The following is a 72,089-nucleotide window of genomic DNA, read 5'->3' as shown; positions in this document are numbered from 1 at the left end:
GTAGTTTGAGAAAAAATTTCTTCACATTATTTTACCTTGAACTGCTCCCAGGTTAAGATAGTCATCAACTCTTCTCCTAAGGTACTACTGATCATTTCCCACCAAAAAAGGGTTGCGTAAATCAGCAAGTTAGTGGCATAATCCACTTTATCTTTCTCTGTGCATTTACTAGTATGGAACTTTTTGTCGGTGTGGAGTCAACCACGTCATAACAACTATTGGGTCATCCCTTCCTAAAAACTCCATGGGTTTAAAATCCATGAATGCTTTAGTTAAGCATATCAATAATCACAAAATCAGTATTTGAGGAAATCGTAGTTTACTCACCTTGTCATGTTTCTTCACTCAATAAATACTCATATATTCAAAAACTTAATTCATTAAGTCATATTCCTTCACTTATGAACCCTAATCCCAATGAATCAAATTTAACATACAAGGTTCAATAACATGATATTAAACTGGAATTAAGGCATAATATATCATATAACGTCCTAATTTTATCAATTGAACCCAAACACTTCATCTAGGGTTTCAACTTAAGCGTAACATAGATTATGTCTAAAATTTTGTGCACTAAAACTCATTTTTAAGAAATTAAATGTAACATATCTCTACTTAAGCATAACGTATATTATGTCAAAATGCATAAAAATAGGTATTACAAGTTATCCCTTCCTTCAAAAAAATTTGTCCCTGAAATCTATTATCAGTCAATTAAAAAGATATGGGTATTTTTCTATAAACTCAGCCTCGGGTTCCCAAGTTACATCGGAACCTCTATGGTGACGCCATTGTACTTTCACCAATACAATTTCCTTGTTTCTTAATTTCTTTATTTTATTATCTAGAATCTTCTCGAGTTGCTCGGGATATCTCAATTTTTCATCCACTTCAATCTCCATCATTTGTACCTTATTAAACAAGGTTTTTCTCAAATTAAAGATATAAAAAACAATATGGATATGTTGTAACTCTTGGAGTAAATCTAATTGATATGGAACTTTTTCGACTCCTTGTATTATCTGGAGAGGGCCAATATATCGAGGACTCAACTTTCCTTGTTTATTAAAACGAATCATACCTATCCATGGTGAAACTTTCAACATCACCATGTCATTAACTTTAAATTCCAACAATGTTCATCTCTTGTACGCATATTGTTGACGAAGCTGAGCAAACCTTGTGTGTTCCCTAATCTCTTTGATCTTAGTTTCAGTTTCCTCCATAATCTCTAGTTTTGCTAGTGGTCTTTCTTTAGCCTCTGTCCAACATGTGGGAGTCCTACATGGTCTTCCATATAGTGATTCAAATGGTTCCATTTGAATACTAGAATGATAAATATTATTGTACGTGAATTCTACCAACGGTAAGTGCTTAGCCTAGTTACCACCAAAATCAAGTATGCAAGATCACAACATATCTTCAAGTGTCTGAATCATTCTCTTGCTTTGCCCATCAATTTAAGGGTGACATGACATGCTCATCAATATCTTAGAACCCATCTGTTTTTGGAAACTCTACCAAAACTGAGATGTAAATAGACTATCTCAATCTGAAACGATCGAAATCGGTATACCATGAAATTTGACAACTTCTTTGATGTATATATCAACTAATTAATAAACCGAGAAGTTTTCCTTTATGGGTATAAATCGAGCAGACTTAGTTAAACCATCGACCACAACCCCAATGGAGTCATTTCCTCTTGAGGTTCGTGGTAAATTTTTAATAAAATCCATAGTGATCTCATCCCACTTTCTCGTAGGAAATAGCTAACGATTGGACTTCTCCTCCTAGTTTTTGGTGATTTATTTTCACTTGTAAACAAGTTAGACAATTTTCGACATATCTTCCAACATCTCCTTTCATTTCGGGCCACCAATACATCTTCTTCAAATTTTGGTACATTTTTATACAACCGGGATGTACTATATAACGCGTAGAATGAGCATCATCAAGTATCAACTTTCGTGTCCTGCCATATTTGGAACCCATATACGCTTCATAAATGTCTTTATGCCTTGTGTGTTCTTAGTTAATTGGTTAATATAATTAAATTTATATTCTTGTTTCTAATTCTCTGATCTTGCAGCTACTTTTTGATCCTTGTAATCAAATCTGGCAGTTGACTAACAATTCCCATTCATGCTGAGGTGATTTGGATCGGTTTTTCTTCTTGACTTAATGCATCGACCACTAAAATAGCTTTTCTAGGATGATAGTGAATGTCACAATCATAATCTTTAAGTAACTACATCCATCTTCTATGTCGCATATTCATCTCCTTTTGATCGAATAAATATTTCAAACTCTTATGATTGGTAAAAATATGAAACTTCACTCTGTAAAAGTAGTGTTGCCAAATCTTCAAAAAAAATTACCGCGTCAAGTTCTAGATCGAGAACAGAGTACAATTGTTCTACTGGTTTTAATTGCCTCGAAGCATAGGAAATTACTCGACCTCTCTGCAATAAGACACATATACGGCCGATTGTAAAAGCATCAGTGTAAACAACAAAATCTTCTTCACCTCGTGGTAAGGCTAATATCGACGCTTAACAAAATATTTCCTTTAATTGCCGAAATGTTTGTTGTTGGACATTTGTCCAATTAAAATTCTCATATTTTCTCCTTAACTTTGTCAATGGAGCTGCAATTGAAGAGAAATTATCTACAAATCATCCATAATAACATGCTAGTCTGAGGAAGCTACGAAATTATGATGGAGTCTTTGGAGGATCCCACTTCATTACTGCTTCGATCTTTGTAGAATCCACTTGTACGACATATTCACTAATAACGTGACTTAGAAATTGGACTTCTCGAAACCAAAACTCACATTTAGAAAATTTAGCATATAACTTCTCTTTATGTAACGTCTCTAAAATATGTTGTAAATAGTCCCGATGCTCGTCTTGACTTCTCGAATAAATCAAAATATCATCTATAAACACGATTACGAATTTATCTAAAAATGGACCACAAATTCTATCATGAAGGCCATAAACATTTCCGGTGCATGCGTTAACTTGAACGACATTACCAAAAATTCATAGTGACCATCCTAAATTTGAAATGCGGTTTACGAGATGTCTGACTCTTTCACTTTCAGCTGGTGGTACCCCGATCTCAAATCTATTTTCGAAAAGAATGAAGCACCTTGTAGTTGATCGAATAAGTCATCAATATGCGGTAATGGATACCAATTCTTTATTGTGATCTTATTTAACTCGCGATAATCGATACACATATGCATAGTACCATCCTTCTTCGTAAGAAATAAAATAGGTGCACCCCAAGCCAATAAACTAGCATGTATAAAACCTCGATCTATTTAACTCAATCTATTAACTCTTGTAACTTTTTACGAAGCTCTTGCATCTTTGAAGGTGCTAGTCGACAAGGAACGTGCACTACAGGGTAGGCTTCAGGTATTATATAAATATCAAACTCTATTTGTCAATCGCGAGGTAATCCTAGTAGTTCATCTGGAAACACATCAGGGTAATCCTTTACAGTCTCGATATTATCTATTTTTCAACATTGCTTATGATAAATAGACAACATATGCTATCCCTCATTTCTTAAGATCATTTCTTACTCTTGCCATTGAAATTATCATAACCTTCCAAATCGTCTCTTTCCTCATATGATTATCTTAGGCTCACCGGGAGGCTCAATAATAAGTAATTTCTCATCAAAAATAATATGAGCCTTATTTTTTGATAACCAATCCATCCCCACAACCATCTCAAATTCCATGGTAGTTATAGGCTTCAAATTTATAGGGTTGGCATTCCCGTCAATTTCAAACCGACAATCTAAATACTCATGTGTAACAATAATTTCATTCCCGTCAATCATTTCTACTATTATTTCATCTTCTAACAGGACTAATAGTATTTTAATTTTCTCATCAAATCAACTTGATACAAACAAAAAGGTTCCACCCGAATCAAATACAACACATACAAGAAGCGAGTTTAAAGTAAAAGTACCTACAACAACATTAGGTTTGTATGTAGCTTCTTCAATAGTCATTTGAAAATCCCGTGCTCTCGTAACCATGCATAATTCTTTATTTTTCTTCACATCCTTCGGTCCTCCTCTATCGTTCCGCCCAACATTTCTCTGCACCTCAGTTTTCGTTTTTGTACAATTTTCATAAAAGTGACCACTCTCTCCGCCGTCAAAACAGAACGGTTTAGTTGCCGAACATTTTCTTACAAATTGCTCTATCTTTCCGCAGTGGAAGCATTTAATGGACCGAACTATTGGCGCAATTTCCCACATGCTTTTTGTGACACCTCTCACACCATTTTCCCTCATCTCTTATCGACTCAGTAGGATACGATTTTCTTGACATTTTTCCTCTTTTTTAGGATTCTTCACTTCTACTTTCCCAGTGGTGCTTTTCTCCTTTTACTTCTCTATCTCCATCCATTTCCCTTGCTTGATCTTCACGTCTCATTTCTATTTCATGATCTCTTGCAACATCTACTACTTGACGAAAAGTAGTATAGTTGGAATCCCATATGAATTCACGTATCTGAGTCCTTAATCCCCATCATTATTCGCCAATCTTTCTCTCTTCAGTATCAACCAAATGTCTTGCAAATCGAGCTTTATCGTTAAACTCAACTGTGTATTTTTGAGCTGATTTTGTTCCTTGCACAATCTGGGAAAATTCTTGTTCCAATTGTCGCACTATAGTTTGAGAACAATATTCTTCTCAGATTTTTACCTTCAAATTCTCCTAGGTTAACATAGCCGCCAACTCTTCCCCCGAAGGTACTATTGATCATTTCCCACCAAAAATGGGCCGCTTCAATCAACAAGTTAGTGGCATAATCCACTTTATCTTTCTCTGCACATTTTCAAGTACACAATTTTTTCTCATTGTGGGTCAACTACATCATAGTAGCTATTGGGTTTACAATCCATTAATGCTTTAAAAGTGCATCCTATCTTATCTTTCTCTGCACATTCTCAAGTACACAATTTTTTCTCATTGTGGGTCAACTACATCATAGTAGCTATTGGGTTTACAATCCATTAATGCTTTAAAAGTGCATCCTATCTTATTCGAATTTTCCTTTTTTTGGCCTCCACAATCTGTTTCACCTTGTTTCTCTTTATTAACATATTCAAAGATCTTATCTTTCTTTTGTTTCTGATATGATTCTTCCCTAGAATTAAGAAGAGTAGGCAACACATGTCAGATAACTTTTGTTACTTCTTCAACGATTGTTGCTCTAAGTTCTAGGGCTTGTTAGAGTGATCTATCATGTCCTCCTTCGCGTACCGAGCCTTGTGATCTTTCTTTCCCACAATGAGAATCGCCCCATCCATATAACCGACCTATGTTATGAGTATCTACTATCTTGTACAAAAAAACTTTAATAATTTAGCTAAACATTTCTATATATGTATACATGTATCTCATTATCATATATTATCAATATCATATTCTCTAAATATAACTCATTACAAGAACACAAATAATATGAAGTAGCCATCTTTAATTCATTCATGTTGGTTTCAGTTTTAGGTCTAAACTCATTTAAAAACCCAAATTTCACTTAAACCTCGGCTTTGGTACCAACTTGTAACACTCGACTACAATAAAGTACACTATATTTTTTTAAATATGTACTTCATACAAGCCAACAAACAAGTCGTTATCATTTACATCAAAAGATAATTATACATGATTGCGTTCGAACAGGGTTTTCAATTTTACAAAACATTCCAAAGTTTAATTATCAAAAGAAACACACTATGGCTACTCCATTAAGCTCTTTCCCTTATCCATGATGCCTGTACCTTCAAACATTAAGAAATTTATAAAAGTAAGCTCAAGGATAAATGAATAATTTTTTCCTATATTTTTAAGATATTATAAACACAAGGTCACTTTTATATCAAAAAAACTCATATACACCTCACGGGTATGATACATATTTCTCATGTATTCTTAATCAACTCCGTTTTTCAATACTGTCTCATATCAAAATCTAATTATTTCGTTCGATCTCTTCTTGTATATAATCAAGATTTCATCAAATCATCTCAATGAAATTCTCATACATGGCACCACCCAATCACCAATCATGGGTTTACTAGTATCAAATCCCATCCTTTATTAATCACTCTCTTTCAAAATCACATATATTTTTACCATGACAATACAACTATAAATTCTTGGAATTTAGTTAAGCATACAATTAATCACAAAGTCAATATATGAGGAAATCAAAGTTTACTCGGTCCTTCCTCTCGATTTCCCAATCACAATTATCTCACATGTATCATTAACAATATCAATTATACATTTCAACTCTTAAATATAAATCCTCATTTAAGAAACCATATCATTTATTCATTATGAATAGAATCTATAAGTATATGAATCAATAAATACTCATATCAGGTTTAATTTGCATGTTATATTATTACATACATCAAAATCCAAGATTCAAAGACTTAATTCATTAACTCATATTTCTTCACTCATGAACCCTAATCCCCATGAATCAAATTTAACATACAAGGTTCAATAACACGGTACTAAACTAGAATTAAGTCCTAATATATCATATGATGACTTATTTTTATCAATTGAACTCAAACCCTTCGTCTAGGATTTCAACCAAAACCTTCTAACTTTGCCCTAATTTCACAATAAATGTGTTATTGATTATTATCCTTACCTTGATTCAACAACTTGGAGTCTATTCCTTCAATCTCTTCAAACTCGGACTTGGGAGGGTTAGCTAGGTGTAGATCGCACCTTTGTATGTGTTTCTAGAGAGCTGAAATCAAATTAATTTGTTTAAGGATGTAACTCCAATTAATGCCTGATGCGTCGTCACGTCATGATGCTTTATCGCTCACGTCGTGAGCATCGTTTATGACATTTCTTTTATACAACAAAACTAAATTCATCGCTGATGATATAAGGTAACATACTTTCATATGTCGTGACTAATCTCCTCTCACGCCGCGACACAACCGAAGTAGAATGCCCTCACTGTTTATTTACGTAACTTGTTTTACCATTCTCTCTCGCGTTGTGACATCTTTTTCCATGCCTTGAGGATCGTTGATCATGTTTTTATCATTTAGATGCATTATAAAACATTCATACTAAGTATAATGCTATAATGTCTAAATTTTCATGCATTGATACTTAATTTTAAGCAATTAAACATAACATACATCTACTTAAGCATAACATAGAATGGTATGTAACGGTCCCTTATGACAAAGATGGGTAGGTATGGAAGGTAGTATGGGCCTATTCTACTGGACGCACAGGACGTGTATGCGTATCAAGGAAGTCAAGAAGCCCGAGAGTTGAACAGTTCCGAGTTAATACTGTAGAGTTGATTATGAATCTGTTTATGATGTTTTTCCAGTTTATTTTTAGTATGCCGATAACTAGAGGTTCGGGATCAGGAGTTGGCGACCCGACGAGGCGGGTATTGACGGATGATGAGATCCATGAGATGATCATGTGAGGGAGGCGATCCTTTCCATTATTGGATATATTAAGACCATGATGATTGAGGTTTTTGATGAGGGATATGTCGATGTGAGGGAGGCTGTTCCTGCTGCGGGACTTTAGGGGAGAGGGTCATTTTACTATCGGGACTTCAGACACATGAAGCCATCGAAGTTCGATAGATTCAAAGACCCGATTGCATCTATAAGATGGATATCTGATATGGAGGCATGTTTCTTCACATGTTCGTGCCTAGATGAACAGAAGGTGAAGTTTGTCTTGAACCTACTTCGTTTGATGGCGAAGAACTGATGGAAGCTAGTGACAGGTACTTATTCTCCTATAGAGAAGGTCATAGTGACTTGGGAGAAATTTTCAAAGATATTTCGTACTGAGTAAGTGCCATTGGTGGAGAGGGAGAGGTTAGCCTTAGGGTATTTGTCGTTGAAGAAGATGAGATAGTCGGTGATGGAGATCACCAAGATGTTTAATGAGAGAGATATTTTCTGCTCCGAGTATGCTGCTTCAGATCAGGTTCAGATGGCTTGTTACTTGAGCATGCTCAAGATAGAGATCCATGATTTTGTTTCGAACCAACGGTATAGTTCTCTTTCCGAGATGCAGTCTCTTGCTTGGAAGAGAGAGATTAAGATTTAGAACCGGGTGAGAGAGAAGAGTCATAGCCAACAGCGAATCAGTTCAAGACCCCTGATTCATGACATGGAGGATATAGGGGTTGTACTTGTGTCAAGTGATGAAAGATACATGATGGAGCTTGCTGGTCAGGTTCTAGGTGCCACAAATGTGGCAAGGAGGGCCATTCTGCGAGAGTGTTGTCAGCAATAGTAGGCTCCATCTCAGGGGGTTCGTATTTGTGACCATTGTGATCAGGAACCGACCCCATCGATCCTTTGGATCATAGACAGATGTCAGGGGAGAGCTGAGGCCTCGAAGGCCGGTGGTCTTGGTTTTCAGCTCATAGCAGAGGAGGCCAAGGCGGTGCCAGAAATCATTGTTGGTATGTTCTCATTTATTATTCTTTCAAGTAATTTTCTTGTATGCTTATGATTGTATTTCTTCTAGGTACCTTCTTAGTGAATTCCTTGCATGCTCTTGTGCTTTTCGACTCTGGTACGAGCTAGCCCTTTGTGACTCGGTCTTTCAGTAGGAGTTTCAATATGACTCATGGGAGTTGGAGAGTCCGTTGATCATTTTTCGGGATTGGACCTTGGAGATATTTGGTGTGTCATATCCGATTGATCTGATCGCCAGCCCTATGGGGGATGCGTGCTTGATTGTAGGGATCAACCAGTTGAACATATTTGGAGCCATGATCGACTGTGAGAGATATAGGGTGGTAGTTCGAACCCCAAGTGGGGGAGAACTGATTATTTATGGCATCAGTACCAGGCTTGGTTTGGACTTTTGTTCAACTGCCAGGGCTTGGCAATATGTTTAGAATGGATGCTTGGGTTATCTCGCTTATGTAGCTAACACTTGGTTAAAGGGGATAGTTTTGATTTCATATGTGCAAGTTGTCACAGAGTTTACATATGTATTTCTGGAGGATTTACCCAATGTGCCTCCCATAAGGCAGGTGTAGTTCATGATCGATATGATCCACAGTGCATTCCCAATTACTAAGGCCTTCTATCACCTCGCACCATCAGAGATTCATTTCGGATTTCTTCAAGATTGTTGTTCCTCTGACTCACCTGATGAAGAAGAGTATAGACTTTTGTTGGGGGCCTGAGCAGTTGGTCGTGTTTGAGAATATGAGGAGCAAGTTATGTGAGGCCCCAATATTGACCCTCCCAGATGGTGTTGAGGATTTTATGGTATTTTTGTGATTCGTAGATCACAGGTTTAGGGGTGTTCCTAATGCAACATGGTAGATTCATAGCTTATGCATCCAGACAGTTGAAGCCTCATGAGACTAGGTATCCAACGCATGAATTAGAGCTGGGGGCAGTGGTATTTTTCCACAATAATTGGTGGCATTATCTCTATAGGGTCTGATGTATCGTCTACATGGAGCACAAGAGTTTGATATATCTTATGGATCAGTCGAGTCTGAACATGAGACAACGTAGATGGTTTGAGGTGGTCAAGAATTATGATTGTGAGATCCTCTATCATCCGGAGAAGGCCAATGTGGCCACCGACATGTTGAGCCGTAAGGTGTAACATCCCAAAAATACTAAGTAAAAATTTCATTTTTAAATAATTCAAAACAATTTGTTCAATATCCCAAAGGACGATTAGAGTAAAGGTATTCTCAAAACATCAGAGTAAAATCATGAACAATCAATGTTGAATAAGTCTTCAGCGGATGTAATACGATCAAGTAAGACTCTTCCTTTTGAATCTGGAAGTACCTGAGAATGTTTAAACCATAAAATTGTAAGCACAAAGCTTAGTCAGTTCCCCAAAATACCACATACAATACATATGTTTCCATGGGCTACCCCCATGGTCTTTTCCCTAGAATGCCATGGCCTACCTCCAGGGTTTTACAACTAATTGCCATGGGCTACCCCAATGGTCTTTCCTTTAAATGCGATGGGCTGCCCCATGGTATAACATCCAAGTGCCATGGGCTACACCCATGGTCTTTCATACAAATGCAACGTCTTACCCCTAGGGTCTTCCATGAAAGTATCATAAAGACAACTAGCATTCTATATACCACAATCTAGAGGGCTGATATTGGTGTCTTCGACCCATGAGTACAATGATAAGACTCACATTAACTACCCAACAGTAGCCCAACAGCTACCTCAACATCAGAACAACTAACCCAAGGTTCTTAAAACCAAACCGAGACCATCGCTTAGTCAAAAACTACTAAGTTCAAAATTGCCAACAACAGGCCTCAATGTCGTGGATACAAAATACCAATACAGTCGATGATTCGCTAGGCGCCACACCGTGGCAACTTGAGGTAACACCATGGGGACTGGTCTAAACAGATGAAACGAGCTTAAGCCATAAAGACCAAAACTCATAACCTCATATTTGGTTCCTAATAGCTTTATAATGGATAAACTTTCCAACTTTATCCATCTTGATGGTCCAAACAAACAAGATCTAGTCTTTAAATCTCAAAGGGACCAAAAATGCATCTTTCTTAACTTAATCCATTAAGTCTAAGTCTTCAACGTTTAGATCTGGATTGATATACACAATTTATGCATCTTTTAGGGTAGTTTTTATTAGCATTTAGCATCATATTTTATACATTTGCATGTCATTAGTTTAAACAATCTTTGGGTTTAGAATCACATTTTACGCATTTGCATGTCATTAGTTTAAATAATGTTAAAATTATGTCATTCCTTAGAATTGTAACGTCCCGAGATTTTGCAAGTATTTCTAAACCCTATTCTATCATTACTTTGTCAATTATAGTCCTTGGGGTTTGAGAATGAAGAGCCAAGAAAAGTTAAAGGGCAAAACTTGCAAATTTGGGCCAAAAGAGAGTATGTCACGTGTACTAAAGGGTACGCTAAGCGTATTAGGTCCGCCTTAGTACGCTGGGCGTACACTTGAGTACGTTGGGCGTACTAATGTCTGGATGAAACCCTAATATTTAGGGTTGGGGCCTATATAAGCAACATATTGAGCACCCACACCTCTTTTACCTCGGCCTCCACAGATCAAACTCGTCTCTCTCAAACCCTAGCCTCCGCTTTTGTGTGATAAGCTCACTTGGTGTGTTCTTGAGTGCTTAAAGAGGAAAACCATTGCATCAAGAGTTGGAGGAAGAGATCAAGCTTGTAGATCTAAAATTAGCTTGTGTTCAAGAAGCTCGAGAAGGTACGAAGTTCCAAACTTTATGCATACATGCTTAGATCTCATCATTTCACTTTATTAGAAGCATTCCTTGTCCCAAATGCCATAAACGGTGCATGTTGTGTTTTGGTCGAAAGAGTTGTCCTTCCAGGCTCTAGAAGGGACATTGAATGATAAAAATAAGGTCCCATTTGTTATATGCATCCCATACAAGAGAAATAAGGTCTTAATGGATTAAGACCAAGAAATAAGAACTTTATGGACGTCCAAAGTGATAAAGTTCATGACTTTATGGATCCTAGGCATGTTAGGTCTCTGGATCTGAGGGTTGGGATTAAGTGCTTAAGCCATTAAGCACATAATATGGTTTTGTCAAGATATGGAGTACGCCCAGCATAAATCCAGTACGCCCAGCATACTGGGTCAACCACCTTGATGGTGGTCAACATCTGGTCGCGTACACCCCGCGTACCAGAGGAGTACGCCCCCGCGTAGGTCCTCTGTTTGGCCATTGACATTTGGGCTTCAGGTATTGGGATGTTTATGGACTAAAGGGATTTGGGCCTTTACTGTACTTAGTAAATAAGATGCTATGGGCTAATTAGTGGTAGTGGATCATGGTTTTAAGCCCAATAAGGAGATTGGGCCCAATTTAGTAAATTGGGCCAATAGTGGACTTTTGTATATGGTCCTTCAAGATAAGGACTTGGTGTGGGAATTTGGCCCAATAAAAGGAATGGGTTTAGCGTGTTCTAAAGACACTTGGTCAAGGGGGTAATGCTGGGTATTAACCTAGTCTTTGATTTTATGTGACAGTTCGGGATTTCTGGTGAGATCGTATTCAGAGACTTGCAGTATTTCAACACTAATTGCAAGGTGAGTTATCCTCACTATACTAACAAACCCGAGAGCATTCCAGATACGGGCTGAGGGAGACTCATACTGTGGGCTCGATGGCAAGCCAAATGTGAGCAGTGGGCCCGTAAGGCAATCCAGACTCACACTGTGGGCCCAGAGGGTAATCCAATCTGTAAACTTGTAGGCCCAGTACATGTTGTTATTGTTATTTGTTTTATGCACAGTGTATTGGTATTTTGGGGGAAACTCACTAAGCTTTCGGGCTTACAGTTTCAGTTTATTTTGTTTAGGTACATTAGGGGATCACGGCAAGGCGAAGGCATGATCGTACAACTCCTCATGTTTTGTTTATGTTTCTGGAAAAAACTCTGATGTTTTACATTTTGAAAATGAAGTTGTAATGATTTAAATGGTTTGAAATGTTTTTAAAAGTTCAAATTTGGCTTGAATTTTAATTGGGTGTTACAAGTTGGTATCAGAGCCTTAGTTTGAGTGAATTGGAGAACACTCGTATGACTCCATGTTGAAGATATTAGTGTTGTGTTATTGGGCCTATGTTATTTAGTTCATTATGGACTCTCGGTTTGGGACTGTCCAACCGTGTTTGTCTTTCTAGGGTTTAGTATATAAGGTGCATGCATGCATCTCTGTCATTAACGCTTTTCATTATTATAATATTGATTGTACTGTAAACCCTAGCACACCTCTATAGTGGAAGTTCTTAATCGAGCTCTTCTGAGGTGTGACTATATTTTTAATCATTCGACATACGAATTGATTTATTGAGTGTCCTATTATTTGTTATTCTTTTTGATTTACCTGTTAAAGATCTAATCGATCTAAAGAGTTTTCAACTCTTCAATTGGTATTAGAGTAGGAGATTGTGTACTCCATACGTATCTCTTCTGTTGAAGAAGGTTTTAGGTTTTTCCGCTATTATCGTTTTCTACTAGAACCGTCATTCTTCATTGACGCAGTTCTTAGACTTCGATCATACCCTAACTTTGTTTACGAGTCTGATCTTGAACAGGTTTTAAAACAAACTCATCATGTCTGTTGAATATTCACAAACAAACCCAATCAACATCTCCAACAACATTGGATCAACCACCAGGATTCCTATCCTATATACTCAAGGTTATTAAGTTTGGACGCATCACTTTGAAGACTATGTGATTGGTTCAGAAGATAATGGATACTTAATCAGGGAAGCGATTACTATAGGTACATTTGTTCACTCTGGCACCAACAGAACAATCAAGATGCAAAAGGAGTACAACCAACTCATGGTTGATGTAAATGATGTTCCTCAAGATGAAAAGAAAATGCTTGTAAGCAACATTAAAGCACTAAGAATGATCAGATTCACCCTACAATCTGACACATTCCGGTTGGTCAGTTCATGCACGACGGCAAAAGAGATATGGGATATATTGAAAGAGTTATATTCCACCGTTGAGGATCTTGAGCATTCTATCCAAAATTTACTGCTTTTAGAGTTTGGAGACTTCAAGCAAAAACCAGAAGAGATGATTATTCAAGCCTTTGATTGTTTCAATCATCTTCTTAGCAAAATGATAAAGTATGGCATAGAAAGGAAGGTAATTAAGCAAAAGGTCACTTTCATGAATGACTTATGAACCGAATGGATGGCGGTTGTCTCAAGTGTAAAATCTCATGAACCATTCAAAGCTTACTCCTTGGCGAAGCTAGTGCGGATTCTAAAATCACACGAAAGTGTTGTGACCAAATAGACGAATGTGGTTTCAAGCATGGGATCTTTATCTCTCATATCAAAAGGAAAGAACGTGGCTGAAGAAGAAGAAGATTTAGATCTGTCAGAATTTGATCTAACCAATGAAGAGTATGCTTTGATGGTCTCTAATCCAAAGAAGTTTGTGTGTAGAAATTTTCCTAACTCCAAAAACCGAAATTGGCAAGGAAGCTACAGTTCGGATAAAGCAAAGGAGGAACTAAAGAACTCTCCCTAACATGAAGAACTGAAGAAGGATAGTAAGCTTGTTGGTGACTTTGGATTTGACTGTCACTTCTACAAAGGCAAAAATCACTTTGCCAAAGATTGTGTCTTGAGAAAGATGTCAGATAAGAACGAGAATGAAGATGATGAAGCATACTACCTACAAAAACTAGAAGAAATAAAGAAGAAGAAAGCTATTGCTAACAACACTATGAATGCTTTAATTGTGCAGGAAAATCTCGTGGATGATGAGTTTGGTGGTATGGAAGTCTGGTCTACAGACTCAGAGGATGAAGAAGTATGTAAGCCCATACATGGCATGGCATCCGTGGCGATAGAAGCTGAAACTGAGGGTGCATGGAAGTGCTTGATGGTGACTGCGGATTATCACAGATACGAGGCTACCCAACTGATGGGGTTGTAATGAAGCAAGGGAGCGAGAAGACAGGTGCTTCGCTGAGAAACCAGTTGGCGAGTAGATCAACGAATGCGACAAGTTGATCAAAAGGGTACAATCAATTCTCGAATCATTAAAAATCCCTGTCACAAACTATGAAAAAGAACTGAAAGAATTAAAATCCAAATTTTCTAGTTTAAGTGGTACTTTAACACAAAATCGCCTCACGAACTCTAACCTAACTGATCAAATCAGCATGGTGTCTTCGAAGAGTGAGGAGAGACGGATTTGGATAGAGCAAAAGGATAACGAGTTAGTTAGGATTAAAGATGAGACAATTTATTTGCAGAGGGATAATTTAAAGCTTTTGAAACAGAGAAATGTTTTTTGTTTAATTGCTAAACGTTTATATTCGAATACTACCCAATTGCATCTGAATTGTGATATAGGCAAGAAAATTCATAGTATGATTCTGCCCTTCCTTGAATTTATGGAGAATGAAATTGATGTTGATGTATATAACTATGAAGTCGTTGTATCTTCTGATGAAATTTCTCCAGCATATAGAATTGGTCTTGACAAAATAAAGTCCTTCATCAAGTCTAAAGACCATAAGGACATGCTTAAGAACCTTTTGGACGAAAATGACAAATTAAAAATTAAAACTGAAACCATGCAGAAGTTTGACTCGTTCAATGCCAAGTGAAGTTCGGAAAACAAAATTGATGTTGAAAATACTTCTGAATTTAATGAGGATGATGATATGAGTGAAATATCCGTAGAGGATGAGGTGGAGTGTTCTGAATTTGTCAAAAACGAACTCGAACCTGTCAAAAATCTCATTTCTGAAAATTCCTTTGAGTTCTCCCGTTTGTCCCAAACTATGTCCAAAATTCTGAAAGAAAAGGTTGTGGAATATCAAAAGGTTCAAACCACATCAAATCAGGTTTATGCAGTTACAGAAGTTACACAGCAGCAAACAACTGAGCTGACAACAATAGTTAACGATGACAATGCTGACGGCTGTGAGGAGCATTTCTGCTCAGCTCCAATTGATAATGTTGATGAAACAGTTGGTCTGTCTGAGAAAACATCATGGAGGGTCAAAGGCAGATATGTGGCAGAACCACTCATCAAGCCTATGTATTTTGATGTGCCAAGCATGAGTGGTACCAAAAAGGTTCCAAGAGAACCAGTCAAGGCTACAAGCAAAACCTCCTCTCTAATGAGCGAAACTCGTGATGAAAGACCGAAACCAAAGGCTAATATGCATAAAACTCCAAAGTAGTGGTCAGAACAGAAACATCAACGTAATAGGAGATATAAGAAGAATCTCTCTGAAAGGAAGCAGTTTTGGAAATCCCAAAACCCTAATTATGTTCACTCAGACAAATCTTCACTCTCTGCAGAAGACGCAAAATTAAATCATAACTCTACTCCTTGCACTCAATTCCATTCTTGCAGTCAGGCGAACTGTAAGAGTAGTTTCAGCTCCCAAATGGAAGAAAACGAAACCAAAGGAGTGGATTCATTTCTCCATCTTCAGATGTACAGAACCGAAAGCTAGGTTTCGCTCCTAAAACTCATCCCTCTCACTCAAAGAAAAATTTAAAAGTGGATATAAAGGGAAAAGGAAGCTAGTCTCTATTGATGATGAAAAGAAGACAAAGAAAACGTCTACTAACTCTAGGAAATAGAACCAAAAGGTTGTGAACAATAAGAACACAATTCCAAAGTCTAAAGTTAATGAAACAAAAGCTAACAAAATCAAAGTTTTCACAATCAAAAGAAAAGATGAAACCACCTTAATAAAACGAACTTTTTTGTTGACTCTTCTCTTACTATTCCCTATTCTGTAAATGGCTCACAAGGACCCAAGAAAATTTGGGTTCCTAAATCTGCTTAATTCTTGTAGGTTATTCATGACGAGCAGTTCGATGGTGAATGGTATATTGACAGTGGCTGCTCACGCAACATGACAGGGAGAAGGGAAGAGCTACGGGAGTTTCGTGCTCTGAAGGATGGTGGATGTGTCAAGTATGGAAACAATTCTTTTGGCACAATAAAAGGCTATGGAATGATCACAAATGGAGATTTATCGATCAGAAAGGTGGCATATGTAGAAGGCTTACAACACAATCTCATCACTGTCTCGCAACTAGTGCTGGGAACAGGACTGAAGGTTTCGTTCGATGATGAAGGGTCAGAAATAATAGACAAGAAGACCAAGAATGTTCTGTTGAAATCTCAAAGAAAAGTCTAAATGTATCCATTGAACCTCAATCCAATACGAGGGAAGCCATCTATATGCCAACTAACAAAAGCGCATTCTGACAAAAGTTGGTTGTGGCACCGAAGGCTCTTGCAACTCAAATTCGAAGACATCAACAACCTAGTTCATGGGGATCATGTGCAAAGTACAAAAAGTCATCCAACTATTGTGAACACGAAAGTTATTGAACCGTTGCAACTTCTACACATCGAAGGCTCTTCGCTCCCTATCCAACTATTGGCTGTGGCACCGAAGGCTCTCCGCTCCCTATACTCAACAAAAAACGGGGTCGTTGAGAGGCGAAAGCGTTCATTGTGTGAAGCAGCCTGAACCATGCTCAGCTTTGCTTCGTTGCCCCTGTATTTCTGGGCTAATGCTATTGCCACTACTTGCTACACCAAGAACCGGTCTTTACTCAATAAGAGATTCACAATAACTCCTTATGAAATTCTAAACAACCGCAAGCCTAACATCAAGTTTTTCCATGTGTTCGGTTCAAGATGCTTCATCTTTAATTCTAAAGAGGACCGAAACAAGTTTGATGTGAAGGCAGATGAAGGAATCTTTCATGGGTATTCGCTTACCTCAAAAGCATACAGGGTTCTGAATAAACGCTCCAAGAAAATCGAAGAAACATATTACGTGTCGTTTGATGATAACTACGTGAAGAAACTCACATCAAGCAAAGAACCAATAGATGAAATCTTTCCTCAAACCGGTCAAGTATCGATTCCCATCTCCAACTTTTTTTTGAAGAATATGTGAAGCTCTTTGATGAACCCGAGACTGCTATTCTCTCTGAAGCAAAAGCAGCTGACAACGAAGTAGATAATCTGAAGAAGGTAATTGACGAAGCTGCTAAAGTCACAGAAAGCGAATCTTCAAGTTCAAGTGGATCTCAAGAATCTGCCACATATCAAATGCCAATTGAAACTTCCCATTCTACTATCCAGGGGGAGAATCCATCAACCACCATACCCAATGAACGTCCAGTAGAGGGGGAGAATTCTGAGCCTAAAGTCGAAACTGTTTCAACATTCGAGGGGGAGAATGTCAATACAAATGATGAAGATGATGATACACAGTCAGAATTTCAAGATGAAGTAAATTTTGAACCGGATCCCTCCTATGATCCAAATTACCCTCCCCTCACCAAATGGACAAAAGATCATCCAAAAACCCAAATCATTGGTGAATCATTAGAAAGAGTTCTCACACGTTCTCAACTGAAAGCGAAACAAACTGCATTATTCTCTCAAGTGGAATTTTGAATGTTTAATTCGTTTGTCTCCAAAGTTGAACCAAAGACAGTTAAAAATATGCTCGGTCACTCTGATTGGGTATAAGCAATACAAGATGAACTCAATAAATTTTAGTGAAACAAAGTATGGAGACTGATTCCTACACTAATGGATGGATCTGTGGTTGGATTGAAGTGAGTTTTCAGAAACAAGATGGACAAAGAAGGGAACGTGATCCGAAACAAAGCTAGACTAGTGGTCAAAGGTTATTTCCAGGAAGAAGGGATTGAATACGAAGAGACTTCACACCCGTTGCTAGATTAGAATCCGTTCTCATCTTCCTGGCATATGCAGCACATAAAAACTTTGAAGTTTTTCAAATTGATGTGAAGTGTGCATTCCTAAATGGCGAATTGGAAGAAACAATTTATGTGGAGCAACCACCTGGGTTTATAAATGAAAAATATCCCAATCACTGTTACATTCTTGACAAAGCGGTTTACGGTTTAAAGCAAGCTCCTAGAGCCTGGTATGAAACTCTTACTCGTTTTCTTAAAATGTCCAAATTCAAGCAAGGATCGGTTGACCCAACCTTCCTTCACAAGAAAGAAGGTTACCACTTGATGATTGTACAAATTTATGTTGATGACATCATCTTCGGATCTACTAATCCCAGCCTAATAGCTAGGTTTCGAAAGTTGATGGTAACTAAATTTGAGATGAGCTCAATGGGTACAATTAACATTTTTCTTGGATTAGACATTAGACAGGGACCGGAAGGAATTTTCATTAATTAGGAGGCTTACACGAAAACTTTACTAGCCAAGTTTGGAATGATGGGGGAGTCAAAAGTGAAGGTTCCTATGGCGTTTAGCACGAAGTTAACACCTTCGCTGGAAAAACCGGTTACTTACATGACCCTCTATCGCCAAATGATAGGGTCTTCAATGTATCTAACATCTAGTCGACCAAACATAATGTTTTCTGTCTGTTATTATGCTAGGTTTAAAGTTAATCCACGCGAACCTGACATGATGGCTGTGAAGAATATTTTTCGATATCTGAAGCAAACCTCATCTCTCAGTTTACGGTACACAGCTAAATCAAGATTCTTCGTACAAGCATTTTCATATGCTAATTTAGTGGGTTGCGGTTTAGACAGAAAAAACACAACTAGTGGTTGCCAATTTCTCGATGGAAAGCTGGTGAGTTGGCAATCAAAGAAACAAACATGCATTTCTTTGTCAACAGATGAGGCTGAATACATTGTTGCAGCTTCATGCACATCTCAAGTCATTTGGATTCGAAGCTAACTTCACGACTATGGCTTAAATATGAAAAGAATCCCGCTTTATACTGACTTCGAAAGTGCCATTCACATATGTCACAACCCAGTGCAACACTCAAAAACGAAACACATAGCACTAAGGTATCACTTTATCAAGGATCATGTGGAAGATGGTAACGTTGAGATTCATTTTGTAAGATCTGCGGATCAATTGGCGAACATATTCACCAAGGGCTTAACTGAAGCAACATTTAATAGAATCCTTCAAGGGATGGGAATGATGGAAGCTGATTCTGTACCAAATCCACAATCGCATTCATAAAATCTTCACTGCGAATCGGTACGAATGTTTGCAGGCTTTCGCAGTCCACTATTCATTAACACTCTGCTATATCAATGTGAATCAATGCGAACGTTCGTAGTGGTTTGCAGGGCACTGTTCATTCGTGGTTCGGTATTTGAAATATCCTTTTGTATATTTTGTATAACTTTTCTTATCTCTTTGTTCAATTTCTTTATCTTATCTCTATTTTCAAAATTGTTTAGCACTGCGAATCGGTTTGAACGTTCGCAGCCTTTCGCAGTCAACTGTTCATTACTCGTCTTATCACTGCAAATTGGTGTGAACGTTCGTAGCCTTTCGCAGTCCACTATACATTATCAGTTTGCTTTTTCCTTATTTTCAGAAAAACTCGAAAAACCAAAAATAATTTATTTGCTTTATTTTACTGCTTTTCAAAAACATCAAAATCACAAAAATATTTTTATCTTTTGCTCATTTTCTTTGCACACCAAGATCATAAACGAAGACGTTCGCAATGTCTATCTACTTGTGTGATGGGGCAGGTATGACTCTTTTTACTTATGTATTAGCTAAATGTCCCTAGAAGCATGCAGTTGTATGTTGACCTAAGCCTCAACAACTCAACTGTGAAGCCTTAATGAATTGATTTCACCAATCAATTCTTCCCAATCAGGCTGCAAATTCACATTAGTCATGAGCTACCTTACTCTTCTCGCATTGAGTTAAGAGTCATTTGCATGGTCACATTCGCATTGCAAAGGTACTTTCGCTTTCTTGTAACCATCTTCTATCTTCTCCATCACTTTCGCATTCATCAATATAACCCTTGAGACTCTTAGCAATTACCACTGAGTTTTATGGTTATGCAAACATCTGTGTTAATGTGTAACATCCCAAAATTCAATACTAAAAGTTTTCTTTTAATAAAACATCAATTAAAGCAAAATCATCAATCCAGACATAATCAGAGTATTAATTTCCAAAACACATGTTCGTTATCAGAGTAAAACATTCCCATGCTGTCTAATCTATGCTGTGTGCCATGCGATCACCCCGAGCTCTTCCCTCTGCTACCGGAAGTACCTGAAACCAAAACTGAAAACCGTAAGCACGAAGCTTAGTGAGTTCCCCACCCTGCCACATACCATGCGTAACCACATACTATACATACTGGGCCCCACCACCCGCTATCCTGGGCCTCGCCCGCTACCTCGGGCCACACCCAATACAACGGCATTGCCGCTCCAGGCCCCGCCTGGCGTCGAGCCCCGTTTGTATATAGATCTGTTTCACTTAGGCCTCGCCTGTCACAGGGTCTCGCCCGCCAACAAATAATAACACATAAACATATCACAACACATAAGCTAAACACATACGACTGATCCTGTCCTAAGGCATCGCCTATCCTGGGCCTCGCCCCTGCCCTGCTACTGATGAGTCATGGAACCCCGTCCATGCTCCTACTGATTGTGAGATACGGGCCCAACCCACACTCACTCTTTTCCTAACTCGGGCCTCGCCCCTGATCTGGTGCTAATGAGATGTAGAACACCATCCACACTCTGCTATTGGTGAGTTACGGGACCTCACCCACACTCACCTCCCTTCCAGGCACATACAAGCATCACACAGACAACAAGTATAAACTATCACATAAACCATTCCTTGGGCACCCGCCCGCTACCACTGGACCTTGTCATGAATATCATACTAGCATACTGTGCCTAAGGCTAACCCCCGGGTCTTCTACTTATAACTACATGGGCCGACATTGTGGCCTTAGACCCATTCACACAAAGGGAAACTCACCTGCACTGGCTGAACTTGCTAATGATCCCACTAGCTGCTGCCCGACAACTCTCTGAACTCCTGCTCCACTCGCTCCCCGAGCTACCAATATCAATGCAACACTGAGTCTAACTGACCCCCGAAAGACAACCAAGTCAACTCTGGTCAAAGTCAACCTTCCAGATCAACCCTACTCGCCGAGTCACCCTACTGACTCGCCGAGTTCATATGTTCAGAGTCCTTCCATTTGCGACTCGACTCGCCGATTCAATCCATGACTCGCTGAGTCTACCGATTTCTGAGTCCTGACCTGTCCAACTCACTGAGTCTCCACTCGACTCACTGATTCGAGTCTCAACTCGAAGGGTTTGGGGTTTCGCGACCTGACTCGCCGAGTCCAAGAACATACTCGCCGAGTCCAAGACAACCTTCAATAGACTCGCCAAGTTGTTCTTCCAACTTGTCGAGTCCCTGCCCAACTTCATCTGACTCGACGAGCTATTCATCCCACTCGTCGAGTTCTCCAAATCTTCATTCTACTCACCGAGTCCACTCAAAGGACTCGCCGAGTCCATTCAGATCTCCATACATGCAGAGGATTTTTGAGTCATGCATGGACTCCAAACTGTAGATCTACCCTTCCTAAGCCTATTCCTCACGTAAAGTTGCAAACTTTACGTGTAGAGAAGAAGATCTAGGCAAAATACACCATAAACTAGGGTTTAAGGCAAAGAGGCTCCATAATCAACTCAAGGGCAGATACTTTATGCTTCTTAAGAGCATAATATGCTTAGATCCGAAGTAGCAACTTCAGATCTGGCTTCTAAATCAAATGGATACCATCATGGCTATAAAGCCCCAAATGTTCAGAAATATCTTCCCAATTCCAGGTGCAAAAGAGTCCAAGAACTAGCTTATTACCTCCAAATGTTCAGAAATATCTTCCCAATTCCAGATCTATAGCCCCTTTTTGCACCTCCAAGATCCTTCTTCCTTCTCCAAGCTTTAATGCACTCTTCACGGCAACAATTGGCTCAATCAATGGATATGGCGGCTAGGGTTTGGTGTTCTGGGTTAGAGAGGCAGTAAAGGAACCCTAGGGAAGAGAATGAGCCGCTTAAATAGGCTCCAAGTCCCAAATTTAGGGTTTTCCTCGCAAAGACCAGACTCGCCGAGTCTCCTTGGCCGACTCGCCGAGTCGGTCACTTACTCCTCGACCCGGATCCCACTCGGACTCGCCGAGTTCCTCCTTGGACTCGCCTAGTCGTCCCTTAAAATTAGGGTTTTCTTTCCTTTCTTGGCCTTCCAGACTTTGGGTGTTACATAATGATCTTAGTTTCGTTCTACCACGAACTAAGTGAAACCCAAAATTTAATACCCACAATGAATTGACGGTGAACGATCACATGTTTTAGTTTTCACCCAAGAATTATTGAAACCACTTTCGTGGGAGGTACCACGAAATCTCTTTTTAATTTTTTCGTGATCTTTATGAAATTGTCTATCACCAAGACTTTTCTACCCAAAAGATCCAGTTTATTCTTTTTGAGATTTCTATATTATTCCAAGTCAATGACAATAAATTCCCAACCTACTCGTTCAACCGACTACACTGGTCACACGAGTACCTTTTCCAAGTTTCTCACTTATGTCAAGTTTGTAGTTTGGTTAACGGATAAACCACCTTTTCTAGCCTTACATAAAGGATGCCTTTCAATGTTTCTCATCAAACAACTGATCGTATTCAACAAGAAACCGAACAGACACTTCTTTGTCTCTATTAACTATCAAGAAAGAGATCTTTGCCTGGGATCAACAGTTTTATGTCACACATATGACATCACATCATCCCACAGATAAACTTTGTTTTATTTCTTTTTATTTGACAGCCATGCACGAAGATCCTTGTGATTTTCAAAATTCTAGTTCATGGTTGCATTTAACTTTCAGTTCGCGGTCGTATACATTAAACGTAATTGCCTTACTGCGAAAGAAAACAGGATGACGCCGAAAATTCTAAAAGGATCATAATTCCAACAGGCGTGTGAAAAGTTGAACGAACAACTATTCTTACGCCGTGTGACGTATGCCTCTGACTTGTCATAGCTGTCAAATCGCGCTTTTTCAGGAGACGGTTCAGTTCTCGTAGTTCTCTCTCTAGATTTCTCTCACCAAATCTATTACTCCCGCTACTTCCAGTACGCGTCATTATCGCCAGTATCCACTGGGCATTTCTTTCTACTATAATTTGGTGTCGAGCACCCCACGATCAACTAACTGAATTCCACCATACGCTGCATACTCGTACTGCTACTGACTGGAAATTCTGCTATTCCTCATCTGACTTCCGGATGAACTGAGAAAACCCTGGTCCTTACCAATCTACCAATATCTGGATTACCGGCTCTCACCGGTAACTAGACCCAACACAACTCCTAGTCGCTCCCAGCGACTTTCGAAGAAACTTCAACCACCTATAACTGGTCAATCTATTCTGCCATACAGGCATTAAAATTCCTGGGATCCCCGATCCCCTATCTTGACACTAAGGTCCCTACCAGGTCCCACCTGTGCTGCTAAAACTCACGGGCCTCGCCCACAGGTCTCACCCACCTCTATCCTTCTAGTCCTACTTGTCTAGCCATTCTCGCTCGGGCCTCGCCCACGGGTCTCACCCAACCATACTACTGAGCAACCCTGCTCTCAGGTCTCACCTATATTGTTATTCTCATACAGGCCTCGCCCACGGGTCTCACCCAACTATATCCTGGAGCGGCCTCTCCCAAGGTCTCACCTCTCTAGGGCTATACAGGCAAACTCCCTATCATTCTCATCCACTACTCATTCCTAATCCCTATCTGATCACTAGGAGATAAGGGCCTCACTCCAACTCCGCCAACGAAGCTACTATGGAATGCTACGGCTTGCCCGCAGTCTTACATCACCTTCTATCACCGTCTGCTAGTGAATGCTACGGCTACCCCGTAGTCTGACAACACTTCCCACCACTGACTGCTAGTGAATGCTACGGCCGCCCTGTAGTTTTACAACACTTTCCACTATTGACTGCTAGTGAATGCTACGGCTGCCCCGTAGTCTTATAACACTTTCCACTACTGACTGCTAGTGAATGCTACGGCTGCCCCGTAGTCTTACAACACTTTCCACTTTTGACTACTAGTGCGAATGCACCCCATGCTATCAGTTCTCAAGATCTTCCTTCTGACTCACTCGATCCCTACAGGCGATCCCCCATCCTGAATTCCCAACCACATACTAACCATCACCAGTACATGCACTGGCTGAGGGGGAAGTTTCTCAAGCTCCCAACCCTGAACTTCTCAATCCATCAATGTTGTACCACTTCTTTTTCCTTCTTGGAGGTCGCGCACTCATCCTGGATCTGCGTGCTCTTACCTTTTCCCGCTCGGAGGATTCTCCCCTACTTCGATCATGCTTAACCCTTGCTGCTCAATGCTCGAAAAGAAATCCCAATCCTCGCTACCATTCCAGAATCAACCTACTGAGAAACCCCAAGCTCACCATAGCTAGGGATCTAAACAATCCAATTCTAAAATCATATGGCTCCGAATTAGCGAGACATACCAAGTCCCTCCCAGGCATGCTACAGTCACTACATCCTAAGCAACCTTCCTCAATAGAGCGCATCCCTTAACTACCATTCAAATATCCAAGGTATACAGATGGCGTATGACTCAGTCATAAGCAAGCCGCACAAAAGTAAAATACTCATACCGATAATGATGCAGAACCATAACCATATAATCATGCACGAGTAAAAGAAATGAAAACGGAAATCGCATACCTGCAACGTCCAATGCTGCTCGCGCCTCCAAGGTAGTCATCTGAAAAGCCCTGCCTCCTACCGCAGGCGCCTATGCAAGGCCCTGAAGGCCGTCTATGATCCTCAAAGTTGCAGGGGCAGGTGCCATAACCCGTCCTGCTGAAAACAAACTGGGGCACTGGGTCTTCTTGTGGCCCCGCTGATTGCAGTGAAAACATATCAAGTCTGATCCCTGTGTCGTGGTAGCAGTACAATCCCTGCTAAAATGACCAGTCTTGCCGCACTTGAAGCGGCCAGACTCACCGCCGCTACCACTCCTACACGCGCCCACGTGCGCCCTGCCACACTTCCCGCATCGACTGCAGTCCTGATAATCCCTCGATCTCGAATTCGATCCCTTGGGCCTTTTGCCCGAACTCACGGCTACCTGAACCTCATCCAGCTTCCTCTTTCGGATCTGCTCCAAATCAATTTCTCTCTTCCTGGCCCAAGAAATCATATCTTCCATCGTCTTACAGCCGGACCTGCTCACGAACTCCCTGATGTCAGCCCTCAACATCTCGTGATAACGGGCCTTCTGTATCTCCTCATCCGTGACATACTGCGGTACAAGAAGACCTCTCTCCATGAACTTGGCGGTGATATCTACCACAGTCTCAATGGTCTGCGTCAAATCCTGAAACTCCCGTGCCAACTGCTGCACCTCAATAATTGGCGAAAACTCCACCCTGAACCTGACTGAGAAATCGCTCCAAGTCATCGCGTCCAACGCGACATCATCCCCCAGTGCATGACCAATCTCCTCCCACCAATCCCTCGCTTTGTCCTTCAGAAGACAGGAAGCGAGTCTAACCTTGTTCTCCTCAGGACACCGGCTCGTATGGCACGCGTTGGCAACATCAGCCAACCATCTGCTGCTAACGATGGGGTCCCTAGCCCCATGATAATCTGGTGCCCCGCAAGCCCTGAACTCTCGAAATGTCAAGGTACGCGCTCCCATCAAAGCCATCATCTCGGTACGGAAGGCTCCCAGCCTCTCATCCAAAATCTCCAATATACCCTCCTTGACCGTGCCAAAGATCACAGGAGTCTGATCTAGAATACTGCACGTAACTGATGGGTTTTAGCCATAAGAACCTTCCTATGTGCGCATGCAAAACGCTAATGCAAGACTTCTAACAACTGATAGGTTTTTCTAATTAAACATGCTTTGAATCCAAGACTTCTAACAACTAATTAGGTATAAAACAATACAAAATCAGATCTAGAAGTATACCTTTGAAACTCTTGTTTGATCTTGTTGTCTTGGAGCTCTAGAGTCACAATTGTCACTCCTCTAATGGCTTACAAACACCAATAAGCAAAGAAGATGATTTGAGAGAGAGAGAGAGAGGAGAGGGAAGATTCGGCCAGGGTTTCTTTCTTCTTAAGAGGTGCCGATTTCCCTATGCCATGGGGTCTATTTATACTTGTAGACTGCTTAAGGGTTTCACCTTAAACCCTAATTGGATAATCCTTTCCTTAAAGCAATCCAAATCCTTACCATAGATAAGTCATGGACGATTTTGAGCTATCCAAAGCTCTAGAATCCGTCCAATCCCTATCTCTTAAGGATTTACAGTCTAAAGTGTAACTATCAAACAATTGACAGTTTATACCCTCTTATTTAATTAATCTCTTTAAGTCACCAAATTAATACTAATTAATTTATGACTTATATTAATCAAATAACAATATTATTATTCCTTATATTATTCTCAGAATATATTAATAATATTTACTCTCTCATAATAAATCATCCTATCAAGTTGCTATGGTGAAGGCAACCCAAAAGGACCGTGCACAATCGGGTCAAATACTTGCCTAATATAGTTGCAGCCTTAGACACTATTCCAACAGTCTCTCACTTGGATAAGTCTAGTAACTATATGCACAAGTACAACTCGATCTGCAATCGTAGCTCTCAAAGACACTGTCAAACTCTGATCTAATCAATCTTGTCCTTTAGATAAGGGATCGTACAGTCCTCTGTTGGATATCATGCTGAAAATTCTATGGAATGATTAGTCTAGCATTTAGGTTTCTCGATCTCTGATTTATTTGACATAGAACTTAATCGAACACATCAATTCAGTTCTGACTGGGCCCGACACATAAGTCAAATCAAATCATCTAGCGGCCGAGATATCGCTTTTACCTTCTTAGGATAAAAGTTACAGATAGACTTCGACTTATATGCATTTACTTATTCATTAATCAACTATACACAACAATGTGTTTTATAACATCGAGTTACTGATGCGTTTTCGCATTATCAATGTACAACCAATTAACAAATAACAAACCATATATCTAGGTTTTAAGACTATATGATATTATCGTCTTGCGATCACCCTTCTATATATCATATTCCATAAGGTGATTCCAGCAAGCACGGGTTTGTTCCAATGCTCAAAACCAGTTCATAAGCACTCATGAACGTCGCAACAATCTTTTGCTATGTCTAATACCATTTAGACAATCTACGCACCAATTCACGACAATCTTCATTCATATCTACTTCCAGCATATGAACGATTGTGGACAATTTGAATAATTCGATTATTCTTAATAAATTCAATTATTCTGGAAGTCAAAACATGCAAAATGAAACAATAGTTACACAATTAACATAAGATAGTAACATTACTCATAAATAAAACTCCTTTATTTAATCATCAAATGTTAATTACATTTATCTATTACACGTTTCTACTACTATCTAATCTATGCTAATATCATCCTTCAGCCCAATACTTCTAGCATGCTGCAAGTGCTTAACCCTGCTCAGTCCCTTCGTAAGTGGATCCGCTGGGTTATCTTCTGATGATATCCTCTTCACTATGAGTTGTCCTTCTTCTACACGATGTCTAATAAAGTGATATTTTCTGTCGATATGTCTAGATCTACCATGATCCCTCGGTTCCTTGGTCAAGGCAACCGCTCCTTCATTATCACAGAAAATCTCCATGGGCTCCTTTATGGTGGGTACAACCCCAAGATCACCGATGAAGTTCTTCAACCATATTGCCTCCTTCGACGCTTCGCTCGCTACAATGTACTCTGATTAGCACGTTGAATCAACTACGGTTTCCTATTTGGAACTTTTCCATGTCACTGCTCCTCCATTTAGGGTAAAGACCCAGCCCGACTGCGAACGGTAGTTGTCCCTGTCGGTCTGAAAGCTGGCGTCACTATACCCTCGCACCTTCAAGTCATCATTCCCTCCGAGGACTAAGAACCATTCCTTCGTCCTCCGAAGGTACTTAAGGATATTCTTCACCGCAATCCAATAGGCTCTGCCAGGGTTCCCTTGATATCTACTAACCATGCTCAAAGTAAAGGCTACATCAGGGCGAGTACAAGTCATAGCGTACATGATTGAGCCAACTGCGGAAGCGTATGGTACTCGGCTCATTTCTGCTATTTCAGCTTCGGTACTCGGACTTTGAGTCTTACTCAACTTGGCATTACTTTGTATCGGTAATTCTCCCTTCTTCGAGTTTTCCATACTAAAACGTTTTAGTACCTTCTCTAAGTAAGTGTTCTGACTAAGTCGTATTAGTCTCTTACTTCTCTCTCTTACTATCCTTATTCCCAAAATATAAGAAGCCTCTCCGAGGTCCTTCATAGCGAAGCACTTCCCGAGCCAGGACTTAACCTCCTGCAGAGTCGGGATGTCGTTTCCTATGAGCAATATGTCATCCACATATAGAACGAGGAAGCTTACTATACTCCCATTGGCCTTGACATATACACACGATTCATCTTCGCTTCGTACAAATCCAAACTCTTTGACTTTCTCATCGTAGCAAAGATTCCATCTGCGAGACGCTTGCTTAAGTCCATTAATGGACTTCTCAAGCTTACACACTTTATTCGGATGCTTCGGATCCACAAACCCCTCTGGCTAAGCCATGTAAACATCCTCAGCCAACTTTAGGTTAAGAAAAGCGGTCTTGACATCCATTTGCCAAATCTCATAATCATGAAATGCGGCAATCGCTAGCATCACTCTAATAGATTTTATCTTCGCAACTGGTGAGAAGGTCTCATCATAGTCAACTCCGGGAGTTTGAGTAAAGCCCTTCGCGACCAATCGCGCTTTATATGTGTGTACGTTTCCATCCACGTCGGTCTTCTTCTTGAAGATCCATTTGCACCCAACGGTCTTACGTCCGGGCACATAATCAACCAAATTCCAAACTTGGTTATCATACATGGATTTGATCTCGCTATCCATTGCCTCTTTCCATTTCGCAGACTCCGGGCCTGCCATGGCTTCCTTATAGCTATTAGGTTCATCAAGATTTATTAGTGTACCATCACTAATATACGTATCCCCTTCGGTAGTAATATGAAAACCATAAAACTGGGGTTGAACTCTAACTCTATCGGAACGTCTAAGAGGTAAGGACTCGTCAATCAGTTCAACCGGAGTTTCCTCCTCGGGTTGAATGGCAGCGGTAGAGGTTCCTTCATCTATCGACTCTTGAATCTCTTCAAGTTCGATTTGCCTCCCACTGTCTCCTTGGCTTATGAGTTCTCACTCTCGGAAAACTCCTCTCCTCGCAATGAAGACAACATTGTCCTTCGGTCTATAGAAGAGATATCCAAAGGATTTCTGCGGGTAGCTGATGAAAATACATTGCTCACTACGAGGTTCGAGCTTGTCGTGAGTATCTCGTCTTACGAAAGCCTCGCAACCCCAAACCTTGATATGTGCTAACGAGGGAGCTTTCCCCGTCCACATCTCGTGAGGTGTTTTGGCAACCTTCTTAGTAGGGACTCGGTTAAGGATATGGACGGCAATCTCTAAGGCATACCCCCAAAAAGAGATTGGTAGTGAAGCATGACTCATCATAGAGCGAACCATATCCAATAAGGTTCGATTACGCCTTTCTGCCACACCATTCAACTGCGGTGTCCTAGAAGGCGTCAATTGTGAAACTATTCCACACTCCTTGAGATAATCGTGGAATTCAAGACTTAGGTACTCTCCTCCTCGATCGGATCGAAGCATCTTGATTTTCCAGCCCAATTGATTCTCCACTTCATTCTTGAACTCTTTGAACTTTTCAAAAGTTTCTGACTTTTGCTTGATTAAATAGATATACCCATATCTACTATAGTCATCGGTAAAAGTCACGTAGAAGCGGTTCCCATCCTTCGTGGTTGATCTAAACGGTCCACATACATCGGTATGTATTAGGTCCAATAGACCCTCACCCCTTTCGCAAGAACCAACGAAGGGTGACTTAGTCATCTTTCCAAGCAAACAAGACTCGCATGTGTCATCTTCCCTAAGGTCGAATGACTCCAACACTCCATCCTTTTGGAGTTGGGCTATGTGTTTCTTGTTGACATGTCCAAGACGACAATGCCACAAGGATGCTTTATCCATACTATTGGAAGAATCTATGTTCAAAACATCATTTCCTAAGTTATCAACAATCATAATAGTTTCATAAATTCCATTACACGGTATTGCTTCAAAATAAAAGACACCATTTAGATAAGCCAAAATAGAACCATTCTCATTATTAAAAGAAAATCTAAAACCTTGTCTAAACAAACCATGAAATGAAATGATGTTTCTAGCCATTTCTGGCGAATAGCAACAATTGTTCAAATCTAAACTTAAACCATTCCTAAGCACTAAAGAGTACACTCCAATCTTGGTCACAGGCGACGATCTTCTGTTCCCCATGATTAGATTAATTCTTCCAGCCTCCACATCCCTATTTCTTCTTAGTCCCTTCACATTAGAACAAATGTGGTAACCACAACCGGTATCAAGAACCCAAGAAATAGCATGAGATGAATCATTAGATTTAATTGTGTATATACCTGCGAAAGACGGCTTGATCTTTCCTTCCTTGATGGCTTGCAGGTACTCTGGGCAGCTTCTCTTCCAATGTCCTATTTTGTGGCAGTGGTGGCACTCTGCCTCCTTTGGGTTAGGGCAGGGCTTAGCAGGATCAACTTTGGTCCCACTAGAAGAGGCACCATCTCGGGCTTTAACCTTGTGATAGTTCTTAGACGAAGCCTTCCTCTTCTTTCCCTTTCCTTTTCCAATAGCCAAAACAGGAGCAGCGGGTGGATTGGGAGTTGGTGCAACAGACTTGTCCTTGAAGTTGCTCTCAGCAACCCTCAAGAGACCTTGGAGTTTGCTTAGTGTGACCTCCTCTTTGTTCATGTGGTAGGTCATCCTAAATTGATTGTAGCTCGGAGGCAAAGAGTGAAGCACCATGTCGATCGCCAAGTCTTTCCCAAAGTCAACATTTAACTTGCGAAGGCAGTCGACATACCATTGCATCTTTTGCAGGTGCACGGTAAGAGACTCTCCATGATCCATCTTAGCGGAAATCATGTTAGTGAAAATCTCATAACGCTCTTGTCTCGCGTTTTGGTGGTATCTCTCCAATAAGTCTTGATGCATCTCGTACGGGTACATGTCCTCATAGGACTTTTGGAATTCGGAGTTCATGGTGGCTATCATGATGCAATGTACCTTCGTTGCATCTCGCTCGTGAGTTTCAAAAGCGGTCATTTCAGCCGGAGTAGCGATTTCAGGGTTGATTTTCTCGAGCTTCTCATCGAGCACATACTCCTTATCCTCATAGCGAGCAATGGTGCGAATGTATCTTATCCATTCGCTAAAGTTTGTCCCATCGAAAGTGACCTTTTGAAAAAGGCTCATCAATGTGAAAGAACTAGCAGCAGCGTTGTTTGCGTTCGACATCTACAAATAGAAAGGACAAAGATAGATTAGAATATGAATCCCTAATTATCACCCAATAAGAAAAATTAGGGCTAGGATCCAACAACAATATTTACATATTAGAAAAGGGATGCCGTAATCTAACATGCAAATAATATGAAGGTAAGTGAATGATGATTCACTAATTCTCCACCATAAAAACATAACCTTAAGTCCTAAATGTATTGAGAATTCCTAGGTTTAGATGAGATTCATTGAAACTATTCAATGGCATGTTTAAATCTCGATATGCCCCTCTTGTTTGTGACTGGGATACCGAGGATCACAAAGCGGGTGTGAATTACCATGCAAATTCACATGGTGCCTTCATTGTAACGATCACTTATTCGATGTGCCGGTAAACCACACACGCTCCATCGAACTATGATAAACAATGAATCACCCTTTGCCACCTTTGCTTAGAACCAATTAGTGTGCCGGTAAACCACACACGCTCCACTAACTTCTTAGCAAGGGTGCAAAGTGTAATTTCATGGGATTGCATCAATTCACTTTTCCTAAAGTAACTAAGATTGGGAAATTTAAAAAAAAAATGTATAGTTACTTTGTATTTCATATTATACTTTTAATGAGAGGATGAGGTTGCCCTATCCTACCCGTTCGGCTAACGACCCTCCACCGATCAAGCAAGTGGTGGGTGTGAGTGTACACCCATTAAGCGCCATTTTATAGGCCGCAACCTTATACCCACCTTATAGATCGGCTTCGTGAATGAGGCCTACTAACGGTAAGACTAGCATTTTAGTTATATATATATATATATATATATATATATATATATATATATATATATATATATATATATTAATCTTGTAATATTATATTAGTATAGGGTTGTATTTTAAACTTTTAAAAATCTAGGGTTTGAAATTTAAATTGTCTAAATTAAAACTTTTAATCACAAAACATAAATTTCAAGACTTGAGGACAAGTTTTAAACATTTAAAACATGGAGGATCAAATAACAAATAATTTTAATTAACAATTAATTTCCTAATTATCTATATTTGATTTATTCAAGATTTCTTGCAAGATAATTACCAATTTAATCAAAATAATTAATTAATTATCACATAAGGAAATTAAATATTTTATTAGTTGATAAATATCTTTAATTAGATCAAGATTATAGTCATATATATCAAAAAATCGGATTTGGGTTGATCTAATATGATTAAGGTAAGTTTCCATAAGATAATCATCAAAAAATCCCGAATCTGGCCTTTCCTGACGCTCGGACTCGCCGAGTGCACCAAGGGACTCGCCGAGTCAGGCCAACTCGCCGAGTCCACTATGGAACTCGCCGAGTCCATGACTCAGAAACACAAAAAACGAATTTTGCACACAAGTTTCAAACAAACAAGCAACAATTTAATAGAAACCAATCTAGGCTCTGATACCACTGATGGGTTTTAGCCATAAGAACCTTCCTATATGCGCTTGCAAAACCCTAATGCTTGGATCTAGGTTTTTCTAATTAAACATGCTTTGAATCCAAGACTTCTAACAACTAATTAGGTATAAAACAATACAAAATCAGATCTAGAAGTATACCTTTGAAAGTCTTGTTTGATCTTGTTGTCTTGGAGCTCTAGAGTCACAATTGTCACTCCTTTAATGGATTACAAACACCAATAAGCAAAGAAGATGATTTGAGAGAGAGAAAGAAAGAGAGAGGAGAGGGAAGATTCGGCCAGGGTTTCTTTCTTCTTAAGAGGTGCCGATTTCCCTATGCCATGGGGTCTATTTATACTTGTAGACTGCTTAAGGGTTTCACCTTAAACCCTAATTGGATAATCCTTTCCTTAAAGCAATCCAAATCCTTACCATAGATAAGTCATGGACGATTTTGAGCTATCCAAAGCTCTAGAATCCGTCCAATCCCTATCTCTTAAGGATTTACAGTCTAAAGTGTAACTATCAAACAATTGACAGTTTATACCCTGTTATTTAATTAATCTCTTTAAGTCACCAAATTAATACTAATTAATTTATGACTTATATTAATCAAATAACAATATTATTATTCCTTATATTATTCTCATAATATATTAATAATATTTACTCTCTCATAATAAATCATCCTATCAAGTTGCTATGGTGAAGGCAACCCAAAAGGACCATGCGCAATCAGGTCAAATACTTGCCTAATATAGTTGCAGCCTTAGACACTATTCCAACAGTAACCTCGGCGGATATCAACTCCCTCATTCGCTCCTCGAGCTACTCGGCCCCTGAACCCGAGCCTGATCCCTCTCCGGCACCTGATCTGCCCGCTGGTCTCTCTCGCAACGTCACCATGCTGAAAATATACCACAACCACTATCAGAATACTGATCACTTATGCGGGACCAAACACACCCTACCAGGTTCCCGGTCTTGTCTCGGCCTTTCCCGAATCGAGTACGGATCCTCTGCTTTCAGTAGTATGGGCCCATACTACCTTCCACATCTATTCGTACTTTCCTCAGGAATTGCTTCGACTCCACCAGGTCCCTTATCCACTACTACTGCTTCCAGTACTATCTCATCCTAGGCTTACCCTTGGTAAACCTCTAACTCAACTCAAACCAGTCCTCAGCTGTTGAAGGTCTCCTTGTGATGCCAATTAGCCATCACCTGGATACCATCACATGTGACAAGGCTCGGATAATCCTTCGAGTAAAAGACTCGTCCCTACAACGGTTGGACTCAAACAAGAGCTGCGCAATAGGACCAAATCTAACACTCTGAGATTATTCAACCCTGGTCACATGTGACGTGTCGTATCCACCTAATGGCTAACTCCCATCACTCAGAATCCCACTATGCACAAAGCAAGCAGCATTCAGACAAGGGAAAATCTAACCATAACATACTCAAGCAATCATATCCACATAGCAAAAATCTGAACTAGCATGCAACACAAACTCATAGACTCACACAAACTCATTAACTCAGGCATAACCTGAACATGCTATCCTACCACTGTCTAATCGGCACTATCATGCAGCTCAAAAGCACATATAATAGGCACATAAGGCATCATACCTAGATCCTTAGTCCTAATCTAGCATGTTGTTCTATTAACTAATAATCATAACATAAACTTGTATGGGTATTTTGGGGTACTTACTTGAGCTCGGCTGATTGCATGCACCACACCCCTTTTCTCTTTTCAAAGTTCTTTTCTTTCTGAATTCTTTTGCTTTTCTAAAACTTTTTCATTCTAAAAACTTCCTTTTTGCAAAACTGTCTTCTCATTTTTGAAAACTTATTATCCGACCCCTTAGTTTGAGTTCAGGCACACCTGAGAGTATGCCCGAATCCCTCAAACCAAGGCTCTGATACCAACTTGTAACGTCCCAAAGTTCAAGACTAAAAGTTTTCTTTTAATAAAACATCACTTAAAGCAAAATCATCAATCCAAACATAATCAGAGTATTAATTTCCAAAACACATGTTCGTTATCAGAGTAAACCATTCCCAGGCTGTCTAATCTATGTTGTGCGCCATGCGATCACCCCGAGCTCTTCCCTCCGCTACCGGAAGTACCTGAAACCAAAACTGAAAACCGTAAGCACGAAGCTTAGTGAGTTCCCCACCCTACCACATACCATGAATAACCACATACTGCACATACTGGGCCCCGCCCGCTATCCTGGGCCTCGCCCCCTACCTCGGGCCTCGCCCGCTACCTCGGGCCTTACTCGATACAACGGCATTGCCGCTCCAGGCCCCGCCTGGCTTCGAGCCCCGTTCGTATATAGATCTGTTTCACTTGGGCCTCGCCTGTCACAGGGCCTCGCCCGCCAAAAAATAATAACACATAAACATATCACAACACATAAGCTAAACACATACGACTGATCCTGTCCTAAGGCCTCGCCTATCCTGGGCCTCGCCCTTGCCCTGCTACTGATGAGTCATGGAACCCCGTCCATGCTCCTACTGATTGTGAGATACGGGCCCAACCCACACTCGCTCTTTTCCTAACTCGGGCCTCGCCCCTGATCTGCTGCTAATGAGATATAGAACACCATCCACACTCTACTATTGGTGAGTTACGGGACCTCACCCACACTCACCTCCCTACCAGGCACATACAAGCATCACACAGAAAAAAAGTATAAACTATCACATAAACCATTCCTTGGGCACCCGCCCGCTACCACTAGACCTTGTCCTGAATATCATACTAGCATACTGTGCCTAAGGCTAACCCCCGGGTCTTCTACTCATAACTACATGGGTCGGCATTATGGCCTTAGACCCATTCACACAAAGGGAAACTCACCTGCACTGGCTGAACTTGCTAATGATCCCACTAGCTGCTGCCCGGCAACTCTCTGAACTCCTGCTCCACTCGCTCCCCGAGCTACCAATATCAATGCAACACTGAGTCTAACTGACCCCCGAAAGACAACCAAGTCAATTCTGGTCAAAGTCAACCTTCCAGATCAACCCTACTCGCCGAGTCACCCTACTGACTCGCCGAGTTCATATGTTCAGAGTCCTTCCATTCGCGACTCGACTCGCCGATTCAATCCATGACTCACTGAGTCTATCGATTTCTGAGTCCTGACCTGTCCAACTCACCGAGTCTCCACTCGACTCACTGATTCGAGTCTCAACTCGAAGGGTTTGGGGTTTCGCGACCTGACTCGCCGAGTCCAAGAACATACTCGCCGAGTCCAAGAACATACTCGCCGAGTCCAAGACAACCTTCAATAGACTCGCCAAGTTGTTCTTCCAACTCGCCGAGTTCTTGCCCAACTTCATCTGACTCGACGAGCTATTCATCCCACTTGTCGAGTTCTCCAAATCTTCATGCTACTCGCCGAGTCCACTCAAAGGACTCGCCGAGTCTGTTCAGATCTCCATACATGCAGAGGACTTTTGAGTCATGCATGGACTCCAAACTGTAGATATACCCTTCCTAAGCCTATTCCTCACGTAAAGTTGCAAACTTTACGTGTAGAGAAGAAGATCTAGGCAAAATACACCATAAACTAGGGTTTAAGGCAAAGAGGCTCCATAATCAACTCAAGGGCAGATACTTTATGCTTCTCAAGAGCATAATATGCTTAGATCCGAAGTAGCAACTTCAGATCTGGCTTCTAAATCAAATGGATACCATCATGGCTATAAAGCCCCAAAACTCACACATAGATCTAGGTGCAAAAGAGTCCAAGAACTACCTTATTACCTCCAAATGTTCAGAAATATCTTCCCAATTCCAGATCTATAGCCCCTTCTTGCACCTCCAAGATCCTTCTTCCTTCTCCAAGCTTTAATGCACTCTTCAAGGCAACAATTGGCTCAATCAATGGATATGGGGGCTAGGGTTTGGTGTTCTAGGTTAGAGAGGCAGTAAAGGAACCCTAGGGAAGAGAATGAGGTGCTTAAATAGGCTCCAAGTCCCGAATTTAGGGTTTTCCTCGCACAGACCAGACTCGCCGAGTCTCCTTGGCCGACTCGCCGAGTCGGTCACTTACTCCTCGACCTGGATCCCGCTCGGACTCGCCAAGTTCCTCCTTGGACTCGCCTAGTCGTCCCTTAAAATTAGGGTTTTCTTTCCTTTCTTGGCCTTCCAGACTTTGGGTGTTACATAATGATCTTAGTTTCGTTCTACCACGAACTAAGTGAAACCCAAAATTTTAATACCCACAATGAATTGACGGTGAACGATCACATGTTTTAGTTTTCACCCAAGAATTATTGAAACCACTTTCATGGGAGGTACCATGAAATCTCTTTTAATTTTTTCGTGATCTTTATGAAATTGTCTATCACCAAGACTTTTCTACCCAAAAGATCCAGTTTATTTTTTTTGAGATTTCTATATTATTCCAAGTCAATGACAATAAATTCCCAACCTACTCGTTCAACCGACTACACTGGTCACACGAGTACCTTTTCCAAGTTTCTCACTTATGTCAAGTATGTTGTTTGGTTAACGGATAAACCACCTTTTCTAGCCTTACATAAAGGATGCCTTTCAATGTTTCTCATCAAACAACTGATCGTATTCAACAAGAAACCGAACAGACAATTCTTTGTCTCTATTAACTATCAAGACAGAGATCTTTGCCTGGGATCAACAGTTTTATGTCACACATATGACATCACATCATCCCACAGATAAACTTTTTTTTATTTCTTTTTATTTGACAGCCATGCACGAAGATCCTTGTGATTTTCAAAATTCTAGTTCATGGTTGCATTTAACTTTTAGTTCGCGGTCGTATACATTAAACGTAATTGCCTTACTGCGAAAGAAAATAGGCTGACGCCGAAAATTCTAAAAGGATCATAATTCAAACATGCGTGTGAAAAGTTGAACGAACAACTATTCTTATGCCGTGTGACGTATGCCTCTGACTTGTCATAGCTGTCAAATCGCGCTTTTTCAGGAGACGGTTCAGTTCTCGTAGTTCTCTCTCTGGATTTCTCTCACCAAATCAAATGGTATAAAAGGATTTTGATAGTTAATTATTTCCTTACCACATTCAAAATTCTCTCAAAGATTTTTGGCAATTCAAAGGCTCTCTATTGTTCATCTTCTTCAAAGCTTCATCAATGGCGGCTTCATCTGAGAATCAGTCTGTTCAAGATCAAACCGCTCATTCCGCACTTCTTTTAGTGAAGCAACATCAGAATCTCATCATCGATTTGAATCCGGTAAAATATGATGCGTTTCTTCTACCTCTGATCGAGTGCCTGAAATACTCTCCTCTTATGATTGAAATGACTCAAGTTGAGAATGTCCCTCTCTCGATTCTCTCCAAAGCTTATACTACTACCAACTATGTCAAGGACGAGCAACGGATTTATTGCTATATCCATAATCACAGCACATCAATTTCCAAGACTCGTTTCTGCAATCTTCTAGGGCTTCCACAAATTTGAAAATCTTATCAATTCGGAAACCATCTCCAACATGGCTATCTTGGAAATGTTCTATCAAATGGGATACAAGGAGACGCTCGTTGCTATATAAAAATTCAAGAAGTCCAATCTTCCACCAACTTGGAATGCCCTTTTCACTATCTTGTTCAAATCCTTTTCTGAAAGGGTCACATGCAACGACTGTGCAAGCAAGCTCTTCATGGGGCTGATGTATGGCCTATACACTGGTGAAAACATTGACTACGGTTCTATCCTCTGGGCTCAATTCATCCAGAGCACTCTTTCAGTTACTCGTCACAGTGAGATTTCTTGTGCGAGAATTTCGACAGTGGTAGTCAACAGGGCTATTAAACAGCTCAACATTACAGTGATGATTGATGCACTGATGGCTTCCATTGCGACCTTCCATACAAAAGGTATTATCATGGCAGATAGGTCCAAGTTCGATTTCATTGGTTCAATTATGGAGGCGATGTTTCGTGATGTTCCTCCCTCAAGTAAAATTCCAGAAGGATATCGTGCTCTTACTCCTTCAGGTCCTCGTCCTCTAATTGATGAATTCCAAGCCATTTTGGCTTAGGCTGAAAAACCCAAGAAAGGGGGCAAAGGGTCCAAGAAACCTACCAAGAAAGATTCTACGAAAGAAGGACCTTCTGTGGCTCCGAAACCTCTAACTTAGAAGCGAAAATCTCCTACTACTTCTACTGTTGCACCAAAGGGAAGGAAACAACCCGCAAGAAGGAGAAAGTCTCCTACTCCAACTCCTTCTCAGAGTGAAGATGAAAATTCAGACTCTGAGACCGAGTCAGAGATTCGCGTTGAGGAGGATCTCCCTTTTCGCAATGATGAAGTTGAACCCATTCACACTTAGGAAGAAGAACAACTTCGCACTGAGGAAGTAGAACAAGTTCGCACTAATCGTGAGGTAACTCCCCCCATTAATGATTTCATTCCTTCTCCACCTCCCTCACCAAAAACAACTACTTCTATACCAATCACCATTGCTCCTCTCCCATCTGTATCATCTCAAACACACACAACGATTCCAGTTTCCATACCTATTTTCACTGATTCCACACTTCCACCCCAAACCTCTACTGCACCTGAATGTTCAGTCAATGTATGTAATACGGGGGCTAACACTTCAGGTTTTTCAACCCATGTTACACCACCCATCTCTCCCATTCGCACTGATGATCCGGAAATGCCTTTTGGAGATGATTACGATGATGATTTGGAAGCGTTCTCTTTCAGTCCTTTTCAAATAACGGTTGATAATGAAGATGATGTCTCTACTTTGAAAGCGGAGTTCAAATCTATTCATGAGATGCTTGATCAGCTGCTTCTCGCATCCAGTGTTTCCACTTCTGAAGCTTATTCAAAAGTTGCGGTTGAAGCAATCCTTCAGAGAGTCACAAAGGAACATACTGTCAACACTTCTACTTTCTCCATGGTAGTTTCTGACTCTGCTGTTGTTTGCAAGGAAACGACCGAAAAAGTCAATAAACTAATTGTTGATACAAGGGAATTCATGGACAATTACCAGGTTACCTACAATAATAACTCCTCAACAATGAACAAGGTCATTCAAAATGTTGGTGCGATGTTCAAAGTATAGAAGGCGAGCTTTGCTGCACTTCGCACTGAGTTCAAGTCTGATCATGAAGCATTCCAGACTGCTATTGATGTGAAACTCTCAAAGCTTCAAGTAGACTTGGCAATGGAGAGCAAGATCATGGATGCTCTCGCACTCAAAGAGGAAAACTATAAGGTGTTGGAAACCAAACTTCAGTACACTCAAAAGCAGGTCGATGATTTACTAGCAGAGGAAGCAGTCACGCAAAGTTGTATTCCTGATGTTAATGGACTGCTATCTGATATCATTGAGACCCGTGATCCCATGATTTCCATCACAGTCTGAAAGCATCTACTTGAGAAGCTCATACCGGTGTTCGCAATGTTGCACTGTTTGGAGGGTGTTTCGACGCCGATCTTTTCTGAAACAAGGGGGAGAAGGGAGTTCTAAAGTTCATTCAGATGATGTCAAACCCAAAGTTTCAGTTAAACCGCCTGTCATCAAGCAAGGTCCAAAAGACAAGGAAACGCTATTCAGCAATGAACCTATCATTGATGATAGTGAGGACGAAGAGCCTGATGAAGCTCAGCTTAAAAGGCGGAAGGCTCGAGAGGCATAGATTGATGAACATGCTCGCATCGTCAGAGAGGCTGAAGAAAAAGAAAGAGCTGAAAAGGAAGCTCAAGCCACTCATAAAAGCAAAATGCTATTATTTACAAAGTGGACCCTGAAGCGCATGCATAACCAAGCTGTGGATATGCAAAGTCAGTATTGGTTGGATCCTATCGCTTCCTTTGATGTCCAAAATTCACAGGATTCGAAGTTTGATCTTCCAATCACACCAAAGGCGTTCAGGTTTCGTGCCTTTATAAAGTTTGCAAATGTTCCTTTCTCAGACAACACGGGTGATCAACTGTTGTTTTCCTTCTACTTGAAGCATATGAAGCCCCTGTTCGAGACCTGGAGTGCGAGCAAAATTGTAGTTGTGAAGGTTACTGGCTCAATCGAGACTGAAAGCTTCACTAATGTGAAGTTTAAAGTTGTGAGAGGGTCTGCACGACAAGCCTGGGAATTCACTCTAGCAGATCTGCCATGCTTGAACCCCCATGACCGGATGGTGATATTCAATATTCTGCTATGAGAAATGGAGAAGTACGAACCTGTGTTTGCTCATCTTCAGATCATGATCAAGTCTTACATTCAAGAAGTTAGGATGATGGATGTGGAAATTGCTGCTGTTCTAAGGGGAAAACCAAGTGTTGTTCCAAAAGAAGCTCCAAAAGACTTCCTGAAGCTTAAGCCACGAAAGATTTACAAGGAAGGATGGTTCGTGCTATACACAGTAGAGATCGTTCAGGAGCAGATCGATGCAAGTTATACTTTCATCTTGAAGACAAGCACTTATTTCCTACTTCTTGTCTGGAGTTCATTTTGGAACTTGTTGCGGGATAAGAGCAACAACAGAGATGATGTGAAGTGTTTCACTGATGTGATCACTTGGTACATTCATGTTCGCAAGCTGCTATTGAATTTCATTCCCAAAGTCTATGAAGTGCATAAGCGAATCTTGAATTAACATGGCCATGGTTTCACTTAACGCAAAGGGGGAGATTGTTGAAGATATTAGTGTTGTGTTATTGGGCCTATGTTATTTAGTTCATTATGTACTCTCAGTTTAGGCATGTCCAACCGTGTTTGTCTTTCTAGGGTTTACTATATAAGGTGCATGCATGCATCTCTGTTATTAACGCTTTTCATTATTATCATATTGATTGTACTGTAAACCCTAGCACACCTCTAAAGTGGAAGTTCTTGATCGATCTCTTCTGAGGTGTGACTATATTTTTAATCATTCAACATAAGGATTGATTTATTGAGTGTTCTAGTATTTGTTATTCTTGTTGATTTACTTGTTAAAGATCTAATCGATCTAAAGAGTTTTCAACTCTTCACTCCAGTCTCAAATCAGGGGAAAGGTTTTAAAATGGATTTTTTTTAAATGGTTTTCAAAATAAGTAAAGGGGGATGCAAGGTGTACGATCAGCCAGAGCTAGTATGTGGACCCCCAAAATACCATACAATTATTTGATATTGTGATATGTTAAAACAACATGCTAGTACTAAGCTAGGGATCTTCAGGGATTGCACGATAGAAATGCCTGATTACATGATGCCTGCTAGCCTAAGGTTTTCTTATATGAAATTGACATCACTAATGTAGTTACTTGTGCATGTATCACGACTATACATAATTAAGATCTTATACCTTGAGAATGTATGATTTGGACTTACGTTCTGTTCTTATGGATGGGGCTTAGGGTAGGGGCAGATATTCAAAAGTCTATAGGGTCCAGCGTTATATATGGATAGCATGCACTAATGCTGCAGGTGTGGCGGAAATTTCAAGGATGAGTGGATTGTCTAAGACCAGTAAGTAAATTGTGAGACTGTTAGCCTTCCTCTAGGGGTGAGGTTGAGCGACCATCAGGTGCATGTGCATTGTTAGGGTGTTGTGGTGATACTTGAGACAAATATGGGAAGGTGTGGAAGGTAGTATGGGCTTGTACTACTGAAAGCACAGGATCCGTACGCATAGCAAGGAAGTCACAACCCCTAGGGTATAGTCGGCAGTTGGTTCCTAGTTATTATGTGAATAATCTGATATCGTTTGGTAAGTTTCAGAATGGTGATGACGAGACGCTTTGTGACTGGATCCGGTTCAAGATCAGGATCAGAAGATGGAGGCCAGGAGGGGCCAGTAGCACCTAATCTTGTGGTGCAGATGGGGACAGATGAATTAGACACCAAGATCCGAGAGATCCTACATGATGAGGTTGCCACTCTGTTCCGGGCGCAGCTGCCGGAGATGTTTGGGTCTATTAAGACCACTATGGCTGAGTACTTTGACGAGTGTTATGTAGCCCTTGCACAGACGGCTTCCACTGTAGCTTCATCGGCTGTATCAGTGGCAGGAGGAGGTGGATCCAGTTGGGGCATCCAGTACCAGGACTTTGATAACATGAAGCCCCCTACTTTTGATGGTGTTACACCCCAAAACCGGAACGGCGGAAACGTTCTGGGGTGGATGACGTCATGTCAAGTATCACAACATATGAAGTATACTAATCAAAGTACAACAACCATTGGATTAATAGTAATAATTTTAACATAGCTTACATTTCATAGCAACATCAAAGTAAATACATAACATAACATAGATGCAGCTCGGTTCTAGGCTGACTTCGCAAAAGCTCTTGGGATGTACCTGTCTATCAATGACCTGAGAATACAAGTTATTTTGAAAGCGAGTATCAGCATTTTTATAATGCTAGTGATTCAATAAGTATTTAGTGTCATTTCTATAAATACGCATTTTTATTCAAAATAACTTTATGAAAGATAGTAATCTAGAATCTACGATGTATTAGCGTTCTTTCTAGAAAATCCTATATTTTCTAAATAAAAGCAATCTTCTACCAAGACCCGACAGATTTATGTTTTAACGAGAAATTTTCCCCAAAATACTATCATTACCAAAATACAGTATTGACTTTAAAGAAATTACGAGAAAATCACAAGTAAAAATACTAGGGGAAAAATAACATATACCTCAGCAGTAATACTGCTGACTAAAGTAGAATAAATCATAGACTCCAGGAGAGTATCAAATGAATGATACGCCTGGCTTAGTCTAACAAAAGGAAGCACAGACTCCAGACAGTATCGAATGAACGATACAACTAGCAAAGTCTAAAATAAGAAAATACAGACTCCAGACAGTATCGAATGAACGATACAGCTAGCAAAGTCTAAAACATAGGGTGAATGTGAACTCGTATGTAACCATGTTGATCGATAATAGAGTATCCAATGACCCTCCAAGTCACACGTAGAGGTAGTGGCATTATGTCACCCATGGGCCTTACCGGCACGGACTGTAGCTAGTAGTCTGGGAGTGGGAGTGTCAGTCTCGTATAGATCTATACACATGATGTTCGCTCTCCTTCCCGGAGACTCTAGTTACACGGCGATGGCGCTATGAGGCGTTGTAGAGGGAAATAGTGTGTTACATTCTAAAGTAAAAGAGAGAGAGAGAGAGAGAGAGAGAGAGAGAGAGAAAGAGAGAGAAAGAGAGATAGAGATAGAGATAAAGATAAAGATAGAGATAGAGATAGAGATAGAGATAGAGCTAGAGATACAGATAGAGTCTCCTAACTATTCCTATAATAGTTACTAGGGTTCCAGAAACATGAATAATAGAAAGATGCATGTACTACTCAAGGCGATGAATTGGCTGAGAGAGAGAGAGAGAGAGCTTTTATGTCCATACATGTATACATGATATATAATTAATATTTAAATGACCTTCAGACGGATACCCAATACCCACCAGACCACATCCCAACGAGGAAAAGGAAATAGGGCGAACTAGCATTCCTAGGTCCTTTAAACATTATTTATATAACTATAAAAATATAGGCATGCATTTAACGAAATAAAAGCATAGAAGAAAACTTTGGTAAAACCTTTGGAAAACCTTTACACTTGAGAAATTTACGACTTGAGGTCATTTTGTAAAACAAGCTTTGAAAACCTTTAGAAATCCTTTGAAAAACCTTTCATAAACAGCTTTGAAAATGATTTTTATAAAACAGTTTAAGTGAAGAAAACCCTTGGAAAACCTTTAATAAGAAATTACAACTGGATGTCTCTTTAGTAAAAAAACTTTGAAAAAAACATTGGATAACCTTTAATGATCTAAAAAGGGATATTCATACTTTAACAAGATTCGAAAACATGATTTTGAAATCTTAAGCTGGATAAAACAGTTTAACATGCAAAAATCTATTTTGCTATACAGTTATTAATCACCTGTGATTTATCTAATAACTGTACAGTTTAACTTGTATTCCCCCCCCCCCCTATAAAAGCAGTTAAAATCATTTAAAAGGTTATTTCAGGGGTATGAACTCACCTGTAGCGAGTGAATCGGATGAAGGTGTCAGTTGAGTGCTTGGTGTCAAGTGAAGACTTGTACACACTTAATGCCCCTAGTATCATATAAAGACAAATGTTTACATATAATTAGTGATTATAACACTAATTAAACACGTATAAACATCCTAATGTGCGGAAAAACACTTTGGTCAAGTGCTAGGGGCTATTGGGTTGCAATAAAGGAGTGTATGGCTTAGATAGGGAGTTTACTCTTCAAGACTACACTCTTAGAGGAGATTTCAGCCCAATGACCATATCCCCATGAGTTTACGGTCGTAAACTCATGGGTGGTGTGATCTTGGTTGCTCAAAGGTCTTATAACACTTGTGGAATTAGGCTAGGTTCAATTCTAGGGCATAGGAAGTGGTTAAGTCTTCAAATGAAACATTTAAGGGAGTTCACGGCCGTAAACATAGAGTTTACGGCCGTAAACATAGAGTTTACGGCCGTAAACATAGAGTTTACGGTCGTAAACTCTCACTTGGACCTTCAATTCATGATTTAAGGTCTTATATGAAGGAATACAAGGTTCTATGCATTATTCTAAGCCATAGGGGGACGTTAGGGCATCAATTGACCTCCTTAAGGGAGTTTACGGCCCAGGGACCAATCCTTGGGGGGGGGGGGGGGTTTCTAGCAGTAATCTCCTAATTTCATGGTTTCCTTGGTGTTTAAGGTTCCTACTTCAATGGTGGTTGGTTCTAGACATTATCTCAAGCAATAGGAGGTGATTAAGGGGCAATTTAACACCTTAAATGGTGTTCACGGCCTATGAAGAGTGGTTTACGGTCCAACAGTGTTCTTGGGCCGTAAACTCCTGCTTACTCCTCAAAATACAATGTTTCGGTGTTCTAAGCTCGTACATGCAAGTCCCCAAGTCATACCTAATACCTAAGAGTGATTTGGAAGGGTTTTGGTGCTTCAAAACCGCATTTATGAGTGTTTTCGGTCCAAGAGTGTTCTTGGGCCGTAAACACATGATTATGAGGGTTTTGGGTGATTTAAACACGAATTTGCAGGTATATCAAGCTAAACAACAAGGTAGGATAGATTACTTACGATTTTGGAGCTCGAAATGGGCATTTTTGGATCGAAAGTAACTTGTAGAGAGAGAGTGAAAAGGGTGTAATTGAGGTTCACTCACCCTTATATAGGGGTTGAGTTTGCTGCCCTACGGAAATCTACCCGATACTGACGTTAAACGGGGATTATGGTCGTACCCGATTAAGTGGTCATAACTCGACGTGGTTGTAATCTAAAAACTTTTAAAAAGGGATACCGAGGATGTTTCACGTGTTTCTAATTCGTTTGGACACTCATGAAGTCAATATAAAAGTCCCAATTTAATTAACCTTATCCATAAAGGTTAATGGAACAATTTAATAAAACGAGTTTTATTAGCGGAGAAGGGTTTACTGTGACGGGATAAATTTCAGGTTGTCACATCATCCCCCCGTTAGAGGGAATTTCGTCCTGAAATTAGGGTTTTGGCAAGGGAGTAGGCATTAACAATCGGGTAGAGAGGTGAGGGTACTTCCTATTCGGTTGGTATTTGCGCTCCCAAGTGAACTCCGGCCTTTGTTTGGCGTTCCAGCAACCTTCACTTAACGAGATGCGGATTTTGTTTCGTTCGGTTCGCGATTCCTACAGGTTCGTCTACGAAGTTAGGGTTCCCAATGATTTCAATCAAGACAAGTGGGATTTAAAGAGTTACGTCGGGAAAGCACTTTTTCAAGTCTAAGACGTGGATCGATTTGGGGTGAAACTTATGGACTTCTGAAAGTAGTCATGGTCTGACAAGGGTTGGACCCATTCTTATAAAGAATCTCGGATGGTCCTACGCTCTTGGGAAGATAGAGCTTTTCATTACTTAGAACATAATGTACTTCTATGGTGAGATCATCACTGGCGTGATCGCCATTTTGAAGTTCTAAAAGTTCTCTATTACTGAGGGTGTAGTTCCTCGGGTTTGTCCTTAGAAGGCTCGGGTATCCTTGGATTCGCATTCTCTACTAGATGCCTTTCGGAGGTTTTCTTGATCATCGGATGTAATGGCTACACCCTGACATCTATTGGTTACGTGGCTTCTATCTCGACCTAGTGCAAAAATGGACTTGCACTTCTGACTCTTGAGGCGTCCCTAATGGAAACTCTTGTAGTCGGTGAGATAGGGTTTTACCAGAAGATTGTTTAGAAAGTTTTTAAACTTTTCATCATCGTCTAGTTGATGCTTTCACAATATGATTCCTAACGGGAAAGAATCGCTCTTACTTGCTTTGTTGTTTCATAAATAGCAATCTCTACTCAGGGCTAACTTAGTTCTTAGAGATTTTCTGAAGTGTTGGACTATCTCGGGAGGTGGTTCTACTATTTCTATGTGAGATAGTATTCTTGGAACACCTAGCAGTCCAATGAATCTCTAAGACATGCCCTATTCTCTAAGGCATCGGTTTATTTTAGTTGCAGAAAGCGTGTGCTCTTGTATAAGCCATCGACTAACACCTAGACTGGTGTCAAGTCTATAATCTCTTCGAGATCTGGGTTATACGGCCTAACGCAACCTACTTTCATAATTTATTCAAGTATTCTTGGCTGCGGAGGTTATCCTGTGGTTCTTGGCATTCTAGTATTCACTTCGGAGAATGCAGTCTATCGTCTACAGGGCAACGATGACTTCTCCCACGTGAGGAGGCGGAGTGTCCTAGGCACTACTCGTCAGTAACAGGGCGGAGGAAGTGCCTGAGTAGCGCGAGCATCTTCTGCAACTACTCTTCCGGTGGTTCTGAGTTTCCTTGATTTAGATTAAGTCTAGAAGTATAGGGTTCCATCACTCGGAACTTCTAATTTCCTCATTCACTCTTCTCAGAGCTTATCTTATCGTAGCTTCCAGGTTTCTGGGGTATCTACAAAGATTCTTAATTCGTGGGATTAAGCGTGAATGGATGGTCGTAGTCAATGTCCTTGACTCTTACAACTCAGATTTCTTTACCAACTGAGGGTGTTAGCTGCTGTATTGGCTTAACCAGGATGACAACAAATTTCGGATTTGTGGTCATTTTAGTAGCTCAACCCGCAGTGGTCCTCTTGACTCTAGTTCCTATTCTATGGGATAGGATGAAGGGTTTTACTATGAGGTTCGTGGTAGAGCTCATACTTGGCTTAACCACTAATAATTGGTGTATGCAAGCCGTATATAATTGAGACCGACGGGATGTTCAGTTGTGCGACTCCACCCCAGACCCACAACCCAACGAGGAACAAGGAGTAGGGAGGAAGTACACATCTTAAATCTTATTGATCTGAATTACATACACTCTAATGCATATACTCGTTGGCAGTATGATAATCCTACGAGTTCTTTCTCTTAATTCACGAACCTGGTTGTGAGGTGCTAAGGGTCTTTCTAGGGAATCCACTGAGTAGTTTTCGGGTGGTTATCGCCTTCTGGAATACCTGTAGTGTCTTTCGCTTCAGTTTCTATCTGTCTAAGAAGGGGTTGGTTAACATCGTGCGGTACCCTTCTCATGGGTCCTTAGGAAGGTTTTAGATAAGAGAGATGACTGACAGATCGCATTAGGTTTTATTATTAAGTTCAGAAGAACCTTTATGCGAAGGTTTATCGCCAGGCCGCCCCGATTCCAAGTTTGAGGTTATGTTATCACTGTAATAAGGTTGGCCATGTGAAGGCCAACTGCCCGTTGCTAGCCGCCAAGCCGGCGTAGGTTCCAGCGCCAATTACATTGAGGATTGCAGATGGGAGGCCAGTTAAGGCCGGGCCTCCGAAGGCTCAGGGTCGCGCCTTCCAGCTTATAGCAGAGGAGGCCAGGGCAACACCAAACGTGGTTGCTGGTATATTTCTATCTTTATCTCATTTATTATATTTGTGTTATGCTTATTTTTTGTACCTGTGTTTAAGTACGTTTTTAGTGAATTCCTTTCCTGCATTGGTTTTATTTGTCTTGGGGGCGAGTCGGTCTTTCATATCTCAGGCTTTTAGTAGGGAGTTTAGTGTGCCAGTGGATGAGCTAGAGTGTCCGTTGCGAGTCTCCATCGCCAACGAACACGAAGTTTGTGCTTCTTCGGTCTACCGAGGATGCGAATTGAGTATCATCGGAGTATCCTTTCTGATAGATTTGATTCCTATTCCCATGGGGGAAGTGTGTGTGATTTTGGGGATGGATTCGCTTAACCGATTCGTTGCTATGATAGATTGCGAGGGTCAGCGGGTGGTAGTTTGAACCCTTAGTGGGGGAGAACTGACGGTATACAGCGAGGGAACCAGAGTGGGATCAGGATTATGTTCAGCCTCCAGGGCTCAGCAGTATATTAAGCACAGGTGTGCGGGTTTTCTGGCGTATGTGGTGGATACGCGAGCCAGGGATCAGATTTCAGTTTCAGAGGTTCCAGTAGTCAAGGAGTTTGCAGATGTGTTTCCGGAGGAGTTTCCAGGGGTACCTTCGGAGAGGCAGGTCGAGTTCCGAATCGACCTGGTACCGGGTGAGTCCCCTATCGCTAAGGCGCCATACTGGTTGGCACCACCCGAGATTCAGGAGTTGTCATCGCAGCTGCAGGAACTGCTGAGCAAGCAGTTCATTCGCCCTAGCAGCTCTCCATGAGGAGCACCGATCTCTTCGTCAGGAAGAAGGACGGTTCGCACCGAATGTGCATTGATTATAGGGAGTTGAACAAGTTGACGGTGAAGAACCGTTATCCACTACCAAGGATAGATGACCTCTTTGATCAGTTACAGGGTCCATCTTGATTCTCCAAGATAGATTTGAGGTCGGTGTATCATCAGGTCCTGGTCAAAGAGGAGGACGTGGAGAAGACCGCGTTTCAGACTAGCTCGTGGTGATGCCATTTTGGCTCACCAATGCGCCAGCAGTATTTATGGACCTGATCAATCGGGTCTGCAGACCGATGCTTGATCACTCAGTCATAGTGTTTATTGATGATATCTTGGTATATTCCAAGCCTTGAGAGCAGCATGAGGAGCACCTCAGGGAGTTATTAGGAGTTTTGATACAAGAACGGCGGTATGCTAAGTTCTCAAAGTGTGAGTTTTGGTTAGGAGAGGTCCAATTCCTTGGACATCTCGTTAACCAGGAGGGGATTCTGGTCGATCAGGCCAAAATTGAGGCAATCATGCAGTGGGAGGTGTCGAGGTCTCCCTCGGATATCAGGAGTTTTCTGGGATTAGCAGGGTACTACCGGAGATTTATGTGGGATTTCTCCAAGATTGCAGTACCCCTCACTCGTCTGACGAGGAAGGGGGTGGATTTCTGGTGGGGCCCTGAGCAGCAGAGGGCATTTGAGACCCTTCGTCAGCGGTTGTGCGAGGCTCCAGTTTTGACTCTCCCGGAGGGAGTTGAGGATTTTGTAGTGTTCTGTGATGCATCCATCACAGGCTTGGGGGCGGTCCTCATGCAGAGAGGATGGGTGATAGCCTACGCGTCATGACAGTTGAAGTGGCATGAGACGAGATATCCTACTCATGATTTAGAGCTGGGAGCGGTGGTGTTTGCTCTCAAGATATGGATACATTACCTATACGGGGCCCGTTGTACCATATACACGGATCACAAGAGCTTGAGACACGTCATGGATCCGCCGAACCTGAATATGAGGTAGCGCAGGTGGCTGGACGTAGTCAAGGACTACGATTGTGAGATTCTTTACCATCCCGGTAAAGCGAATGTGGTGGCGGACGCCTTGAGCCGCAAGTCAACTGGGTCTTCCAGCCCAGTGATATGTATGAGGATAGCGGTGGATTATATGCTTGTGGGTTTGATCAGAGATGCTCAGGTTTAGGGCATGCGACCTTAGAACTGGAAACTGGAGATAATCAAGGGTGAGAACACCTGGTTTGTGTAGGGTAGTCAAGGATTATTGACCCGATGCAGATGGGCATGGGTTCCGATGTCTGGTGTGTCAGACAGACAGTCATGGAGGAGGCTCATAAGTCTCATTTCTCTATTCACCTTGGGGCCACCAAGATGTACAGAGACCTGAGTTAGAGTTATTGGTGGCCATGTATGAAGCGGGAAATCGATTGGTACGTCGAGAGGTGCTTGACCTGTAGGATGGTCAAGGCTGAGCATCAGAGGCCGCATGGTATGTTGCAGTCCCTAGAGATTCCCATGTGGAAATTGGAACAGATCACGATGGATTTCATTACCAAACTGCCGAGGATAGCGAAGGGGTTTGATGCTATATGGGTCATCGTAGATCGATTGACCAAGAGTGCCCATTTCCTGGCTATACGGGAGAGTTCTTCGGCCGAGAAGTTGGCCGACATGTATGTTCGCGAGATCGTTGCTCGCCATGGGGTTCTGGTCTCCATTGTTTCCGACCGAGATGTTAGATTTACCTCCCGTTTCTGGAAGAAGTTCCACGAGGAACTGGGCACGCGATTGCACTTCATCACAACTTTCCATCCACAGACAAACGGTCAGAGCAAGTGGACCATTCAAACCCTCAAGGAAATGTTGAGGGCATGTGTCATTGACTTCGGTGGGAGCTGGGATTCCCACCTACCGCTTGCAGAGTTCGCCTACAACAACAACTATCATTCCAACATTAACGCCCCGCCTTTTGAGCTGTTGTATGGGTGGAGATGTCGCACCCTGTTTTGTTAGGGTGAGGTCGGACACATGGTGATGGGACGGACAGAGGTAGTCTTACAGACCACCGAGAAGATTCAACAGATTAGGTAGTGGTTGCAGACTGCTAAGAGACGGCAGAAGAGTTACGCCGACATACGTCGATCAATGTTAGAATTACGGGTGGGTGTTATGGTACTCCTGAAGATCTCACCCTGTAAGGGTGTGATCCACTTCAGGAAGAGGGGGAAACTGGATCCCTGCTCCGTTGAACCGTTCTAGATTATTGTCAGGGTTAGCAAGGTGGCATGCAGGCTAAAGCTACCAGAAGAGCTTAGCCGGATTAACAACACCTTCCACGTTTCACAATTGCGAAAGTGCATTCTGGATCAGGATGTAGTGGTGTCGTTGGATGATATTCAGGTCGATGAACGCCTGAATTACGTGGAGAGGCCTGTAGCTATACTAGAGTGGAAGAAGAAGGTTATAAGGAACAAGGAGATACCTTTGGTGAAGGTACAGTGGGAGCATCAAAGGGGTCTGAGTGGACGTGGGAGCCCAAGTCCGAGATGCAGGAACATTACCCGAATCTATTTGCCGCATCAGACTTCGAGGGCGAAGTCTAGGTCAAGTGGGGGAGAAATGTAACACCCCGAGATTTCGTAGGTATTTCTAAACCCTCTTCTATCACTACTTTGTCAATTATAGTCCTTGGGTTTGAGAATGAAGAGACAAGATAAGTTTAAGGCCCAAACTTGCAAATTTGGGCCAAAAGAGAGTACGCCGCGCATACTTAAGGGTAGGCTAAGCATATTAAGGTCCGCCTTAGTACGCTGGGCGTACTAATGTCTGGATGAAACCCTAATATTTAGGGTTTGGGCCTATATAAGCAACATATTGAGAACCCACACCTCCTTTAACTCAACCTCCACAGTTCAAACTCATCTCTCTTAAACCCTGGCCTCCCCTTTTTTGTGATAAGCTTACTTGGTGTGTTCTTGAGTGCTTAAAGAGGAAAACCATTGCATCAAGAGTTGGAGGAAGAGATCAAGCTTGTAGATCTGAAGTTAGCTTGTGTTCAAGAAGCTCCAGAAGGTATAAAGTTCCAAACTTTATGCATATATGCTTAGATATAATCATTTTACTTTATTAGAAGCATTCCTTGTCCCAAAATCCATAAATGGTGCATGTTGTGTTTTGGTCGAAAAGAGCTATCCTTCCAGGCTCTTGAAGGAACATTGAATGATAAAAATAAGGTCCCATTTGTTATACGCATCCCATGTAAGAGGAATAAGGTCTTAATGGATTAAGACAAAGCAATAAGAACTTTATGGATGTCCAAAGTGATAACGTTCATGAATTTATGGATCGTAGGCATGTTAGGTCTCTGGATCTGAGGTTTGGGCTTAAGTGGTTAAGCCATTAAGCACTTAATAAGGTTTTGTCAAGAGATGGAGTACGCCCAACGTAAATCCAGTAGGTCCAGTGTACTGGGTCAATCATCCCGATGGTGGTAAACATCTGGTCGCGTACACCCTACATACCAGAGGAGTACGCCCCACGTACATCCTTTGTTGGGCCATTGACATTTGGGCTTCGGGTTTTGGGTTGTTTATGGAATAAAGGGAGTTGGGCCTTTGATGTACTTAATAAATAAGATGTTATGGGCCAATTAGTGGTAGTGGATCATGGGTTTAGGCCCAATAAGGAGATTGGGCCTAACTTAGTAAATTAGGCCAATAGTGGACTTATGTATATGGACCTTCAAGATAAGGACTTGGTGTGGGACTTTGGCCTAATAAAAGGAATGGGTTTAGTGAGTTCTAAAGACACTTGGTCAAGGGGTTAATGCAAGGTATTAACCTAGTATTCGATTTTATGTGACAGTTCGGGATTTCTGGTTAGATCGTGGTCAGAGACTTGCAGTATTTCAGCACTAATTGCGAGGTGAGTTATCCTCACTATACTAAGGGGTATAAGGCACCATGATCGGCCCATTGGATATGATATCCTAGTAGTTGGTATTGTGTTGAGTATAAGTTAGTTATGCATGCTAGTTTGATATGCTAGAGGGTAGGTCTGTAGGACTACCTGTGATATTGTCTGTTTATCTGTTTGGGTACTTATCTGTTATATGTCGACATATTATGTGGGATGGGTTGAGGTGATACTACTCCGTGCGGTAACCACCAAACTCGGGAGCATTCCAGATACGGGTTGAGGGAGACTCATATTGTGGGCTTGATGGCAAGCCAAATGTGAGTTGTGGGCCCGTAAGGAAATCCAGACTCACACTGTCGGCCCAAAGGGTAATCCAGTTTGTAAAACTATAGGCCCAGTACATGTTGTTATTGGTATTTGTTTTATGCTCAGTGTATCGGTATTTTGGAGGAAACTCACTAAGCTTTTGGCTTACAGTTTCAGTTTATTGTTTCAGGTACATTAGGGGATCGTGGCATGGCAAAGGCCTGATCGTACATCTCCTCATGTTTTGTTTATGTTTCTAGGAAAAACTCTGATGTTTTACATTTTGAAAACAAAGTTGTAATGATTTAAATGGTTTGAAATATTTTTAAAAGTTCAAATTTGGCTTGAAATTTTTTTTGGGTGTTACAAGACTTCCCTTACTACTAGCATTTTTATGTTATTTTTAGATAATTCAATCGAGCAATACTTTGGGATTTGCTTTTGATGTGTTTGATGGAGAATTGGAGTTAAATGGAGCTTGGAACTTATAAAGGATTTTGAGGAATGCTTGGAAGGTGTTTTGGTCAAGAAAAATTCGATCAAATTGATCTTACAAAGGTAGATTGCTACATTTTAATCCTAAAGGATGTTGTTTGCAGCTTTGGCCCCCTGTTAGTATTTTGACCATATCTCATGACTCATAACTATGATTGATGTGATTCAAAATGTTTCGGGAACTAGATAAATTTCCAAATGTGTTCGTGTTTGTGAAAAAAAATCAAAAAACGCGAAACTCGATCAAATTTTGCCTTGAAATTTAATCGCTTAAAAACTTCACAGTTGAGAAAGTCCTGAAAATAAATCACAATTCGATCAAAACTTGAAAATTTTGATCGTGTGCCTCGAAAATTCGAACGAATTTTTGGGTTTCATACTCTTGAAGACTCTGGCTCGTATATATAGGACGCCTCTCAAATTAGATTGAAGGGTAGTTGATTCCTGAAGCTCCAGCCGACGAGAAAGATGATTTTTGAGGCGATTTCTCTCTGATTTCAACGATTTTTGAAGATCTAATGACTATGGATCGTGTCTCTCAGTTAGTTTAGGAAGATCTAATAGTTTAATGTTCCTTTTCACAAGTTTTTTTTCAAACTTTAGTCATGTCTGTCTAAACCCTAGTTTTCAGTTCTTCAAAAGACTAGTACTTTTCATGTGAACAATTATCAGATTTGGTTTTCATTGTGTGTTTCTATCTAGTTGTTTCAGTTTTGAGCTTAATGAATGTTTGATTTTTTTTATTCTTATTAGTTTGATCACCTAGAGAGGGTTTAGTCATTCCAGTTAATCAGTTAATAAAATCGATAATTGTTCTTGTTAACTAGTAATAAGTAACAAGTATCAGATTGGTTCCATGTTGAGATTTAAGCCTGATACAAACTAAAATATTATATCTTTACACTTTCGAGCTTGTCAGTAGTATTGGGTATTTCTACGAATTTTACACAGACCTTAATTCAACTTTTATGATATTAATTAAGAGCTTCTTTAATTAGATAGTAAAAAGTTAGGGTTAACTGAAGATCTTGTTTTGGTTAATTCAACTAGCTAAAGAGATTATACTAGAGCTTGTTAATTTTTCTCAATACCATCTTAGATTGAGCGCATTTTGAATAACCAGATCTGAGCTGATTGCATGATTATGAAAGTTGTGGCAGAGCTGAATTCATTTTTACTACTGATTTTATTTAGTTTGTTTCACTATAATTTTTAGTTTTAGTTTTAAATCAAAAACCCTCTTTTATTATTTTCTGTTTTAATGACTAGTATGTGTCATATGCACAAAGACGTTGATTGTTTGGTTGTGTCCCTCAGGATTCGACCCTACTTCCCTGTGATATATTTTTAGTGCAACAAAGTAGTGAATATTTTATTTGTTTAAATCGTGCGTGATAGCGGTTTAACAAATTGGCGTCGTTGTCAGGGAGATGATGCTAATAGATCTAGTATGCTCAAGAATACTATTAAAGTGGTATTGATATTTAACATATGATACTAATGGGTCACACTAACAACATCTTGATATAATTGATTATTTATTAGAAATTGATTTAGATAAATATTCAATAAACTCTTATAGTTAAATTGGAAATTATTTATTTCTAGGAATAATAATTTTTATTAGTAAGTAATATTACATAATTCATATGGTATGAATTAATAAGTTATGTACAACATTTTGGACTACATAAATTCATTTGTCTTTTACCAAAAAGTTAAGGTTAATATTTTATAAAATTGGTTTATAAAATATAAAAGCTTTTGTCTTCTTTTGCCTTCATATTTTAGAAATTATAAGAGTAAAAGAAAGGTATGGCCTTTTGATTAAATTAATCAAAATCATGGCTTGCCTTAAAGGCATGGGGAGACAAACTAGCTTTAGGGACATGAGGGCTTAAGAGGTTAAGAACAAATACGTAAGGAAATCACTTTACAAAGGCTTTCACGCCTTCCTTTTGTGCATATATCAAAACCGTAACATACATATTATGATTCATGTTCTTTCTCTTTTGTACATCCCTTTGAAGATTACTTGCTTTTTATGCTTTCTTTGTGTTCTTATTTTGATAAGAACATAAAGCTTAAGAGTCTTAAGAGTTTTATACAAAAGACTAGCGTCTTAAATAAAGTTGGCAACTTGTTGGTGTCTCTAAAATTCATCATTCTTCATCAACTTCCAAGCCTCCCAAGAGGATCCAAAGAACTACAAAGGTTGTTATTTCATCATCTTCTTCTTTGGTGCTTATTTTTCTTTCCAAAGTTTGCAAGAAGATCCTTGGTGGGTTATAAACTTGTTTTATGTTATTCAAATCATCAAGTCTTCCATTGCTAAATTTTATGTTTTTGAAACTAATAAAACCCAACAAGTGCTTCTAATATTTTGTATGCTATGAACTTTTCGTACAGGTGCACCTCTAGTTTTTGATCCAGAAATTGAGAAGACTGCAAGAAAACTGAAGAAAGAGGCAACAAAATGGAAACAATCAGCTAGTTTCTTTGGTTTATCATCATCATCATCCCTAATTCCATAAATCACCACACCATAGGGAAGTCCCTTGTGGAATGAACTAGCCCGACTTTTCTATTTTGTTTTCGAAGGTACCCCATATTCACCTTCTAACAGCTCATTTAAAACATACTCCCCAACACCCTCAGTTATGTACGAGAAAACATACTCTTTTGACACCCAATCTGAAAATTTTGAAACCCCAGAACCTTTAGAACCCAACTCCCCAAAATCAGGCATGACTGGAGACAACACAAAAAAGACTCTCAGGGACAGAGAGTGGGCCACCCAAGAGGTCAATCAATTGCCTCTCCGCATCACAATTCCAGAAGCTCAAATTTTTAAGCTTAAATTCAGATGAATACATCTCCCCCCACATTCAGAGGCTTAGAAAATGTAGACCTGCATAATGTTCTTACAAAATTTCATGTGGTTTGTTCAGGAATGAAGCCACATGTGATAACTGAAGACCAGATAAAGCTAAGGGCATTTCCCTTCTCACTTCAATATTTAGCAAAAGAATAGTTGTATGAGTTTCCATCTAGATCGATCATCGTTTGGACAGAACTTGCAAAACTTTTTTAGAGAAGTATTTTCCAAAAATGTGAGTTTTGAGTCTCAGAAGAGAAATCCTTGGTATTAAACAAGAAAGAAGAGAATCCTTACACATCTGCTGGGAGCGTTTCAAAAAGTTGTCGTTTCAGTGTCCATAACATGTGATAAGCGATTATCAGATGTACAACTATTTCTACGAAGGCTTGATACCCATGAAGAGGTGCCTGATAAATGCTTTAAGTGGTAGATCTCTAGGCGATATGACACCAACAAAAATCTGGGAGTTGATCGAGAATCGGGTGATAGAGTCAAAAAATTCAACAACTGAAGAAGAATGGTATCTGGATTATCCAAGAGGAGTAAAAGAAATCAGCAATGCTCACCTTGAAACCCAAATTTTTTAAACTCACAAAAGCATTATTGATGCCGAAGAAAGAAAAAATAGTTGCAAAGAAATAATGTGGGATTTGCTTGAAGACTGATCGTCCCATTGAAATGTGTCCATTATTTCAAGAGGATACAACTGCAGTAAAACCTGCCAAAGGCTATCAACAGAATTATTAGAGCAATTTTCAGCAACAACAACCTTATCAGAATCCACTTGGATTTCAGCATCAACAAAATTTTCAGCCGTCGGGTTTTCAGCAATCAAATTATAAGCAGCAACAGTTTCAGAACCAGCCTCCAAATCATCAAGCCAGTAGTTCTATCATGGCCTTGTAATATATATATATATATATATATATATATATATATATATATATATATAGAGAGAGAGAGAGAGAGAGAGAGAAGATCCTTGCCATCAACACTCATGCAGTTTCAGGACCAGAGCAAGTATAAAAACTTTGGAGCAACAAATGTCTCAACTTGTGACTTCTCTTAGTCGAATGGAGTCTCAAGTATAGTTACTTCCACAAAATAAACACAATCTGAAGCATAATGTGAGCACATATTCCTTGATAAGTGGGAAGAATTATGAAAGCCCAAACAGATTTGAACCTGACAGAAACGAAGCTGGAAAAAAATTAAAGAGGTAGTGACTGAAAATGTGGAAGAAAAAAGCAACTCCTAAGCAGCCCAAGCAAGTTCTGAAAGAATACAAGTCCTTACCACCATTCCATCACAGTTGTAGAGTATGAAGCGTAAGCGAGAAGACGAAGACATCATGGAAATCTTTTGTAAGGTGGAGGTAAATCTTCAACCTTTAGATGTTATAAAACACATCCCTCGTTATGAAAAACTTTAAAGGAGTTATGTGTTTTAAATAAAAAAAATTCAAACTAACGAAACATTAAAAGCTAGTAAAAAGCATTTCAGCTATTTTGAAAAAGGATTTACCTCCAAAGTGCAAGGATCTGATAGTTTTCTCGATACCTTTTTAATTGGGGGATCTTAATTTTTCAAAAGCCATGTTTGACCTAGGACCTTCAATTAATTTCCTTCCCTATTCCGTTTGTGAAAAATTAAAATTAGGAAATTTAAAAAATATTAGGACTATCATCCAGTTGGCTGACCATTCAATAGTACACCCAAAAGGTGTATTAGAGGATGTTCTTGTCCAGGTGAATGATTTGATCTTTCCCGATGATTTTTATATTCTGGACATGGGTAATTTGGACATATCAAATAAAAACTCTATTATTTTTGGCAGAACATTCAAGAAACCTACAAAAAAACGAAAATATATGTTTTAATGGCACAATTTCAATGGAGTTTGACAATGAACTGTTTAAAATGAATAACGATGATTTTCCTTCTGATAATTTTTCTGTTGATTTTGGGTACCAACAATCCTTTGTCTGAGAACTGCTGTGATTTTTCTAATGTTTACGTGCAAGAAATATTTGTAGATAGAAAATTATCTGACACATCAAAAGAGTTGGAAGAGGGAAAGCTTTGAGAAGAAGAAGAGAAATGGCTAGTGAAAAGAAGTTGACAGAAGAAGATAAACCTAAAGAGGAGCATCTACTTTCTACTGAAGAAGCATAAGAGAAGGAGCTGGAAAAAAAAAAGATAAGCTTTGGGAGAAAGAAAAGTAGATTTTTGGAAAGAAAATTAGAAAAAGAAAGAGAATGAAAAATTCGAGCAAGTTCCAAATCCACCAATTTTACCATATTTGAAGGGATCTGGAGTGACGAGGAAATGAATTAAGCTGAAGATGAGCCCCAATATTTACCAGTTAAAAAAAATCTGGTTGGGCAAAGTCGAGCCAATGACTTTAAAGACGGCGGCTTTCCGGGAGGTAACCCATGTAAATTTAGTTTGATTTTTTTTTCAATAAAGAAGATGGTCATAGTTCCAAGCAAGCTAGGGAAAATCAGAGGATCTTCAAAGTTGCTGAAATTCAGATTTTTCGCCAACATATTCCTCAAAAATCAGAAATTTCTACAAACATATCAGGTATATTCATTCCTAGCTGCAACTTTTTGATTTTGTATGTCTTATTGAGTTGTTCATTCCTCTCAGTGCATTGAGGACAATGCATCATTTTAAGCTTGGTAGGTGATTATTGAAAATTTTGCATTTTTGTTAAAATTTTTAATTATTTTTAGTTTTCCAGATAAGATTTTCAATTATATTTTTTTCATTGTATTTGCATTATTTGTTTTTTTTTTTTTTTTTGAAAAAGTCAAAAAAATATTTTATGTTTATGTTTTTATTTTTCTGCATTAATAAAAAAAATCCAAAAATATATTTTTTTTTATTTTCTTCATACATATATAAAATAAAAATTAAAAAAAAATCTGAAAAAAAATTATTATTAAAAAAGAGTTACATGATGACATTCTTGAATTCGATAAATCTGTGTAAATGAAAAATGAAAGTCGAAAGTGATCGGATCGATAGTGCTAAGTTCAGTAATAATTCCCATAACTAAGAGTCACAAAACACCGTGATCTAAGACGTCGAATAAAATAAAAAATAGTGTACCGAAACATTGTGTGGGCGGTAATAACAATTCAAAATTATTTACTTTTGAATGTTTAAAAATATTCTTGATCAACAAGTCTGGACCCACAAAACACGGACCGCTTTGTTGACACACATTACCCTCACGGTAACAAAGAGCCCTTATATCAAATCCACACAATCAAAAAGAAAAGAAGGGTACAACTGTCAATCTAGTACCCAAGTCAAAGTTCAAGCACTTATTAGAAAAAATCTCAAGAAATTCAAAAAGACGATTGAAGAACCCAAAGTCGAAGGAAAAAGATACAAATCAAGTTCAATCAAATTAGAAACCATCTCAAAGATCAATCGGGCACGAATGAAGAAAAGTGTGATATGATATTTTTCATTTTAGAAAAGTGAAAACATAAGAGCTAGGCCCCTATGGGTGTGGCCCACTGCTTCAATGAAAGCTGATTTGACGTGACGGGTTCTTAAGGATGTGTCTAGCCTGGTTCTTAATTATCTATTCTTGAGGACATGAAACTCTGAAATGTGTTATTTTCGCTTGCAAGGCTAACTAAGGTATAACTTTTAAATAAAAGTTACAACTCGTTTCTTGGTTCACATCGTCAAGTTTCTTCTTGACTTTGGGAATATGTGAAAGATAGAAGGTATTGTGGTGATTGTCTAGGTAGTGATTCCATTGGAGCTTTCCTTACTGTTAAGTCTGATCATGTGAAAAAAAGTGTGAAGTATTTTTAGTTCAAGTTTGATTCTCCTACATTTTATTCTAAGTTCTTTTTATCTCATGTACATCTTTCTATTTCAGTTATAATGTTTAATCTTCTTATTACTTGAGGGCAAGTAATGTTCAAGCTTGGGGAGATTTGATAGACGTCATTTTATGCATCTTTTATGGTAGTTTTTATTAGCAATTATCATCATATTTTACACATTTTTATGTCTTAATTTTAAATAATGTTCAACTCATGTCATTTGTTAGAATTCCCATACTGCTAGCATTCTTATGTAATTCTCAGATAATTTGATGGAGCAATCTTTTGGGAGCAACTTTTTATGTGTTTAATGGAGAATTGGAGTTAAATGGAGCTAGGAACTTATGAAGGATTGTGAGGAATGCTTGGAGTTGTTTTGGTCAAGAAATATTCGATCGAATTGATCTTACGCGGATAGATTGCTACATTCTAAATCCTAAAGGATGTTGCTGGTAACTTTAACCCCCTGTCAGTATTTTAACCATATCGCATGCCTCGTAACTCCGACTGACGATATTTAAAATGCTCCAGAAACTACAAAAAATTCTGGATGGCGTTCGTGTTTGTGAAAAAATAAAAAAAAAAACACAAAAATTCGACCGAATAAACACTTCGCAATTGAGAAAGTCCTGAAAAAATGCAAAATTCGATCAAAACCTAAAAAATTTGATCGTGAGCCCAAAAAATTCCATCGAACTTTTGGGTTTCTTGCTCCCGAAGAATCTGGCTCATATATATAGGTCTCCTCTTTGATCAAATTGAAGGTTATCCGATTCCTAAAGCTCCATACGACAAAAAAGACAATTTATGAGGCGATTTATCTCTGATTTCAACGATTTCTAAAGATCTAAAGACAATGGATCATGTATATTCATTAGTTTTGTAAGATCTTGTAGTTCAATGTTTCATTTCATAAGTTTTTATCATATCTTAGATCACATAATCGTTATTATCGACATCCAATAGGGTGTATACCATATTCCCTTGAAGCCCAAGGACTTTACTTGATCCATTTATTGCCCACATCCCGAAATAAGAAAGTTCTCGAAACAGGATGTTACAACTCTCCCCAAATTAAATTGGATTTCATCCTCGAAATTCATCTTGGTTAGAATCTTTGAAATCAATGTTAACATATTCCACAAGCTCCCTCTAAACACTTCGAAATCAAGGCACCTATACAGAGAAGTTGAGAGATCACTCAGAGACCCACAACTGTCAACAAACAACCCAATAACTTCAAAAATAGACAACCACAACCTTTATCCTCCTCTCCCTAACTGGAAGACCCAGCTTCCAACGAGAACCACTCAAACTGGGAACTATCAAAACTACAACCACATACCAACTCTATTAATATAATTCCCAAAATCGGGAACCTATCATTCAAAACTTCATAGGCCATACCCTAAGACTGATGATCATCCATTTGTCGTACCTATCCTTAGTTCCCTAACTAGGAACACACCAAACCCTACATAAAGAGCACTCAAATCATTCCGAACGTGAATTTCACCCAATGCCAAATCCAGAAGTTATGCCCAAAACCTTAAATACACACTTGACTTCCTGACATCTCATCACTAAACCGCTGCTTCCATGAGCATAATGATGGTCAAACCAAGAATTTCACGTTGAATCCAAATTCCTCATTAGCTCAGGAGTACATCCACCTAACAAATCATTCGAGACAATTAAAACAAACTTTGTGACTCGAGATTTCAAAACCAATACCCAATATTGTTAACCAAACTCCTAATAAACAACTAGCAAGCAAACGGGGTTCATAATGCTAACATTCAGCAAGAGACTCCGATGCACAATTAATACTCCCAACAACCTCTTACTGTCCACATGAGCCAAACCAGCTGGTCACTGAGTCTCCCGACTCCTAGCAATGCACTAACAACCAAACATGCCAATAAGATTATCGATCTGAAACCTAAGAGTCTCAATCTAATGACCATTGGGTCCCACTCATGTGAATCATGCAACCATTAGTTCATGATACATCATCACACCGTCTAGCCACTAGAAAAATAAGCCCACGATGTCACACCGATCTTGCCACCATTCCAACACAGTCCTACAAACTCAAGACCTGCACCATATAGGCCTATAGGTAATCAAACATCAACCCATTGACAAATGAGATAGGTAGTTGGACTCTTACTCCGATTCAAAGGCTATTAACGAAATAAGAACCATACCAATAAATTCATACCAAGTGTTCTCATGCTATCTTACTTAGCCTACACCCCTCATGAAAATATCTAATAAACTTCCCACAATACACATCCTCAAGAGACCCATAACCAACCTTGGATCTACTGCATTCTTAGTCCTCTCGGCCTTACCCAACAGGTGAAGTACCATTAGATCTAACGAAACAACGCACCTTAATTGTTAACAGAAACATCCTCATGAATGACTAAAACAACATCCCACACCTAGATTGAAATTGAACATACTCCACCAATATGCAACTAACTCGATAAAACTTCCAAAGTTTTCTAGAAATGCTGCTAAAACCTGGGTCGGATCAATCCAAATACTAACCTTGTCAATATGACATACCAAAATTGAATTATACGTAGATCCAAGGCCACACCTGAAAAACTAATCAACACGGCTCTAACGTCCGAACTCCCAATAATCAAGGACAACTGCCAAACTGAAGCCCACTATCAACAAAACTTCCATAACCAATAATTGAGGGTACCCATACCCAGAAACCAAAATGTACAATGTATAGATCTTGGTGATAGGTTGACGCATCCATTGAAATTCAATTGATAAAGCTCAAACCTTTCGAAGTAACTCAGCTATTGACGATTAACGAAATAACCAACAATCGATAATGCATTGATAACTAATCCAATAATCCAATACACTACTGAACAAAACCCATGTAGAATTAAACATACCAAACTCTAAATCCAATTTACCGAACAACAATTGCCCACCCTAAACTATAGATAACAATCTATACACCGAGCTGAGAAGTCTCTCGACAACCGAAACTCAACCTGATCATCCTAAATGCCTTTTGATCTATTCCTAAGCACATACATCTGATGACAACTTGACCTACACCCCCGATTTGACCAAATTTGAACCAAAGTCTCACATACCCGAACTGCAGATCCTCGTGAGCGATTCTTCTAAAACCATAAACTCGAATAGATCGATGATCCTCCAAGAAAAAAACCTAGTTCTCCCCCAATTAGGGCTCGAACTACCACTAATTGACATTGCAAATAGACCAGATCTTAAACCAGCTCAACCAGATACATAGCATTGTTGACCATTAGAATGAATAACATAATTCAAGATGATCCTCCAGATAAAGACCAAGCATACTCAAAGAGATTCTGAATCTCAGTTGGAGACCTCGTAAACTTCTCAATCATAACTGCGTCTAACATTAAGAATCCCATGTGCAATAATTTCGACAGTCCATTCATAGCACCGATTTTCTTTCTAGAAACAAATGGACTACCACACACCTTGTCAACAAGTCCCCAACCATCAATTCATCATGAGGATCATTCATAAATACAACATGCATCATTCTCATAGTTAGGATACATCAGAGACAACGAAAGTTGTCATTCCCGATTCACTTCCCTAATCACCTGAAACAATCAACTAGCACCTGACGTGTCTATATTTCAAACAAATCAAACCCTTGATCTCATCTCAAGGCAACCCTACCATAATAATTCTCTTGTACATTCCCACACTGCCATACTTGCCACCAAAAACTACAACTATCTAACCCCATGTTGGGTTTACATCTCATAAACTATTAATATCACAGGTCTACTCTCTCTTTCCTTCGAACACGGAAAGCTAGAAGAATATAACCCCCTTCGTATATAGGGACAACCCAATCCATCTGCCAATCACTCAACCTCCGACTGCAATCCTCGAGTCGCTCATAAAAGTTGCTTCCTACTTGAGTCCCCAAAATCATCTGGAACTACCTCAAGAAAGGCCCTTGAGACCTCGAAATCAACTAACTCACATAGTTTTTCACCATTCAAACCTAAACTGACATGTCCATTAAGGCCCAAAAAACCACCATAACCATTCTTAACCGGAACAACCATAACTAATAAACTGAATAAGATGAAACACATTGCAATGAATCACGGTGCCAAACCATACACTCTACCCTCAATCAGCTCCTTGGAATCCCCAAAAATTTTCTCACTTCGAGTATGAATCCTATCCTTTCAATAGTACGTGCCTAATACTACCTTCCACACATATCCTTACTTTCCTCAAGAATCGTTCCAAATCCTCTAACTACTCATATCTGCTACCATCCGATCTGAACACATATACGTGTTCTCAAACGAATACCAACCGCTAAACAACGTATCAATTCCTCTAATGCACTTCCTAGGCTCTCTTAGGTTTCCAACCTCATCTTACCATCAGTTGGTGAAGAACCCGTACTAATATCAGCTAAGTACTTCATAAATACAATTACATGCAACAAAAATTAAATAATTTTACGAATAAAAGACCCAACCCTACAACGGTTGGAATCAGATAAAAGTTGTGCAATATGTCCAAGTCAATCACTCTAAAATTATTTAATCTTTACTGCATTTAACTTAACATATTCACTTAATTTTTATCTCACATAAATATGAGCTCCATAAAGCATAAAGCAAGCAGCATTCGGGCAGTAACACCCTATAACATAAAGGCATCCTTTAACTCACTTGCTACTACGATGTTGTAACACTCCAAAAATCATAGAAATTTAAAATTTTCAAAAACGACCATTATCCATAATTGTTTACAAAAAGAACCATTGTTTCAATATTAAATCCATATCATAGTGTCCCAAAAATCAATATCATGAAAATAAGAAGATGTGCATGATTAGGCCTTCACTTTCCCATGATCCTCTAAAGTACATGGACCAATAAACTAAAATTGTATGCCAAAGCTTAGTTAGTTCTCCCAAAGTACCATCACAAAACATAACAATCAAAGCATGCAAATATGAGTCTTCAGCCTGATTGGACCGCGTCGCAGGGTCTACAACCTATCTGGACCGTTCTACGGGCTTTCGGCCTGACTGGACGGCCTCGTAGGGCCTACAACCTATCCGGACCACCCCGGGTGTCTTGGCTTTCAGCACAAAGCAGGACTGCCTCAACCAAACCACAATATGTCGCCATATATAACATATAAACATAAACATAGAACCAACAAATATAGATAATCATACAGGTATACTAATCAGTCATATACTAGCATAACACTATCCTATAACCAAGATACATAATCTAGTAGTTCGGCATTGGTGCCTTCGACCCACAAGTATAGTGATGAAAACTCACCTCTCAGTCCAAATAAAAGCTGAATAAACCTATGCTCCGAATACTGGCTCTACCCGTCACCTAATATTCAAATAATTTCCCAACTTAAATTTAATATCAAAATACCCAAAATATCCTTTGGTCAAAACTGGTCAAAATCTAGTCAAAGCCAAAAGTCAAAAAGTCTACCGACTTGACTTAGCCGAGTACGTTGGGTGTACTCAGCCAGTACGTGAGGCGTACTCGGACGTTCACCAAGTGCGAGGGCTTGACCATGTACGCGCAACATACTACTTGGTACGCCTAACATACACAGATTGATTCGTTCCTAACTTATTAAGTGCTTAATAACTAAGCCCTTACGTCCAAATCATAGATCCATGCCTAAATTGTGTCCTTGAACATAAAGTTTCCAACTTTATGGTCTTGCATGGACATTAAGTGCTAAATACTAAAACCCCTAACCTCTTAGCCCATTTATACAACCAAACTCATGCATGGTAGGGTATTAGTGACCAATACCACATTATTGTGCTTCTAAACACTTCAAAACATCTAAAAGGACAACTTAAATGGATGGGAGTAGCTCATACTCAAAATACCAAACTAGTAGCGCCAAAAGAACACAACTTCCATGGCCAAACTAGATCTAAGCATAACTTTATCAAGTTCAGAGATTTTTAACTCTAGATTATGCCAAAAGGTGTTGCTATTCAAGATCCAAAGAGTTCCACTCCTGTATGATGATCTTCACTTCTTATTCTCTCCTTCAAGGCTACGAAAACACATACAAAATGCTCAAGAAAGCTTTAGAATGGATTAGGGTTTTCTTGGGGACGAAAGTTCGTTGGAGACTGATGAGGGAATGAGCCTTGGCGACATAATGATGTTTATAAAGGGTCCAAACCCAAAAAATTAGGGTTTGAGACTCTAGCACATATTCCCAACGTATGCTATGTATGCCCAACATACATGAACTTTGCCTTAAAATTACAAAAAGGTCACTATGAGCCATTTTGCAACATCTTTCATTCACAAGGGCTAAAATGCAATTAATCTTCATACTTAGGGTCAAGATTGAAAATACCTCATTGTCAGAATGTTACAGATGCTAGGAACTTCCACTAACACTGTCAGTTTCCTTATGCATGCACATTATACACAAAACAAGATCACATAGACTGTCAAATCAATGATTCTAACCTAAGCGCACAACTAGACGAGGAACATGAAATAAGGCCAAATTAGTCCTTCTAGGGCTATATGATCCTAATCGTATACAATTTCTAAAGCATACACTTAACAATCAATTCTACCAATATAGATTCCAAATCTAGCATAACATACAATTCCTCCTAGGTTATAAGGTATCATAAATCATGTCATTCTATGATGCAATTCCTGAAGGTATCATTAGCCTTATCCTAGGATGCAAACATTCCATATCATATAACATATTAACATGTATGGGTTTTTTGGGAATCACTTACTTGAGCTCGACTTATTGCATGCATAGCTCCATTTTGTCTTTATAATATCTTTTAGAAAACTAATTTTATTTCAAAAAGATTACTAATTCCTTAGTTTTAGTTCAGACACACCCAAGAGTGTGCCTGAATCCCTTAAACCAAGGCTTTAATACCAACTTGTAATGTCCCAATAATACCGAGCAAAATTTTCATTTTTAAATAAGCCAAAACCATTTATTCATTATCCTAAAGGATGATCAGAGTAAAGGTATTCTCAAAATATCATAGTAGAATCATAAACAATCATTTTGGAATAAATCTTCAGGGGATGCAATGCGATCAATCCGGGCTCTTCCTTTTGAAACTATAAGTACCTGAAAATGTTTAAACCACAAAACTATAAACACAGAGCTTAGTGAGTTCCCCAAAATACCACATACCATACATACATTTCCATTGACTACCCCCATGGTCTTGCATACAGGTGTCATGGGCTACCCCCATGATCTTTTCCCTAGAATGCCATGAGCTACCCACATGGTCTTACAATCAAGTGTCATGGGCTACTACCATGGTATTTCCTTGAAATGACATGGGCTACCCCCATGGTCTAACATCCAAGTGTCATGGGCTACCCCCATGGTCTTTCATGTAATTATCATGGTCTACTGCCATGGTATTTCATAATAATGTCATGGGCTACCCCTAGGGTCTTCCATGCAAGTATCACAATGACAACTAGCATTCTATATACCACAATCCAGTGGGCCGGAATTGGTACCATCGACCAATGAGTATAGTGAGAAGACTCACCTTAACTACTCAACAGAAGCCTAACAACTACCTCAAAATCAGAACAGCCAACCCAAGCTTCCTAAAACCAAACGGAGACCAGCTCTTAGTCAAAAACTCAATTCTACCCATGTTTGACCAAAAGTCAAATTGGTCAAAAAGTCAACGGTCAAAGCTAACATAAAAATTGCTAATAACAGCCCGCCATGTTGTGGCCTTCTGTAGCCACGTCGTAGGCACAAAATGCCAAAATAGTTGATGAATCCTCACTCGCCACGCCATGGCAGCCTGAGGCTACACCATAGGGAATGGCCTGAATAAATCAAACGAGCTTAATCCATAAAGACTAAAAGACATAACATCTGATCTGGTTCCTAATAGCTTCTTAGTGGGTAAAGTTTCCAACTTTATCCTTTTGTATGGTCCAAACAATCAAGATCTCCTCTTTAAGTCTCAAAGGGGACCAAAAATTCATCTTTCTTAACTTAATTCGTTAAGTCCAAGTATCCAACCTTCAGATCTGGATCAACATGATGTTTAAATGGATAAATTTTCCCACTTTATCCATAACAATGCCCCAAACTTTTAAAATCAAAACTTTAATATACCAAAATGACCTAAAGGACCAAGATATCTTGCATAGTTAAAAGGGGAGGAAAAATATCAAAACTTTACTAGTCTATGAGGTCCATGAAGCATTCTAAACTGATCAAAAAATGTTGGAGTCCACTCAACTCCAACATCACCCATAAAATGCACCAAAATTTCCGAAAACCAGAAATGAAGAGATCTAATGAACTAACGAGCAAGACTGGAACTCTATACCTACAATAGTCCAAAAATGTAGTGTCTTTGATGGATTCAAACTTGAAGCATCATTCCTTGAAACCAAAAGAAACTTCTTGATGTTTAAACTACATCAAAATATCATTAAAAGCATCCAAAAGAGGAGATAAGAGAGAGGAGAACATCAAATCTTGAAGGTGGAGGCTAGGGTTTCTCCCAAGGGGTTCTATAGGTGATGAAGGCTGATAAAAGGGCCAAAAAGTCAGAACCTTAGCTTAAATACATCAAAAACCCTAAAAATCATGGGCTTGGGACTAACTGATCGTCATGTTGTGGCCACATTTTTCTGTGTCGTGGCGACTGGCACACCATGGGCTCTGATCCCCACTTTGTGGCGGCAATTTTCCCCCAAATCCACCTCAACTTCAAATAGCCATTACTTCTTCATTTCAAATCCATTTTAGGTGATATTTATATCTATAGAAAGGTATTGAGGAGGCCAACACTTCTATCTAGTTAATTTTAGCTTAACATGTGTCATACTAAAAACCATAATCCATGCAAGAAACCTAACATATAACTTTTCTCATTATACCCTTTGGCTCCAAAACATAAACCAATGGCTTAGATCACATAACCAATATTATGGACATCAAATCAGTTCTAAACCATATTCCCTTGAAGCCCGTGGCCTTTATTTGATCCATTTACTGCCCACAATCTTGAAATAAGAAACTTATCGAAACAGGATGTAACACAAGGCGGCTAGCACTTCTACCCGAGAGTATTGTTAGAGGATGACCATCGACTCCCCACTACTGGATTTGATAAGGGATGCTTAGACCGAGGGAGTCAAGATGGAAAATTGTAAGAAGGAGAGGATTAGTGGTGAGACTGACAGATTTGCTACCGATAGTTGTGGGCTATTGACTCGGTGCGGTCGGGTTTGGGTCCCATTTTCTGCTGACGTTCGTCAGATAGTATTGGAGGAGGTGCATAATTCCAGGTTCTAGATGCACCCTAGAGCCACAAAGATGTATCTGGACTTAAGACTTAGTTATTGGTGGCCATGCATGAAGCAAGAGATTGCATGGTACATGGAGAGATGCTTGACCTATCGGATGCTCAAGGCAGAGCATCAGAGGCTGCATGGCAAGTTGCAACCCTTAGTAGTTCCCATGTGGAAATGGGAACATATCACTATGGACTTTATCACTAATTTGTCCAGGATGGCCAATGGATTCGATGCTATTTGGGTCATTGTCGATCGTTTGACAAAGAGTGCCCACTTTCTTGTCATAAAGGAGAGGTATATGGCCGAGAAGTTGGCTGACATGTATGTTCACGAGATTGTCGCTCACCATAGTGTACCAATGTCTATTTTATATGATCGCAATATGCGGTTTACTTCCCGGTCTTGGCAGAAGTTTCATGTGGAGTTGGGTACTAAACTACATTTCAGCACAACTTATCACCCTCAAACTGATAGTTAGAGTGATTTTACCATTCAAACACTCCAGGATATGTTGATGGATTATATCATTGATTTCAGTGGGAATTAGGACTCCTATCTACCACTAGTTGAGTTTTCCTACAACAACAGCTAGCATTCTAGTATTGGTGCACCACCTTTTGAGCTTCTCTATGAAAGGAAGTGTCGTACACTGATTTTTTGGGGAGAGGTAGGTCACAGGTTCATGGGTAGGACCGAGGTTCTCCTTCAGAATACAAACTTTATGCTGCAGATCAGGCATAGATTGCAGACGGCCTAGAGCTGACAAAAGAGTTATGCCGATAGATGACGATCTGAGTTAGAGTTCCAGGTCGGGGATATGGTTTTATTGAAGGTATCACCCTAGAAGGTTGTAATACACATCAGGAAGAGGGGAAATTAGGTCCCCGATTTATTGGAGCATTGTAAGTAGTGTCCAGGGTAGGCAAGGTAGCCTATCGATTGGATCTGCCTGAGGAGCTTAGCCAAATTCACAGAACCTTTCATGTTTCTTAGCTTCAGAAATGTGAGTATGACAATTCAGTGTTAGTTCCCATCGAAAACATTCAGGTCGATGAGTCCCGGAATTATGTGGTGAGGTT

This window comes from Lactuca serriola, chromosome 6 (assembly GCF_051521515.1).
Source record: "Lactuca serriola cultivar US96UC23 chromosome 6, Lser_US96UC23_V15, whole genome shotgun sequence".
Taxonomy (NCBI): Eukaryota; Viridiplantae; Streptophyta; class Magnoliopsida; order Asterales; family Asteraceae; genus Lactuca; species Lactuca serriola.
The sequence above is the reverse complement of the archived record's forward strand: the minus strand, read 5'-3'. Positions refer to the sequence as shown.